Source organism: Ambystoma mexicanum, chromosome 4p, assembly GCF_040938575.1.
Source record: "Ambystoma mexicanum isolate Mex_15411 chromosome 4p, UKY_AmexF1_1, whole genome shotgun sequence".
Taxonomy (NCBI): domain Eukaryota; kingdom Metazoa; phylum Chordata; class Amphibia; order Caudata; family Ambystomatidae; genus Ambystoma; species Ambystoma mexicanum.
In genome coordinates, this window is record NC_090927.1 from 1116540328 (window position 1) to 1116596003 (window position 55676).

The 55676-nt window shown below is 43.6% G+C and overlaps 1 non-coding gene across 1 annotated transcript; it reads left to right on the top strand.

The window, feature by feature from the left end:
* The first annotated feature begins 20436 nt into the window (after positions 1 to 20436).
* Positions 20437 to 20541, top strand: LOC138460450 (U6 spliceosomal RNA). The gene has a single exon (XR_011263154.1). It is a non-coding gene; the product is annotated as a U6 spliceosomal RNA (small nuclear RNA).
* The last annotated feature ends 35135 nt before the right edge of the window (positions 20542 to 55676 follow it).

The following is a 55676-nucleotide window of genomic DNA, read 5'->3' on the forward strand; positions in this document are numbered from 1 at the left end:
GAAAATCCAACAACCCCTCCATGTCTGTGAACCTAATTAGGAACCTGCACAATGTTACCATGGGTAACTACATTTCCCAGAGTACCTATTTTGCGGTTACCTACCCGAGTACTCCCAGTCATTCTTCTCCCCGCTCCTCTGATTATCATTTTCCGAACTCCCAGTCGAATGTGACAAAAATACTTTAGTTCCCACAATCCCCCCTACTCATTACACAAACTCTACAAAACCGACTGTTCCGAGCTAACCATAAACCCTAGGATGAGAGATATATTTTCTTATGACACTTTTTCCCCATCCTACTCAATAGGATATTTAGAAGTTCTACCACCCCTTTTCCAACACAAACACTTTCCTACACCGTGACAGACAAAGGACTAACACCCGTGCTGTTTACCTGATGTGTCCCAGCACAAGGGTCAGGCATAGTCACGCAATTGACAATAACTACGCACACCTGACGGCCCTTTCCCTTCCCCACAGGGATAAAAGGCAAAGCACGAAAGCACACTTCGAGCAAGGCAAACCGCACGAGGACGAAGCTATTCCAAACTGGCAATTCAAACAGAGGAGAAAAGTGGAGAGACCCGGAGGGACGAGGAGGAGGGAGTTACCCTGGCCTTTTCACCTCAGACCCACAAAGCCTCCGAAAAGGGAAATCGTAAGACCGAGAAATCCAGCTGGCGTGTGGTGTGACAGGTGTCAACGGCACACAGGGCACTCCTGCGCTGATAGTCAAAGCGGGGGGCTGATAGTCAAAGCGGGGAGAAGTGCTTGCCACTATGGTGCTGACCTTGACTCCCGAGGCAAGAGACTCCAGCAGTTCAGCACAGCCGGTGAGTCGGAGAAGACAGCTAGTGAAACCAAACTGTGCTGGCCCAAGGTTGCAGGCGGCAACCTTGTTGGTTGAACAAAGAACTTGTGTAATTGAACTTTAAAGGAACCCTATCAAAAGGTTCAGAAGCAGAGAAGTCAGGCGTAGCGGGGGCGCTAATTCGAAGGACTCTGACTGTAGCCTGTTCAGGATTGCGTTGTTGGTTCAAACTACAGATACCAAGTGGTGTTACGGAAGGCTAGTGTAAAGTGTCAAAGTGGTCCTACGAGGGTTTAGAAAAATCCCTCGTATACTCGAAAGTCTTTGACACAGCAGAGGAAACTGATTGAACTATGAATACGTGAAGCCTGATTGAGGCTTAAAGGAAAGCCTGACTCAGGGCTTAGATCCGACCATAGGAAAAGGGAAGAACCTAAGGGGTCTAAAGAAATGGTCTTATAAACTGTGGCAAGTATGAACCCGACAGAGGGATACCAAGAGAAAGCTAGGGGAAGGGAACTCCACTTTATAATGAGATGAGTAAATCATGAACAGCATTTGAAAATCGTGAACTGAGATAGTAAGGCTCTGTGAACCTGACGGAGGGATGCCATGGGGAAAGCTAACGAGAATAAATCCTGCAGTGTGAGAAAATAAAGTGAACTATATATGTGGCAAGAGTGAACCCCGCTGAGGGATGCCTGCAAAGTGGGGTGAAGAGTAACACCTGTGAAAATTGTGTCGACAAAGAGTGAACCCGGCTGAGGGTTGTCCACAGTGAATGGTAGTCTACGGATCTGATAATTGTGAAAAGAAGGCAGTAGTAAACCCGACAGAGGGAGGACCACATTGCATGAAGGATCAGAGCCCGACTGAGGGGGATCCAAGGGGCGAGGAGCAATCGCCCAATGTGAAAGATTAAGAAAGGAACTTTTGTTTGTTTATTATTTTGGTACAGCCAGCCTTTTCAGGCAAGAGAGTTTTGTAGGAAATGAGACTTGGCCCTGGAATGTCCCGGCATCATTGAAAGGAATTGTAACCTCGTGCTGGCAAGGCCCGGGAGTTTGCTGTACTCAAAGGTCCTGCCTTGTCCCATGCTAAAAACATGGGGAAGGGAGAACCCAGCCATACCATCCTGACTTATCATTTGGTGAACACTTCTTTCTCTTCTTGAGAACATTGTCCCACACTATTTTGTAACTTACCTGTAAGCATTGGCAATAGTATTTTTTTTTGTATAGGCTCTTTTTCTTTGACAAGACACCTCAGGGACTGCTTTATTATTATTTGATGGTCGTAGCTTGTGACCATCTTAGATTTAGTTTTAGATTAGGCATTTTTCTCACCCGTTATACAGTTTAATAAACACCCTGAACTGTGATCACTTGTGTCTGTCTTTACTGTTGCCACCATGAGTTCCTTACAGCAGAGACACATGTAAGGTCCCATTCCATGGAATCATTGGTGCCAGTGATTCCAGGATTTATTTGCCGGTATGGGCCTGAACTACTGACAGGTCAGGCCTGCCGGTAGATCACCGCTCCCACAGGCAAACTTGTCTGGAAAAATTTCTGGTGCTGGAATTACCACCATTTTCTTTGGCATTTTTCAGGATCGGGGTACTCATAATGACCCCCAAAGTCTCTGATCCACCCATTAAAATCAGGGGTGAAGACCCTCATCTAGCATAATAATATGTATCTATTGGCTAATAGCATGGCCTGTGCTGCAAATCTCGACTGGTCAAGTGGGAAGCCACAGTTAAGAGTTGGTAGTATAGTCAGTGGATCTGTAATGTTGTGCTGACCCAGAGCCGCAAAATAATTTTGGGCTGAAAGGATCTGGTCTTGGTACAACAATTTATCCTCATTTTCAGTGGCTATGTAATGGTATACTGGAGGACGGGGTAGGTTCGTATTGCCAATACCACAGGTCAGCAGAGTATCTGGGACCCATCCAAACCCTTCCCCCTGGTAATAACGGAGTATTCAGTCATGGGGCACATAAACCATCTTTATTCTCCAAAAGAAAGGGATCATACAGGAAACAACAAAATCTCTGGAAATCACAGCACCTGAACCCGCGTCGCCTGGTTTTATCCCTTAGTGATGTCACAACCACCAACCCATCCCCAAAAAAACTAAGGGCCATCCCTATTGGATAGCTTGGGTGATATTACCTATAGAGATCCCCTATGTGAGTTATTCTATTGATCTTCCCATGTCAGGTGGGTTCGTCTAAGACTTCCCCAAAAACTATTTATTACTTTGTTGCAGGGTTGCACAATGACCATTGGCCCCTGCAACATTATACAGCACCCCTAGGCTTGAGCGAATGGATTGGATGGAGCGGGTCTACCCAGGCTTAGGAACCTGCTCTGTTCACAGCACTCGGTATACCTTTTCAAGGTAATTAGAAAGATTGTGTGTCCCCATTGTTGCCACTGATATAGCCACCTAGCGTGGAAGAGTGCCTGCAGGTTGCAATGTGCGATGGACAAGACATGTATCAATCTTGTCTGCTTCATTTGGAACAGCTCCTCTTCCCACCATGAGTAGATAGCCATTGTTCGGTTCGGCTGGGTCACGTGGGCGAGGATCACAACATGGAGTCTTTCCGTCTGCAATTATTGAGGATTTTATTCTGTATTTCGCAGGTGCTTCACTACCTCAGAAGTCAGGCATTTTCCACCCTTCCTTGTCCTTGGCTGCGAACACTGTCTCCGTGCTTCGCACTGCACAGTCTGAATCTCTTCTTCCTTATTTTGAGGCCTGTGGCTTCATGCAAATTCCCTACATTCATTCTATGGTTTCCCTATAAGTTCTAATATTTTATTTAGAGATTAGTAGTGATCAAGCCCTTATAGGTTCCTTATACGTCTCCATAGCTCCTTTGGTTAGTTGCAATGAAGGAAGCGATTGCAAGCTCGGTCCATGTATGCTTTAGCTTTCTTGAGTTTCTGCATTTGGCTAGTGAAAAAGAAAGGCTTTTGACACTATAGGCCTCATTTCGCGTTTGGAGGTAGCCATGCCGTTTTTAGCGGCATGGCTACCCCCAAACCGGGTACCGGGTCCGGGTCCCGCAAAAAAGGGGATTTACCGGGCCATTCCGACCTTGGAGGGCCCGGTAATTCCCTTTCGCGGGACCCGGACCCGGTACATCCCCATTCCCATTGAGCCCCCATAGGGCTCAATGGGAATGGGGAGGATGCTAACAACGGGCCGGTTAATGACGGGCCTGTTGTTAGCATCCTGGTCTGCTAGCGGGTCCCGCTCTGCACGTCTGGTCTGGCCAGGCGTCCAGAGTGGGACCCGCTGCAGACCTCGTAATGTGGCAGCCCGGAATGAACGGTGCCGGTCTCTTACCGGCACCGTTCATTCCGCTGCCGCCTACGTTGTAATGAGGCCCTATCTGTATGTATCTGTCTCCATCTACAGAACGATCTAAGCATTTTCTTCATGTGTGCATGTGTGACTGCGCAACTTCATGCAGGAGTGCAAATTTACTTTGTGACTAGTGCTGCTATGTTGTGCTGTCACAAGTGATGTCAGCACGGCAGCACCTTATTATCAGTCAACTTGATCCAGTGATGAGACACCTGTCTTTTCGAAGCCGTCAATTGGATAGGGTTTGAACGGTCGTCTGAGAGAATATCTCTCTCCATACATAGGATACACTGGTGTGCCTGGTGGTTGGCCGAACAGCGAATTGCATCTCTCGTTTCTCATTCTTCAGGTTGACATGCACATAGGGGACATGAGGGCCATGCCTGGGACACTCTCTTCAGCTACATTCATAATGAAGAGGTCTGAAAGAATTGTCTACTTTTTTTGGGCATTTTATTTTTTGTTCTGAAAGTGAGGTTTGCGTTATCTCTAACTTAATTCTTTGGAGTCTGCCCATTTATCCATTAGATACTGATACTCTGTCTAATGCATGTAGGTGTCTTGAAGGGAGGCAGAATGAAAGTCTGAATGATGTCCAAGTCATGGCCCTCACAATGGCTAGGATTGGATGCAATCCTGGTCCTGGGCAACGTACGGAATCTCCAGGCCAACCGTCACTGGATCTTCAAAATTAGACTTTCCACTGTTTAGTATCCTGCAGTTAATCTTAATAGAGTGTTTTAATTTGTAGGCCAAAATGGTGTATGTGCTAACACAGACTATTTTGTTTTTATACTCTTTGGATACTTTGTTTTCTAATGATGCTTGCCCATAGTTCCATAATCTCTCAGCTGATATTGTGAGCAACTTTATGGGGGATCCCTATATTTTAACGTAGCTATTATTTTTTGTGTGCCTTTCTTCATATATCTTTACTACTACTATTTTGTTTCTGTCTCAAGAACTGACCAAACCATGAGTTGTCTTTTATATTTAAGATGATGACTTTATAGCGACCAAAATGCATTTCTATGAATTGGGTTATGAAATGGCTTAATTAACATTTAAGACTCCTTTGTAAGGAAATATAGTCAAATCTAAAAGGATCCATATATTCCTTACTAACAGTAGATGTACATTGTATGAGGCTTACTTGTCTGTTTAGCCATTGTACAAACAATTCTGCCTGCATTACTGATGGGTGGTCTATGATTCATGCACAATACAAAATGAACAAGAGAGGAGAGTTGGAGCAGAAGTGTGCAACGCAAGCCTGTTCTCTCAAAGAGATTAAGAGTATAAGTAAAGTGATAAATCCTCTGATGAATGTCTAGGAAATAATAGCAGTGTGCAGACAGAAACGTGTGGGATGGGTGTGAGCCAGAATCTTTACTGTTTAGAAGTGTTTATCAGTGGAACTATTTGGGAGCTGTTGAAGGATATAAGGACTGTCTTGTTTAACTCCTAGAGAGCTAACATCGGATTCCTTTGAGAGAAATAAAAGAGTGTTGAAAATTGTTATTTCACTGAGAAAACCGACTTATCCAGAAGTCCTTTACATGTCATTTACAAGTTTAGATTGAATTGTATAATGGTAGGTGCAGATGTTTTAATGTTAGGAGCAGTTGTGTCTTTGGAGCATTTTAAATTGTAGTTTGTGTGTAATTATGCATTATGTGTGTATGAATACATATTTCTAAAATTGCAAAAACATTAGTTTAAATGATAGTGAAACAAGTTAACAATGTAAGTACATTTTATCTGAGAAGCAGTTAGAGAGAGATCGCATATAGTTCGCTGCAGGTATTACAGTGCATTTGGAGTAGATAGCTTGGTGTGAGATAATGGTATCTAGTTAAGCAGGCAAACGATGTGGATAGAAGGCTGGTAACCCTCCTAGAGGTTAAGGTTATAACAGATTTGCCATAGCTTTTACTGCATTTCCAAATGTCAACTTTGTAAGTAAAGTCGGTGAAAGACCTCCTGCAATTAAAGGGAGGGATTTCCTCCACTTTACCTCAGAAAAAAGGAGGAATTGCCAACAGCAGAATTACCACTCATGGTAATTTCGCCAAGCCATGTTTGAGTGCTATGGTACTTCAAAATGGGGAATAGGACCACCTCAGAATCTGGAGGATTTACCTCAATTTCGAAAGTGGTATTATGGTGGTAACCATGAATGCGGTTGTATGATTTTCCATAGGTAAATCCACCAAACTCATAATTGTGCCCACTGGACTTTAACAGGAGTACACATGAATTAAGAAAATGTTGCTCAGAAGGCTATTGTCAAAGGATGATATGAATTCAAGTAGATAACCTGCAAGTAACATTGGGCTTCATTATAAGTTTGCCGCTACCGTAACAACGGTACCGGTAAGCTACCGGTACTGTTGTTACCGGACCAGCAAATTACGAGTTCGGCTCGCGGATGCCTTCCCACCCACCGGGACTGGCCTGGCGGGTGTACCGGCACACGCGAGCAGAGCATGTCGGATGCACCAGCACCATTCTGAATGTTGACGGTGCATCCGACCTCACCATTCCCATTGAGCACTATAGGGCTCAATGGGAATGGGGAGCATTTTTTCCGGCGCCCGCGTATGGGAAATTACCGGGTCCGGCGGGGCCGAAATGACCTGGTAATTGCCCATTCGCGGGTGCTGGTAAAAATCGCATGTTTGGCGGTAGCCTGCCGGTTTTACCGGCAAGGCTACCCCCCAAACTTGTAATGAGGCCCATTGTCTCTACTGTGTGAAGCAAGACAGATTGAACAATCAGGCACGAGTATCAAATACACACCGCGATGTAAGAGATCGCAAAGGCACAAACAAACTGTTTGGTTTTCCGCACCAATGACAACTGCTTAACAACCATAGTGAGCTGGGGCCTCACAAAGATTCATCATCATGGCATGAGTACAGATCATAGATGCATGTGTGCTGTTCCTGAAGGACGAAGAGGAACAGGGGTTGCAGTGGAAGGTGTGGGACAAAATGTTCAGCAATTACTCAATACCCATCAAAGAAAGAAGATTTGATCTGGAATGGGCAAAATAAATATTGTACCATACATTGGGAATGGCTTGCCAGGGAAGGTTCCACTATTTTCTATATGTTTAAGTAGAAGGCAAGGATCCATAAAAATGTATTTACAGAAATGGTTTTTCACCGTACGTGCATCTTTGGTGTAACTGAGATCATAATCATCTAGAGAAACCATTTCTATAAATTAAAACAAATGGTCAGTGAGCCATCTGAAAGTGAGGAGTGTAATGAGGTCACTTGCAAGAGGCAAGAGGCTGGCAATGGTGTGACCCTGTCGACCAGGGACCTCCAGCTGCACTGTGATCCTGGCCCTGGATGTGACATGAGGTATTTGCGAGGTCACCCATCCTATCACTAGCCTCATTTGCAGATGGTTATACACTATTTTAGTTCGATGCAGTAGGCCAATGGGGACAGAACAGAATCTGAAAAGGGAAGGAGCCACAAACCTTCTATCAATAATACATTCTGCATGTTAGAGAAAGATAAGCTTCAAGCCTTGCTTGTGGGTGCAGCCAAGAACCTTGCTTTTGCCACTATGGTTATGCAGGAACTATACTCAAAGCGTTAAAGGGAATGCCACCACAAAAGTGGTGAACCATATGACCAGAAGAGTCATACTGAATAATTTCAAAATTACAGACTGCCTCTTTCAAATCTTGGTGTGTGGAGTAGTGCGGTGTGCTGTCACTGAATTCAAAGCAGCTGGGGATATGGTTGTTGCCACATGCATCACCCAATGTTCAAGTCTCCTACCATGCACACACAGCTGTTCAGAGAGTTGCAGAAAGTTGAGGAGGTGGATATTGGAAGAGAGAGCAAGAAAAGAGAAGGTAGGTTTCGAGAGAAGAAGGCGATAGAGAGGGGAAGATAAGGTAGAGAGAAGTAGGAGAACAAATGGGCCAAAGGAAATGATGAAGATGGAAAATGGAAAGGAAGAGAAGAAGAAGAGGAGGATAGAAAAGAGAGAAAAAGGAGGAAAGGACAAGGTGAAGGGGAAGAGAGAAAGATGTGGGGCAGAACATTGTAAGATCGAGGTGGGGAAGGAAGAGGTGAAGACACCTGAACCATAGAGCAAGAAGGAGCAGAGGGAGGAACACCCAAGGAGAGATGAAGGGAAGTAGGAGAAGAATGGTCAAGAGATAGAAAAGAGAGAAACGGGCAAGGCTTAAAGGAGGCAGGGAGAGACAGAGAACAGACGGAGAGGGGCCAGGACCAGAATGAGCAAGGTGAAAGCATTCCTTGGAGAGAGAGGAGGGGAAAACCTGACGTGGAGGACAAAGACTCAAAGTCCTTCACAGCCTGGGCTAATATTGTGATCTGGAAGTGGCTGAGGGAGAGCAAGCTATGAGCCTGACAAACAGCCAAAGGACCTACCAAAGACTAGCCTCAGAAGCAGATTTCTGCAACCCTGCAAACCTCCCATAGTTGTTGAGGACCTGCATCAGCATAGGGAGCAACCCACTTCTCATCCCGGAGATAACACAAAACATCATCGGCGAACAGGGCCGGACTGACACAAGAAATAGGCCTGGTCACCAAAAAAAAAGTGGCCCACCTCTCGCCTCAAAAAAGTGTCCCACCCCTCGCCTCATGACCCTTGACCTCTGATGACATCACCAGAAGTGATGTCATTTGACCCCACCCCAAAGTGACATCCTGGGAAGCGATGAAACACGACTTTTCACCCCTTTACAAAACAGAAAGTGGCATCAAATAGCATTGTTCCTAAGTACACTAAATTACTGTGAATTCAAGCAGACGTCCAAGGCCAAATGATAATATGTTATTGTATAGCACTTATGCTTAAGCTATTTTTTATAGAACAAATATGCATACAAATATGCATACAATATCGACCTAAGAAGGATGAAAGGCTTTTTGAAAAAGAAATAAAAATTAGAAAATAAAATATTTTTTTCCCATTTTTACCAGCCCAGGCATGGCAGAAACCGGACCTACTCCCTAGGGACCTCCAATATCAAGCTGTTCACTGATACACTAATTGCAGGGTTTGTGTAAAAGCCCCCACCCAGTTAAGAAAATTAATCCCTAAACCCATTTTAACCAAGACTTCCCTGAGAAAACTACACTCGACCATTTCAAAGGCTTTCTCAGAGTAAAGAGAAACGAGACAAGTCTGGTATGTCCCCTTCCGAGCCCAAAAGACAAGGGTTACAGTCTCCCACACATTGTCCGCACTCTGTCTACCCTTAACAAATCCCACTTGATCCCCATGAATCAGCGTAGTGAGGAGCTTATCAAGTCCATTATCCAAAAGGTCGCTAAGACCTTAACATCTGTAAGAAATAGGCCTGAACAATGCACAGCTACTATGATCGTTACCCTCTTTCAGGATAACTGATATAAGGCCTTTAAGCATAGTCTTCAGGTGTGTTTTCCCACACAATACCTAATTAAACACCCTGGGAAGTATGGAAGCCAACGTTGACCTAAACATCTTGTAGAACCATACCCTGAGGCCATCCTACCCTGGGAGTTCCCACTCTTCATCCCATTTATGGTATCAATGATTTCTTCCATTTCAATACAGTCCACTAGGGTCCAATGGGTCCAACACTGAGAGCCTTGCTAAATCCACCCCCCACAGTTAGGTCAGAATCCCCTCGGGATCCCCCTGACTATCCGAGGTATAAAGGGTTGCATAAAACACTGTGGATCTCCCTGCAACATCCTTATTACCCCCAGTCACTGTCCCATCCACACCATGTATTAGGTTGACCGTGCTAGCTTTGGTTTGTGCCCACAATCTTCATGCCAGGAGTTTATCAGCCCTTTCCCCCTTTCCATAATATTTCTGCTTGAGGTGCTTGAGTGCCCCATCAGTTTTGTAAATGGGGCTGAGCAGTATACTGTGGGATTGGCTGCTTTCAGGGCAGTGATTTTGATATTGATTTCTATAACTTTAAAACAGTCTCATTTTCAAATACTATAGTATTGCAGGAAAACCTAAAATTATCAGAAGGCAGAGAGAAAGAGAGAGGGAGAGAGAGCAAAAGAGGAGCAGAGAAACAGACAGAAACAGATTTAAACAGAGAGAGAGAGAGAGAGGGAGCGAGACGGGGTCCTCGGAAGAAAGTATGGTATTTGGGAACTATGTGTTTACATGAAACAGCTTTTAGGCCTTTTCTCAAGTGCAAAGGGGATCTGTGCCTGGTGTCTCAGCCTGCACTGATGCTTTTGTTGAGGTGCTTGAAGCATGTGAGGCAGCAAAGCACTCTCGACCAGGCTGCATGTCCTCAGGTTACTGAAGATGATTTGGAGAACAGCCAGATCCAGCAAGGCCACACAGCAGAGGCTGAGCTATTGCCCGGTTATCATTCTTGCCATGCCTCCCTAAGCTACAGTGGTCCATAAACATTCTAACCTCAGCGCTCTTAGAGAGGTCCTTGACTGATTGTGGCTGATCAGGGTATTGAGGGGTGGGATGTGCACATGTGCCTTACATATCTCTGCTGGCTACAGAGTGGCATATGTGGCTGTGTGTTTAAAAAATGTTAGCCCCCCCTCCTTGACATCTTTGCTTTGCTGTTCTAAATCTGTAGAAAAGGTATCATTTTCTTTGCAGAAACAGCCTGCACCAATGATTTTTCTCTGCTGTGTAAAAATGACATTTAAACTCTGAGCATAAATGAAACTACTTTCACTGTTAAAGCGCATACATGCAGGCAAAATTATGTCTGCTTTTGTCTGGACATCAGTGAGGGTCCTGCTGATAATGTGTTAGTTTGTCAGCCAGTCTTGCTTTGACATAGAACATCCCTTGCGCATGAATGATTAGGGCATACTGTATGTCCCACCCTTATAATGAAACCTCTATTGAAAGACATAGAAATGATCTTTTAAGAAGTGCAACAAAAGTCCTATATAAATGCTGAAACAGATAAGTGTTGGACTAACAATAAACTGACTTGCAGACAGAGGTGCTATCTCTTGATTCAATGACCCCCTTAACATTTGTGCAATCCTTTTCCTATCAGTAGGGTTGTCCAAAGTTCTTTTCTTAAAGATGTGTTCTTATAAAAGATGCTAGCCCTGCCTTTAAGTAGCACACATGCATCACATCCGATCGTTGTTACGCTTACTTCATCTCCGACCAATACCTGCTATAAGGGATTTCTTAAGGGCCTATCCAATGAAACTAGACCCTGGTCGACGGTTGAGCAATAATAGTGTTAACAAAATGAAAATTGAAATCAGCCTCAAAATCACTTAAAGGATAGTTCAACATCTGTTGCTTGCAGGAGACAATCGGGCAGCCTCTGGTGGTGTCCGATTTGTGATAGGATTTGGGGCGTCCTTTCTCTAAAAAGTGTGTGCCAACTACAACAAGCCAATAGTTAGGCTATTCTGTAATGGACAGTTATCCAAGACCATCCCGCTGGAAGGGGGACCAAGCAAAGCTATCCGCTGTCTCAGCTTCTATACGCCATTCACTTAGAACCATCCCTGTGTAAAATTAGGTCCATGGGAGATATGCAACGGATCGCGTTTGGGGTTTAGGAGCACAAGGTTATGGCTTTTGCAGATGATATGCTCCTCGCCCTCCCTTCCAGCCGTAGTGCGGGAACTAGAGGCGTTTGGGAGGATAGTGAAACTAAAAGATAACATCACAAAATCAGAAATCCTAAACCTGGCACTCGCAGTGGACGCAATACAATGGGTGGTGGAAAGCACCTCTTTTTGCTGGGCGCTGCAGGGCATTAAGGTCCTGGGGGTGACAATTACCAGGTCCCCAGCTGGGTTTTATGATGCAAACTGTAGAAACATTGCTGAAGACAACCAAACCCCAGTTAAGTCGTTGGGCCGCCCTGTCAGTATCCTGGCTTGGGAGAATTAGCACCATCAAAATGGTGATTCAGCCCAGACTGCTATAGTATTTCCAGGCATCACTGACTCCTGCCCCCAGACACTGTTTCCGAACACTATATAGGATGGTGGCAGCCTTTGTGTGCAACAACAAGACCCGGGGGTAGCCCTCCATGCAATGATGGCTCTGGTGCATTGTTGGGTGTGGTGTGAGGGGCTGGGCCTGGTGAATTTCTCCATCTACTACAAGGCGGCTCAATTGAGGTATATTAAGGACTAGTTCCTGGGGAACCCTGAAAAAATATGGGTGCGTATGCACAGGGTGGTGACGGGCACCCCCCCGGGAAAGTTCTGTGGCTGAACAGAGGAAATAGACCACCCAACGTACATAAGGGCGGGATCACGGGCCTTCTGGCAGACACCTGGGACCAGGCAAAACACCAATGCGGCATCACTACATTCCCATCTCCTTTTACCCCACTGTTTCAGAACCCCCAATTTACTCCAGAGATGGAACCGGGAGCATTTACCATGTGGAAGGTCATGGGGTGTACCAAGATGATGGATATGGCTCAGGGGCAGGAGATCAAGTTGTTTGAACAGTGCAAAAGGGAGCTGGATCTGAAGGAAACCTTAAGCTGCAATATCTACAGCTCAGATACTGGTTGACCTCCCCCTCCAACAAAGCAACTGTGATGCAGCCCCTCATGCCATTTGAAAAATATCTTACTACTAACCCAGGGGATAAGAAATTGGTCTCCAACATCTATACATTCCTAGCAGATAGCACCGCTAGAGCGCCCACTTCATATATGGCTAGGTGGGAGTGTACACTAGGTGATCCCATAGAGGTGAAGGAATGGGAACAGATGTTGAAGGATATCCCAAGACTCACATGGGCGAACCAAACCAGAGAGATATGGCATAAGGTTTTGACACAGTGGCACTAGACGTTAGAGCGGCTGCACTCCATTAGCAGGGGATCTTCCCAAGACTACTGGTGAAAATGTGGGGGACGAGGGGACTGGGCCCATATTTGGTGGGGCTGTCCACAACTAGCGCAATGTTGGGAGGCGATCAATGACAGTATGAAGAGAATGTTTGGCAGTCATATCAAGAGAGACATGAAAGAAAGCATAATGGGCATGGGAGGCTCTGCAACTCGAATTTGGCTGCAGCACCAGAGGATGGCCTGCGCAATATTAACTCTAGTTGCGCTACTGGTGATAGCAGAACGTTGGAAGACTAGAGAGCCTGAACCAGACCGGTACGCCAAAGTGTGGCATTTTGTGGACCTGGAGTGGCTGACTTACTCCCTCAAGGGAGACAGTGCCAAGGTCTCTGCCGAGTAGAGGCAAGTTCTCACTTTCTTGCACGATGAGTACCGTGAAGCTTACTGCCCGCAACAGCTGCGCATCTTGGGATTGTACTAATAATCTCTCCAGAGCTAATCATGTGGACACTCTTGCTACCCCATCTGACTCAGGGGGAGAGGGGTGGAGAGCGAGAGAGGTTTGGGGGGGCGGGATGGGGTTGAGGGGGGAAGCGGGGGTTGTTCAATGTTCTTGTTACATTAAAAAAATTCAAATAAATCTTTAAAAAAAATAACCAAGGCACAGAGGGATGCATGATTTGTCTGCGATCACACATTTGGGGAATGTCATTTCCCAGTTCAATGTGCAGTCTATATGTAAAACATGCATAATACAGTATTTGTAAAAGAGTAACCAAAATCTCTAACGCAGGCTAAAGCTAGTGTATGAAACATCTATAGATCAATGGACACTGAAGTACGCGTTATCTGTGGTGTTGGTGTGTTAAACAAGTCGAAAAAGAACTGACCTGAGGAGGTGTGCTGCTGTTTACCCAAGAGAAACATGCTGCACGAGCAAGGCCGGAAAATCAAATAATTGACCAGGATTTAGTATCATCATAATGTCATGGTTATAAATGCATCTATGAGTCAGCTACCACTCCGATTGAAGAACCCTATTAAACTGGTCTGCGTACACACGGGGGAGTGCATCTGATAATGTTATCTTCACTGGAGTATAATACGTTAGAATGGTTCTTTCATTATACCCAATACAACCCTCATTTTTTATTATCTAAGCATAATACTGGGTGCCAGAGGACTTAACAGAAAACACCATTTAATGTGATATCATTGCTGCACACATAAATCCATGGCACCACACAGTTCTTTTAAATTGAGAACACCCATGAGTTGCTTCTCGACTAGGGACTCACTGGCTGACTTTTAAGGCCCATACTGCACACTACCCCTTTGTCAGACCCAGTGGTGCCCAATGGCTTAGCACAAAATATGGCGACTCACCTGTGAGAAACATTGCGAGGGCCCCCCTGCCAAGCTCCTTAACAAAGCACAGGGCACACTACATCCCGGGCCGGTCCAGACCACCATGTGTGCGCAATGTCCTTGATGATTATGCCGCTGCAGGGGCATGCACTACTGCAGGTGAAAGAAGTATATATGTGTTTTAATCAAAGCTTAAATGTTTAACGTAACATATAAAGACGGGGGCGGTGCTGGGTCCACAAATATACCAGCTGCCTTTGGTGGCTGGTGAGTTGTTTTTTTGGAGGGTGTAAATATTTGCCCCAAGTATGTGACTGTGACTGAGCGTAGCGAGGCAGCCCGTACTACTGAAAATAAGTTGGGGGTCAGGGGAATTGTTCTGCCTCCCCTGAGAAAATGTTTTGAATAATGGGTTAAAATGGTGCATTACAAAGCACACTTTCTGTCAAATAGTGGGTAAAAGGCCAACAATTTGGGTAAAAGGCCAACAATCAGTTTTGTAGGGTGTAGGGTAAATCATGAAAAAAGCACAATAGGTGCAAGTGTCCAAACGTGCCCAGGGCATTGACCAATGCATTATCATGCTGGTACCTGCAACATATGCCAGTATAAAAAACATGCTGGCTGTGCCCATACATTTCCATGCTGGCTCCACCAACATATGCTAGTATTCCCATATAAGACCCTACTCATGTTCCCTTTAAGATGTTTGTTTGTAGTATCAGTACTGGCACTGCGCACAAAACTGGCTCTGCAAATATGTGCCAGTACTCCTATCTAAGAACATACTCCCGTTGGTTTGGCCATTAAAAGTGACATATCACAATATGAATACCTGTCCAAACTGGTTCCAATGTAAGCCAGTTTAGACCCATAAGAAAACATATGCTTGATTCATCATAGATGCTCAGTTAAAAAAATGTCATGCTACAGTATAAAATATACAGGCCGCTACACGAAAACATCAGTCTAGCGAGGTTATAATACTTATCATGCTTGCTTTTTTAAAGATCCTGAGTAATAAATGTCATGCCACCGTAAGCAATGGCTAGACTGACTACACCAAAATGCCACTCTAGCCAGGTAATGACACACATGAACTTGGCTCTGCCCGTAATACCAGTAAAACATGCAAAGTCAATAAAGGATGAGCCAGAAATGCTCCCGTGATCCCCAGTCTCCCAGGGCCTTGGACACACATGCATCCCCTTTCACCCACCAGTCAGTCACCCATACATCCCCTCTCACATTCACTCACACTGGATTCACCACACAGGCACACACCAAACCCTGCGAAGAACATTCACACACACACTACCACATTCATACTCATTCACCCACCAGTCACTCACACACACCTTCTCTTACATTCACTCACTGTATTCTCTACACAGGCACACACCCACCCACCAGAACATTCAAAAACACACATCACATCACTTTTCATTTACCCACCAGTCACTCACACCTTCTCTTACATCCACTCATTGCATTCTCTAAACGGGCACCCACCCAGAACATCCAAAATCACGCATCAAATCACTTCTCATTCACCCACCAGTCACTCACAGCTTCTCTTACATCCACTCATTGCATTCTCTAAACGGGCACCCACCCAGAACATCCAAAAACACGCATCACATCACTTCTCATTCACCCACCAGTCACTCACAGCTTCTCTTACATCCACTCATTGCATTCTGTACACAGGCACACATCCAGCCACCCAGAACATTCAAAAACACAGATCACATGACTTCTCATTCACCCACCAGTCTCTCACACCTTCTCTTACATCCACTCATTGCATTCTCAGGCACCCATCCACCCACTCAGAACACTCGAAAACACACATTACATCACTTCACATTCACCCACCAGTCACTCACACCTTCTATTACATCCACTCATTGCATTCTCTACACCGGCACACACCCACCCGCCCAGAACATTCAAAAAGACACATCACATCACTTCGCATTCAGCACAATGTCACACACACCTTCTCTTGCATCCTCTCAGGTAAGTGGGGAGTAACAGTTGTGCACTCTTGCCTTAATTATCTATGATGACTACAGGGTGATAGATGTGGCTGACTGTTGGAAATTGTTATCACCCCCCTCTTTGACAGATTCTTTTTGCTGTCCTACATTTGTAGAGAAAGGTATACTTTTCTATGCAGAAAAAGACTGTACAAAAGATTTTTTGTGCTGTGTAAAAATGACATTTACACACTGAGCATAAACAAACTGCTTGCTATGTTAAAGCGCATACATGCAGGAATTAAAGATTCTGGTTTTGTCTTGAAATCAGTGAGGGTCCTGCTGATAATGTATCAGGCTGTCAGCTAGTCTTGCTTTGATGTAGACCGTCTCCTGCCCATGAATGTTTAAAGCATAGTGTGTCCCACCGTTATAATGAAACCTCTATCGAAAGTGCAGAAGGACATAAGAATGGATCTTTTAAGTAGTGCAACAAAAGTCCTGGATAAATGCTGAAACAGATAAGAGTTGGACCTACAATAAACTGACTTGCAGTCAGAGGTGCTATCCCTTGACCCAATGCACCCCTTACCTTTTGTGTAATCTTTTCCTCTCAGTAGGGTTGTCCAAAGAGCCTTTCTTAAAGAGCTGTTGTTATATATATATATATATATTATATATCATAAATATATTATAAATGCTTGCCCTGCTTTTAATTAGCACACATGCCTCACATCCCATTGCTGTTAAAGTCACATGATCCCCGACCAATCCGTGCTGTAAGGGATTTCAAAGTCCTATTCCAAGGAAACTAGACCTGAGCCGAAGGTTGAGCATTCCTAAAATCAGCAGAAAAATTAACATTGAAATCAGCATCAGAATAACTTTAAGGGTGGTTCACCCTCTGTTGTTGCAGGGGACAATCGGGCAGCCTCTGTTGGTGACACCTTAAGCAACCTCCTGTCCTTGCCTTGTCCTTGATCCAGCCATGAGCCCACATAGACTCCCAGTAACAAAGTCTTTCTCAGGTCTTTGGGGCTATTGTGATGCTCTCAGGCATGCATCACGCAGCCATTGTGATGGGGTCCATTAACTTGCATCCAGCCTGGAGCATGAATCGCTGTACCTTTAAATATCATTAGGATTAAATCAAACCCTTTTGGTCCAGAGCAATACATCAGCAAATTTGGCTGGATCATTGTTATTTTCCTCTTAATTTCATGCCACCCCAATACATAAATGTATTTTGGTTAAACGTTTACCATACTAAAAAGACCTTAATTCGAAGGGCAGACAGTCCAGAGGTCCAAAGTGAGGGGTTAGTTGACTCTAGTTTTGCACTTGCTTTGGTAACAAATGTACAACTTGGGAAATTAAAATGTCCCCTGTACAAAAGGATGACAGGCACTTTCGTGAAGTGAAGCATTCACTATTTTTGACACATGACAGAAACATTCTTAATTTGTAAGTCCTTATTTTTTAATACATCTTTTGTTTTAAAGAAGATTCAAATTATATGTACATATATTACATAACAAAACAATACAATTCACACCAAATTCAACAGTAATGCATCAGGTGCCTTTTTGTGTGAGTCCTATTGACTGAATTAACAGCCCCCATCCACCTCAATTTCATTACTTGTACTTTATAAATGGCACACTTCTATTCTTTTTTCCCCATCGTACCAAACTTAGCATTATCCCTTTCCCCCCTCAAGCACTTGGCACTGCAGTGTAAACTGCTTTTTGCAAACATCACTATGCACTACAACTTTACTTGCTTCTAGGTCTTAATCTTTAAATGGCTGCTTTCAGGTGGGTGATTTCTTTATTGATTTCAATAGCTTTTGAACAGTCTCATTGTCAAATACCTTTGTCACAATGAGTTGTATTGCAGAAACACCTAAAATATACGGAAAGCAGAGAGAAAGTGCGAGGGAGCAAAAAGGGGGCAGACAAACAGACAGAGACAGATTTAAAGAGAAAGAGACAGAGGGGGAGAAGGGCCCCTGAGAAGAAAGTCTGGTATTTGGGGGCTGTGTGTTTACATGAAAAAGCTTTTAGGCCTTTTCTCAAGTGCAAAAGCGGCTCTGTGCCTGGTGTCTCAACCTGCACTGATGCTTTTGTTGAGGTGCTTGGAGCATTTGAAGCAGCATCCCTGAAGCAATCTTGACCAGGCTGCATGTCCCCAAGTTACTGCAATCCCACAGACCTCCTCCCTGTGTCACAACATTCTAGGGAACGGAGTTCTTCAGTTTTTCCCAAAAAGCTGAATATATTCCCAAGTTTACTGTCTCAGAGTTGCTAGTTACTGGTTCTCACATCGACCACTATGTTTTTCCCAGACACTTACTACTGTGGACAAAGAGGTGCTAAGAGAGAAAGAGAGGGGAGGGTGTGGTGCCTATGCAAATAATCTGCCGGGACCATACCTGGGAGTTCATTTCTGCACACCAGCTGACCCCGGGCCAACTGCAGGTGATTTGGAGAACAGCCAGATCTGCCAAGGCCACACAGCAGAGGCTGAGCTATTGCCTGGTTACCATTCTAGCCATGTCTCCCTAAGTTAGAGAGGTCCATAGAAATTCCACCCTCAGCGCTCATAAAGCGGTCCTTGGCTGATCGTGGCTGTTGAGGGGTAAGGGGCATTCAGATCAGATATGCACTCTTGCATTTCATTATCTATGAACGTTACAGGGTGGCAGATGTGGCTGTTTGTTTCAAAATGGTAGCACACCACTCCTTGACAGATCTTATTTGCTGTCCTAAATCTGTAAGGAAAGGTATACTTTTATATACAGAAACAGCCTGTACTTATGATTTTTCTGTGCCGTGTAGAAAAGACCTTTACACACTGAAGCCCCGATTCATGGTATTTTTTGGTGTAAAACAGGGATTTGGGTCCCAGTCTGCCCGCAAATCCCCATTCGTCAAACAGAGATTCGCGCGCAGAATGGCACGCAAATCCCTGTTTTACATGCAAATAATTCCATGAATCAGGGCTTGAGCATAAACAAACTGCTTCCTCTGTTAAAGCGCATACATGCAGGAATTAAAGATTCTGCTTTTGTCTGGAAATCAGTGAGGGTCCTGGTGATAATGTGTTAGGCTGTCAGCTAGTCTTGCTTTGACATAGAACGTCTTCTGCCGTTAAATGTTTAAAGCATACTGTGTGTCCCACCGTTATGATGAAACCTCTATCGAAAGTGCAGAGGTACATAGGAATGGATCTTTTAAGAAGTGCAACGAAGTTCCTGGATAAATCCTGAAACAGATAAGAGTTGGACCTACAATAAACTGACTTGCAGTCAGAGGTGCTATGCCTTGACCCAATGACCCCCTTACCTTTTGTCTAATCATTTTCCTCTCAGTAGGGTTTTCCAAAGAGCCTTTCATAAAGAGGGGTTCTCATAAGAAATGCTTGCCCTCCTTTTAAGTAGCACACATTCCTCACATCCCATTGCTGTCAAACTCACATGATCCCCAACCAATCTGTGCTGTAAGGGATTTCAAAGTCCTATTCCAAGGAAACTAGACCTGAGCCGAAGGTTGAGCAATCCTAAAATCAGCAGCAATCGTAACATTGAAATCAACCTCAGAATCACTTCAAGGATGGTTCAACATCTGTTGTTGCAGGGGACAATCAGGCAGCCTCTGGGGTGACGCCAGAAGCAACCACCTGTCCTCACCTTGTCCTTGATCCAGCCATGATCCCACATAGACTCACAGGTACAAAGTCTTTCTCAGGTCTATGGGGCTATTGTGATGCTCCCAGGCATGCATCACCCAGCCATTGTGATGGGGTCCATCAACTTGCATCCAACCCGGAGCATAAATCGCTGTACCTGTAAATATTATTGGCATTAAATGAAACCCTTTAGATCCAGAGCAATACATCAGCAAATTTGGCTGGATCATTGTTATTTTCCTCTTAATTTCATGCAAAGTCGATACATACATGTTATTTGGTTAAACGTTTATCATACCAAAAGACCTTAGTTCAAAGGGCAGAAAGTCCAGAGGTCCAAAGTGATGGGTTAGTTGATTCTAGCTTTGCACTTATTTAACACATGTACTAATATTGAAATGATACTGGGGAAGTTAAAATGGCCCCTGTACAAAAGGATGACAGTCACTTTCATGAGGAATTCACTATTTTTGACACATGACAGAAACATTCTTAATTTGTAAGTCCAAATTCAACAATAACAGCTCAGGACCCTTTTACTTGTGAGTCCTATTGACTGAATGAACATCCCCCATTCCCCTCAATTTCATGACTTGCACTTTATAAGTGGCACGCTTGTATTCTTTTTAATCCCATTGTGCCAAACCTAGCATTATCCCTTCCCCCCTCTAGCACTTGGCACTGCTTTTTGTAAACATCGCTCTGCACGACAGCTTTACTTGCTTCTAGGTCTTAATCTTTAAATGGGGCTGAGCAGTTTACTGTGGGCGTGGCTGCTTTCATATGGATGATTTCTTTATTGATTTCAATATCTTCAGAACAGTCACATTGTCAAATACCATTGTCACAATGTGTTGTAGTGCAGTGTGGGATATTTTGACCCACTCAGCTTTGCTATGTTACATCATGTTGTTGCATTGGTGCAAGAAACAGCACAAAATGGTCGCGCTGACGCCAGTGTGTGCCAAGATCTCGAAACTGCATTTTTGTAACAAACTGAAAATGGCTGCACTACCCTGCCACCCACATTTCAGGTGGGATGGACCAGAGTACTCACTGCAGGAAGGTGCCAGTGTGCTCTGCAGCATTTAACATGGAGTAAAGTGAAAGAGGCAGCATCATTGAGCTGAAAACCCCAAATGCCTCTTTAAAATGACACTTTCTCAACCTTAAAAGTGCTGTTTGAGGCTAAATTCATCAGATTTCTCATGAACCACTGTGATTAGAAAGGCACTGCAATGCCCAGGATCATCCTTGAGTCTCAGAGGAACCGGGCCTCATTTGAGACAGCTCCTGTCAAAAGTATCTTTGAAAAAGCAACCAGGGGCTTTGTTTTCATTTTACACGGGGAAACGCGGCTAAAACTTTGCAAGTGTATCTAAAGAATCAGCTGTAAGAGAAAGACTCTAAACAGATGCCTGATACATGTATCCATGCTGCAAACAACTCCAACGCTCAAAGAAAGCACTAGAGCTGTACAAAGTGTATATTTGCTGCAGATGAAAACCAAATTTAAAGAAATAAGTTAAATGTGCTTTTTCCTGACTGAAGAGCAAAATCGCCTATTTAAAAGTACATTGTTGTGTAAAGGCATGCGCATTTACAAATGTAAAAATATTTCTTGCTGGTAAAAGTGCTCCTATAAACTGTTTTGATTCCATAGGTTTCAGTCAAGATTTAAAAGGAGGAAATCAAAGCTAAAACCCAGACTGAGTTGGTAAACTATATTAAAAAAAAAGAACTTGCTCTGCCAGTGCTAGCCCTGAGAATAGGTGACACCTCGTAAATGCTGGCACAGCAAAGGCTAATTGCTAGCTTGGAGGCTTTGAATACCCAGGATTTGTACCCACATCCCAGGGGTAAATGCACACCTATGTACAAAATTGGGACACTTTAGGCCAAATCTTTCTTGGTTAAAATTGCCAAAATGTAGCAGAAAGGCAAAACCAGGTCCCACAGACTTGGGGTTTGGATTGAAATGTGATCTACAAAATATGTAACCTGTCTATCTGATTTTCTCAGAGGTTATCACTGTATAAATATGTATTTGTGGTAAAATTAGATTCGGGTTCTAGGAGCTAGGGGAGGTTTCTAGACATTGTAAAAGTAACACCATAAACATGACATCCTTTTCTGTCATTCAATCAGCGAAGAGCAAGGCGGAAACTCTGCTCTTGCCCAATCCTAGTATTATGGGTGTGGACAATAAGCCTGCCCCAGCCATATACTTTAGTCATGTCATTTGGCATGATAAATAAGGGAACCTGACAACACACGGGACACTGATTCCTGACTTTCTTCCTGATTTCCTGCGTGGCGTCCTGTTCCTGAATTCTTCATCCTACTTGATCCTGATTCCAGATTTTATTGCAAAGCCAAGGCCTATGCATTGCTGAACCCTTTTCAGCTAGCCCTCAAATACTAAAAATCCCAACAACCCAAGGGACGCATCCTGATCCAACCTGGCTTGCTACTATTACTAGATGCATGCCTGCAAACTCGCCATCCCACTGATCTCCAGTCTCCAGTAACCAGAAGGGCCAGTCCAGTGCAGTCCAGTGCAGTCCAGTGCAGTCCGTTAACAATAACTGCCCATCTGATCCTGTTCAGCCCGATTTGCCCATCTGTCCTTGGTTAGACCCAATCCATGTGATGACCAGGACTCTTGATGGTCCAAAATCCTAAATTAAAGTGAACTGTAAGTATTAATAGGAATCATAGTAAACCATAGCATACCTTGCCTTGTCTCATCCCAATCACTAAACCATCCTATCCTTACCTTAATAACTTGTAACACTGTCAGAATCCTTATTGCAATTCTGTCTTTGATTTATCTCGCTCAGCGCCATTTCTTTAGTCATTTTTATCTTGTGTAAATCTTAAATTATCCATCCTGCGTCAAGTAATCCAACTGGTTCTGCCGGGGCGAGCACTGCGGATTTGGTGTTGAAGTCATGAATGAACCCCAGAGCTTACTTTGTCCCTCTTTGGTATTCTAGCTGGAATGCTCTAGTCATAGAGTGAAACTATAGTAAATATGTTCTTGTCCAAACTGAGTTTCTTTTCTGTTTTCAATGTCCGACTTTTCTAAAAACGCCTCTCCTTCAACATTGCTTATCTTCCTCAGTTTAATAGCTAGAGCCCTCATTCCAATTGCAGAGTATACCAAAGACCTATAGCTACATCCCAACCCAAAAACCAAATCAGTGTAGTTCACCTGTTTTCCTTAAAAACCATTTGGTTAATTTTAGGCGGGAATCTGCGGTTTTTGCAAAGTTTTACATGTGTTATTTTTGTTCTAAATTATTTTCAACCTTCCATTCAGATTCAAAGTGTTTTGCTCATACTATAGCTCATGATTGTTAGTATCTTCCCCATGTTGCTCCCATAGAGATGTGTACTGATTTAAGGCTTTTTGCACACATTCATCGTTTTACCCAGCCATTCCAGAAATGTTATTTTAAAAGTGTAAGATTTCAAACCCGTTTTTCTCTCTTGTTTTGGGAGGGAAGGTTAGATTTGAATTCTGTTTTCCATTCCTTATTCCTGATTACCTGCTGCTTCTTTATATCTATCTCGAATTGCTTATTTGTGGGTTGAGGAATATTGCAGGGGGAAATCCTAACTTAAGTGCTATCTTTCCAAAACAAGCCAAACATGTTCTGTTTCTCTGGTGGTTTCCTTCTGTGTTGCTAAAGAGTGAATTTAAGTGCATTACATACATTTTTATCTGCTATTGTCACCACATTGGATTGTTGCTCCCTATTCAAAAGTATATGTTTGATTTGAATTTTAAATAAATAAATAAGTATTACCTTTACCAACCAGCCTGATTCCTGGTCCATTGTGACCTGGGGTATTTGAGAAGGGGTGTGATATGAGTGGTATATCACTAAAAATATTGAACCTATAGACATAATAAAATAAGCATTTCAGCTGTGCGCTGCATACTAGTATGAGACCACGGTGTATCGCCTGATTGAAATACTTAACAGATTTGGGGGCTCGTGCCGTGATTTTGAGTATGAGTTACCACCCGTGATAGTCTAGCACAGCGGACTAACCTACAGGGTAGATACACTTTGCTTGGTTGGTGTACTGTGCTACACTGTACAAGAGCCTCCCAAAACAAATACTCCAAGACCAGGCCGGTCTGTAAAAGTAAAAGTAAATCAACCCTGAAATAATTAATAAAGAAATTGATATTTCCAAAATGGCGATCCCAGTGGAAATCAAAATGGGGTGAGTAGCCAGAACAAAATGAACATGTCTGGCTGCAGGAAATCACAGAACAGGTCACTGCCATGAACCTGGATAAATGGCAGGACAAGGGCCCATTACACCAAGCTCTTAGTGAATTGTAGATGGCCCCAAAAGTTAAAGCGGAGCAAAGCACAATTGCCAGAATTGCGGCCTACCTATACCTCCACATAGGAGTGATGCGGGAAAAGCATGCTGAAAACATAGTTATGGCACAGAATCAAATTGAAGCACTAGAGAGAATCCAGAATGATCTAGACTGTGCAGAACAAAGGCTACTGAAGAGCCAAGAATTTAGAAGCAGACTCTAGAGATTTTGTCACAAAATTAAAAGAAGATCTGGCTCTCCTACAGAAAGAGAATGCAGAGCAAGACACCCAATTACAGGCACTGAAAGAGAAGTGCCAGGCAAGGGTTGACTCTCTGCAACACAAGCTGGCACAACAATTATAGTTTAATAGAGCCTGCGTAGAGCAGGTGGTTATCCTACAAGACCAGAAAGACAGATTGAAAGATGAAAATAATAAATTAATTGTGAAAGACCTCCACTCTCAAGAGGAATTTGATCAGGAGAGCAGAAATCCCATACTATAAAAAAACACAGGGATGACCTGGCTGAACAGAGGGGCACCCTAAGTCAGGAGAGAGAAGCTTTAGGTCAGGAAGTAAGTCAATTAAAAACCGAGCTAGAGGGAAGAAAGCTGGCCCTCCAGGAGCTCAATGAATTAAAGACAGAGTATGGGAAGCTACTAGAGCACACCAGATGGGTGGAGGATGCTCTGCAAGGGAACACCCAGTCCAAAGATTCTAGAACTCAGGGGGTGAGTCTCCTGCAACAGAAATTGGCCCAGTATTCCCAGACCATGCAGGAAGCGCAGAGAGACAATGAGGCTCTCTGTGAAAAGAATGATGGGTTCCACCAACAAGTAGCAATGCAAGAGCGAATCACTGAGACCAGTAAGGCCTTGATAGAGGAACAAAAGGCTCAGATGTTTGCTTATCACCAGGAAATAGGGGCGGAAAAAGAAAAGGCAGAGAGGGACAGAGCAACCCCTGATCATCACATCAAGACCCGTGTACTCAGGGATTCAAACCCTTTCAATACCATGAACTCTGCCAGCTTCATGTCCACTGGCTCATATGAACGAGGGGCCATGGGGATGGTAGAATTCAATAGAGTTGGGAAGATGGGACTGACAGATAAGTGCCCCCCAGAAATAAATGGATGGGTGTCCCTATACAGATCCCCAAATGTTAGGACTAATATCTCTGATCAGGGAGACTCCTATGAGGGGAGAGTCAGCGAATTGGATCCACAAAAATACCACCTCCCAAACGATCAGTTTGTGACATTTGGTGGGGAACTCCAGGAAATAAAGCTCAAAAAGAGTATCTTGAAGACCTCTACCCAGTTAGGGCAGTGGGGGGTGGGGTACCAATCCTGGGAGCAGGGGAGAGTCAGAAGACTCTTCTGAGTACCAGAGGAATAGGGAAACTAGGCCCCAACATTCTGCAAGCCCTTCTCAAGCTTGCAGAATCAGGGAGTGCCTAGAGGACAAAGAAGCCACCTCCAGTAGTAGTGCCCCTGAGTCTGAGGACGAGTGTACTTGGGTGACTAAAACCAAAAAGGCAAACAAAATTAAGAGAGCTATGCAAAAAGATCCCCTTAAGCAGATCAAGGCCATTAGGAGTGTAATAACTCCATATCATAAAAATGCAAAGTATTCTGTCTTGGAATACCTATAATTATATAAACAGATGATGGACACTTTTCACCTGAAGGACAGTTAAAATTGCATACAGTATGTGAAGTAGACATTCTCTCCTGAATACTCCAGTTTCTTTGCGGGACTGGAGGATCAGAATCACTCAAGATGGTCCACCTATATGGCAGCCATCTTAAAACATTTCTCTGCACATAGAAACCCCCAAGAGGCCAGCAAGGCGGCCTACAATCTGCAGTGCGGGGAAGATCAGGCCCCACAAGAATTTGTGCAGGAGCTCAAAAGTGCCTTTGCGCAGACCACCAGGAGGGTGCGCACAGATAGTCGGGAGTTCATCACCACCTTCTTCCATGCACTCCCCAAATATATAATGACCCAGCTGGTGAGGGACTTTCATGAGAAAAGATCACTGGAATGGGTCATAGAACAGGCAACCCGTATTTATGAGGTACACAAACCTGTAGATAGCAAAAACGCAAACAAAAACCCCAAACCAGCCAACAACCCTGCTGCTGCTAAGGTGGCGGAGGTGAAGGTTGCCTCCATTTTAGATCTGGAGATGGGGGGGGCCTAAAAGTATACCTGTACAAGATTCATCCAGCCAAAGAACCCAAAGGCCTTCGGGCCAATCCCAGACAGGTAGTCAGGGAGGTAATCCCACAAATGGGACCCCTAACTCCCTGATTACATCAGCCCCCGATGGGGGGATCCAACCAGGTAGGTACCACCCCAGGAAACTTCCCTCCTAACTTTCTCCAGGAGGGCAGTAATCCCCCAAATGCCGGGTTCTGTTTTTTCCCCAGTACTCTCAAAACCTCAACCTACAGAACCACCCTCCTTTATTTCCCCACTTTCCAGAGCCCAGACAGCCCAATCCAGGAGAGGGGAGGTCAAGGGTGCAGGGTTATCCCAATTTTCTAAACCCTGGGTACTATGGGAGAAGGGATATTTACCCTTCCTGTGATTCACCTAGGATGGACCAGAGAACCCCGTACCAGCCGGAACGGGTGTCTCAACTGGAGTGCCAGGTCCAGACCTGTCCCAGGATCTGGGTCGCATGTTGAGGGCTCAGCAGAACCCTCAGATGAATATGGTGGCTCAGATCCCAACAAACCAAGGGTCTGGTACTCCAGAACAATGACGGGGAGAGAACCCTGACAACTCACTGGTTCCAGCGGAGGAGGCACAGGGGAAGGCAGGTGTAAGTGCGTAGAGGAAGCTTCCTTCCCCACTTGTGAAAAGCCCCTGGAAATCCAGGAACCGTAACCAAAACCTCCTGCCCCCGAAAGTCTGCAACCCAAGGAACAGAGGGCGGGTAGGAGAAATAAAGAACCCAAAAAGGCCAATTTTGTGGAGGAGGTTAGTGTCCTCCAATTTGAAGGAGAGGGATCCTCAGAGGACTCTGGGGAAAAGATCTTCTCCTTCAGGGACGGGGGAACTCCTCCCAAAGAAAAATGGGTCCCAAGAGATCTTAATGAAGACTGGGTGAATGTGGGGACTGAGTTAGAATCGCCCATCATTGAACCCCAGAATGATAATCAAGAAAACCACACTGCCCAAACCTATTCTGGTGGCCGCCTCCAAAAAAGGGGGGGGGGGCAGAATCAGAACTAGGGGAGCACAAAACTCCCCAAATATCCAACTGCAACATTTTTCTTGCAGATCCCCAAGCTCCCACACAGAATAATACCCTAACTACCCCTGTGTCGGAGTCAAGAATCAGGAAATTGACCAACCAACTGGCCCAAAATGCACATTATCTCTGACCCCTTGAGAAGAAGGAGGGAAGATTGTATGCCCTGGTCCAAATACAAGGGCAGTGTACAGTGTCGGCACTGGGGGACTCTGGATCCCAAGCAACTCTTGTGTCAAAGAGGGTCTTTGATCAGCTGAATTCAGGAAGGGGGAGAGATACCGGATCCCTCTCACCCCTCAGAACTTCGATGGGAGTGAAATTCTTGTCGAGGGGACTGCGGATCTGGAAATTAAAATTCGGCGACACAAGGTGAAACACCTGGTTATAGTCGTGACGCCAGAGGGCACGCCCTGTCTACTGGGGAATGACATCCTGCGAAGGTTTTCCCCCCTAATAGACTGCGTGAACAAGGTCCTCTGGACCCAGACTAACAGGCAATGTTAAAATTCAAACATAGTGTCAACCATGTTAGTTTAAATGGCACATGCCACATGGTTGAACAAAAACAGGATCATATTGAGTTCCATTTCAAAACCACCAAATCAATGACGTGACAGTAATTGCTGTAGGACAACAAACTGGTGATGTGAATTCCTCTCCATTTCTGAAAATCAACCTTCCTTCCAGTTTCAAGTGTCATTCCACACTGGAAGGAAATACTCTGAAGTTCTATACTAATTCACCATCGGAAAATCCCATTTCCATAGTCCAAAATAATGAGAAACCAGCTCAAAGCTTAGCTGACATTTAGAAGATTAGAGAACAGTTATTCATCCCTATTCAGTTAAATGAGGGGACGGAATCTGTTCTCGCCCGAGTGTGCGTGAACAAAGGTAAGAGCTTCATCAGCAAAGCCATGTTCCGAAAACTCCCAAAAGATCCAGTCATTCCCACATTTAAATTGATTTACAAATGGGAAATGGACCTGGAAACTTCCAATTCCAAACATCTCCTGCTCCAAATGTCTATAGGCAACAAAAGCATAGTACATAACTGTTGGGTTGTGCGAGATGTCCCTGCTGCATTCTATTTAGGCAGTGACATTCTCAATCGCTTTGCCTTTAAATTGGACCTGATAAACTACAAAGCCTGGTCCCGATTAGCGGGTAATCCCATGGACTTTGATGATTCAGAAAAAGCATTTTGGTCAGCCCAATTGCTGCCGTATGCAGTTGAAGTTCAAATTGGAGAGGAAATCACCATCCCAAAATGGACACGACTATTCCCACTTGGATTGAAAATTAAAAGAGGACAGAAACTGCAAATTCCTGATGCATATGTTCACCTCAACGCCCATCTGCAACAGCAAGGGATGGGGTTAAACCCAACACCATTAGTCAAAGTAGAACACAACACCATTCCAATATTAATGGATAACAGCGACCTTAGGAGGCACCATTATTGGAATGGCGGTTGCTGACCAACATTTTTCCATAGATTTGGGTAATAACTGCTAGGACGTATCCCCAATGACTGTTTTGACAGTGATAGCGACAATGACATAACACCGGACAGGATCTTCATGCAGCAAGGGGGGAATTTCACGGTGTACTCTTCCTGCCCTTATGGTAAGGAAGAGGTGACCTGTGACTTCAGGAGGGATGAGGTGATCTTCCAGGTCCACAAGGACTGCCTCCCCTGCCTGGAACCCTCTGTCCAGGTCAATAATTTAACCAGGGACCTCTCCACCCAGCTGGAGGAGGCCGTTGAAATAGCCAAACCAGAGGTCTTTCCGGGCTTCAGGCAAATGGTTGAAGAGAGAGTCAACCTAGCTGAGACACTGGAGCAAAAGCAAAAGTTGAAACAAGTTTTCATTGATTTTCAGGATCTCTTTGCGGTGGACTCATATGACTGTGGTTGCACCGAAATCCATACAACAACAATTCCCACGGACCCTGGTATGACTCCAGTGTTTGTGAAGCAATACCGCTTGCCTCTCGCATCCATGGAATCCCTCACAGAAATCATCAAAAACCTTGAGTCCCGTGGGATAATTTGCCCAGTCCAGAGTGCCTTTAATAATCCGGTGCTGGGGATTTTAAAACCCAGCGGCCAGTGGAGACTCTGTCCTGACCTAAGGGAGCTAATCAAATGGAGCAATATGTCCCGATGACCTCTCTCCTACATTGACCAGGGGCTGGCCCAGATCCAGGGTCAAAGGTATACACTGTCATTGACCTGACCAATGGGTACTGGACCATACCTGTCAGTAGGGAGGACCAATACAAGCTGGCCTTTACCTTCGGGGGGCAGCAGTACACATGGACCCGGACTTCCTTCGGATACCTCAACTCCAGCAGCAAATTCAACATATTCTTACACAAGGCCATGCCCAACTTGGGTGAAATGGGTAACCTGGCCTATTGTCAATGGTGGAGCTCACTTGTATCTCGGTGTCTGATTCACTGGAGGATAATTCCGATCCGGGTAGTTCTGTTGTCTCTTCGGAATACCCTTTTTTAAAGAAGAGATAGGGTCTGTTTCGGGAATGCGCCACAATGGTTGCTGTTAGGAAACAGACTGCAAGAATTTATGGCACCTTTCCTCTACAGCCCGATATGGGGGAAAAAAGCCAGCGGCATAAAAAAACCCCAGTAGTATTCAACTCTGATAACAGAAAGAGGAGGCGTGTCCGAAGTCTTGGTCTTGAGATTCCGCAAACAGTAATTAAACTTAGGCTGAGCCGGAGAATTCCTAGAATGTTCAGTAGTAGAGGCTGGGCAGGAGTTTCCCAAGTATGTAGACTGTATAACCAGGAGCTGAAGGATTCACAAAGCACCTGACATCCAGATGGAAGGTAAGTGTGTGACCCAGGAGGTTAAGGAGGAGGGGCTTCAAGTAGCCGAACAGACGGAGCGAGTATAATTGAAGAAAACACGAAAGCAAAAGAAGGAATAAAGAAAAGAAGGAAGAAAATGGACCAGGAGAAAGGATACCCCCAATCTCCACGGAAAAAACTCACCGAGCCGTTATGAAACCGGAAACTTAGAGACAGGTATGAACACTGGATATCGTGAAAAAAGTAAGCACAGGAGAAAGAGCAGGGGGAAAGAATCGGAGTCGGTAAGACGGTAAAGACGGCAGAAAAACGCCAGTAGCAAGAAAAGTTATAGAGATAGACCAAGCAGAAGACAGGAATAAAACGGAAGGTAACCCAGAGGATTACTAATGAACGAAAGGAGCTGAAAGTCAGGAGGACAAAGAGGATGGGAATCAGATGGGAAGGCAATGCAGGAGGGGAGAGAAATCCGAGGCTGGAAAACGCTGGGAGCACTGAAGTACAAGGCTACAGTGGAGCGAGGAAACAAAGATAGTTGCAACGCACTGAGGGGGCGTGGCTAACCTCGTTATGAATGTTCCGAAACGTAACTACTAGAACGGCGCTGGAGGTGCCGTAATGTGTAGTTTAATGGTGCTTCCATCGGGACCAAAACTTCCAGCCTCCAGCCCTCATGACAGTATGCCTCCCTCTTGGGGTACCGACCCCAGGCTTACCTGGATAAAGGGTGTGAAACTGTCGTACACATCTGGGAGCTGAGAGATTAGACACAGGTTCCCAAGAGTCCTCGGCATGAGAATAAGCTTTCCATCTCACTAGGTACTGGAGTCGACCTTTGTAGTATCTTGAATCCATTATCCTCTCCACTTCATATTCGTCTGCCTGGGGATTAGTGTCTTTTAAATGAAAAGTTCTTCTTTTCCTGCGGTGGGGGTCTGGGATGAACCTTTTCAACAGAGAAGAGTGGAAGACCGGATGAATTCTGCTGAGCTGAGAAGGGAGTTTCAATCGGAAAGCCACAGGATTAATGCGAGCAGTGATGGTATAAGGGCCCAGATATTTGGGAGAGAATTTAGAAGGATGTGTCCAACGAGGTAAGTATCTGGTTGAGAGCCAGACTCTATCACCTATTTGCCAGTCAGGATTCTGGATCCGATGTGTGTCAGCTTGATGTTTAGATCGAGCTCTACTTTCCTGTAGGTTGATAAGAGAGTTCTTCTGTGTTTTGGCAATGTTTTCCAAGAGAGAGTCTATCGTGGGTAGACATGAAGCCTGAATATTACTCAGGGGAAAAGAACGAGGATGATGACCAAACACACAAAAAAAAGGCGTCATTTTAATAGCCGAGTGGAGGGTATTGTTGTAAGAAAATTCGGCCATTGGAAGAAGAGAGACCCAGTTATCTTGTTGTTCGTTAACAAAACAGCGAAGATACTGCTCCATAGTGGCGTTGAGACGTTCCGTCTGTCCATTAGACTGTGGATGGTAACCTGAAGTAAGGGCCCGTTCTATTCCCAGTAGATCACATAAGGTCTTCCAAAAAGTTGAAGTGAACTGGGAACCTCTGTCCGAAAGAATAGTTTCTGGGATGCCATGGAGTCGGACAATGTCCCTTAGAAATACCTGCGCCATCTCTGGTGCAGAAGGCACTCCTTTCAGCGGTGAGAAATGGCCCATCTTACTGAAGCTGTCTATGGTTACCATGATTGCTGAGTATCCTTGGGACTTAGGGAGGTCTACCACAAAGTCGGTAGAAACATGTGCCCACGGAGCTGTGGGGAGTTTAGGTTGGTGCAATAAACCAGCAGGTTTTGATGTCAGAACCTTGCTCCTGGCGCAGATAGGACAAGAACCTACATATAAATTAATGTCAGACAGCATGTTCGGCCACCAGAACATTCGTCTGACCAGGTCGGAAGTAGCCGTTAGGCCCTTGTGACCAGCGATCCGTGATTCATGACCCCAAAGAAGGACTCGTGAATGTAGCTTGGTGTTGGGAATGAAAAGCTTTCCTTTGTAGAACCACAGTCCTTCCTTCTTGCTTAATTGCTCCTGAACCGGCTTGGAAAGAGGTAGTATAGCAACCGGAGTTGCTTCCTTAACGTCCTGTAGAAACCCTGAGATTGTATGAACAATTCGGACCTCAGGTAACAAAAGTTCCCCCTTAAAGGGTGGATTCCCCCAACTGGAAGGGCTACGAGATAGACTATCCGCTAGGACATTCTTACTGCCCGGGAGGTAGGTAATAAATAAATCATATTGGGCAAAGAAGTAAGCCCATCGGGCTTGTCGAGTATTCTTACACTCCATTTGTTGTAGCACTTTGAGGTTGCTATGATCCGTGCGAATCTCAAATGGATGTCTTGACCCTTGGAGAAGATGTCTCCAGTCCGAACATGCTTGCTTAATGGCCAGAAGCTCTTTCTCTATAACAGAGTAGTTGTTTTCGCTAGGCGTAAGCGTGTGAGAAAGATAGGCTATTGGGTGTTCCTTACCATCGTGTTCTTGTTTGAGAACAGCCCTTATTGCCCCTGACGATGCATCAGTTTCAACCACGAAGGGCCTTCGTTGGTCTGGCTGTTTGAGAATAGGAGCCGAACAAAACGCCTTCTTTAATCCTAGGAACGCTTGTTCTGCGTTGTGATTCCAAATAAAGGGAACATCCTTCTTGAGTAGAGCTGTTATCGGAAGAACTTGCTCAGAAAAGTTGACGATAAATCGTCTGTAGAAATTTGAAAGACCCAAAAAGGCCTGTACCTCCCTTACCGAAGAGGGGGCTGGCCAGGAGAGAATAGCTGAGACCTTTTTGGGATCCATCTTGATACCATGTTCCGATAGGATAAAACCTAGATAGGGAACCGAAGGTGCTGCTATCACACATTTTTCCGGTTTAGCCAAGAGTTGATGGTGTCTCAAGCGTTCCATAACTTCAGCGAGATGACCCTGATGTTGAATAGGGCTACCAGAAAAGACCAGGATATCATCTAAGTATACTATAACAGAGACAAATAAGAGATCAGCAAAAAGATGATCCATAAACCTCTGAAAGGCTGCTGGGGCATTGACTAAGCCAAATGGCATTACTCGATATTCATATAACCCAAAGGGTGTACGAAATGCCGTCTTCCATTCGTCCCCCGTCTTGACCCTTAAGAGATGATAAGCTCCCCTAAGGTCTAGCTTGCTGAATATACATGATCCTTCAACTGCCTCCAAGATATCTTTTATCAAAGGCATTGGGTAGCGATCTCTGACTGTGATCTTGTTTAAGCCCCTATAGTCTATACATGGGCGTAGTTCACTTGTGTCCTTCTTGGCTATGAAAAATAAGGAAGCCCCTGCTGGAGACTTGGAAGGACGAATCAATCCGTTTTGGAGGTTTTGATCTAGATATGTCCTCAATGCTTGTTTTTCTGGGAAGGTTAAAGAGAACATACGTCCAAAGGGAACCGTAGTACCCGGAACGAGATCGATAGCACAATCTTCGGATCGATGAGGAGGCAAATCTTTGGGTATTCTATCTTCAAACACATCAGCAAACTCATGAAAAATGGGGTGAATGTTAAGAACTCGAAGGGAACTAGAAGTTCCTGATGGGCTAGAGATAACAATTGCTTCCGTCTGATTAGAAGAGCAGCAGTGTTGGAAGCAGAACTCAGATTCGAATTTTAAGGTGTTGAGGGACCAGTTAATATCAGGATTGTGTTTACGGAGCCAAGGGATTCCCAATATTATGGGAAAATGTGCTGCTCTTATCACATCAAAGGTAAGGGTTTCCTGATGGAGAGAGATGTTTACCTTGATGTCGACTGCAGCTTGAACAATAGGTCCTGAACATAAGGGACGGCCATCCACCCCTTCCACCTTTTGTTCCTCTGTCTTATCTACCAGGTGAATACCTTCTTGTTTAGCCCAATTGATGTCTAAGAAATTATCAGCCGCCCCGCTGTCGATGAGGGCTAAGGCATTTTTTCTTTTTGGGCAATTCTTCCACTGGAGTGACACTTGAAGGACCATAAGTCGGGTGTCTTCTCCTGATGTCTGAGCACAATGTGAGCCTTCCACTGAACCCCGGTAAGTGGCTCCTTCTAAGACCGGGGTCCGTCGTTTCCCCGACGTCTCGGGGGAACCTCCGGGCAATCCCTGAGGAGGTGTGTTTCTGACGCAAAGTACATACACAAGCCCTTTTCCTTCCGTCGGTTTCTTTCTGTAGTTGAAAGAGGACCCCTGGTCGTACCAATCTGCATGGGTTCTTCGCTAGAGCGATGTGACCCCTGGGTGGAAATAGGTGACGGTCCAGGGATAGAAAGAGTTCGGTTTTTTCTTTTCTCAAATCGTCTTTCCATAAGTCGGTAATCTATCTGCAGGACTAAAGTGTACAAGTCGGTTAATGTAGCCGGTCTAGGAACTCGTGCCAATTCGTCTTTCAGGTCGTCGTGCAGACCTCTTCTGAATGCCGTGTATTGTACTGTGTCTGGCCAGCCCACTTCCGCCGCCAGCTTCTTAAAGTGAGAAATATAAGACATTAAGTCCATCGAACCTTGTTTAATATCAAACAAGGCTTCTCCGGCAGAAATTCCAATCTCTTGTCTTTCAAAGGTTTGGCGTAGCAGGGTTGTGAAGGCATTATAGTCTTGTAAGACAGGATTGTTGGACATGACCAACGGAGTTGCCCATGCAAGGGCATTTCCGATCATGTTGGATATGAGAAATCCCACACGAGTGCGATCAAGAGCATAGGTAGTAGGTCTGAAGGTAAAGTATATCATGCAAGCATCCAGAAACTCCTTAACCTTTTTGGGTGAGCCATCAAACTTTCCTGCTGCCAAGGACAATGGTGGTAAATCCGTCTGGTGGGCTTCTCTGGTGACTGCCATTTGACGGAGAACAGCGTTCTCTGCTTTAACTCCCTGCAGTTCGATGGAAAAGTTCTGTACAGCGTTTATTAGCTCCTGGACTTGTTCTGCCGTGGCCATCTTTAGGCGTTGCAATCTGTCAATGGTGGAGCTCACCTGTATCTCGGTGTCTGATTCACTGGAGGATAATTCCGATCCGGGTAGTTCTGTTGTCTCTTCGGAATACCCTTTTTTAAAGAAGAGATAGGGTCTGTTTCGGGAATGCGCCACAATGGTTGCTGTTAGGAAACAGACTGCAAGAATTTATGGCACCTTTCCTCTACAGCCCGATATGGGGGAAAAAAGCCAGCGGCATAAAAAAAACCCAGTAGTATTCAACTCTGATAACAGAAAGAGGAGGCGTGTCCGAAGTCTTGGTCTTGAGATTCCGCAAACAGTAATTAAACTTAGGCTGAGCCGGAGAATTCCTAGAATGTTCAGTAGTAGAGGCTGGGCAGGAGTTTCCCAAGTATGTAGACTGTATAACCAGGAGCTGAAGGATTCACAAAGCACCTGACATCCAGATGGAAGGTAAGTCTGTGACCCAGGAGGTTAAGGAGGAGGGGCTTCAAGTAGCCGAACAGACGGAGCGAGTATAATTGAAGAAAACACGAAAGCAAAAGAAGGAATAAAGAAAAGAAGGAAGAAAATGGACCAAGAGAAAGGATACCCCCAATCTCCACGGAAAAAACTCACCGAGCCGTTATGAAACCGGAAACTTAGAGACAGGTATGAACACCGGATATCGTGAAAAAAGTAAGCACAGGAGAAAGAGCAGGGGGAAAGAATCGGAGTCGGTAAGACGGTAAAGACGGCAGAAAAACGCCGGTAGCAAGAAAAGTTATAGAGATAGACCAAGCGGAAGACAGGAATAAAACGGAAGGTAACCCAGAGGATTACTAATGAACGAAAGGAGCTGAAAGTCAGGAGGACAAAGAGGATGGGAATCAGATGGGAAGGCAATGCAGGAGGGGAGAGAAATCCGAGGCTGGAAAACGCTGGGAGCACTGAAATACAAGGCTACAGTGGAGCGAGGAAACAAAGATAGTTGCAACGCACTGAGGGGGCGTGGCTAACCTCGTTATGAATGTTCCGAAACGTAACTACTAGAACGGCGCTGGAGGTGCCGTAATGTGTAGTTTAATGGTGCTTCCATCGGGACCAAAACTTCCAGCCTCCAGCCCTCATGACACCTATGTAGATGATGTTCTGATCAAAAGCTTAACTGTGGAGGAACATATAGCAGAAATCCTTTATGTTCTGGCACAGTTGAGGGTTAACGGAGCAAAACTATCCTTCCAAAAGGCACAGTGGGGCAGGACCTGTGTCAATTTCTTGGGGCATGAGATAACTCCTGAGGGTCTCTGTCCCCAGGAAAAGAAAGTGGAAGCACTCCTGAAACTAAAAGACCCCACCATTCTGCGTGAGCTAAGGAGCCTCCTTGGACTGACTAATTACAGTAGGAAGTTCATTGAGGGTTAGACAGAAATCACAAGACCCCTGATCCATCTGTTGAAGGGGGGGTCAAGTGGGAGTGGGGTCCAGAACAAGCCGAGACAGTAAAGCAACTCAAAAGAAGCCTCTCACAAGTGCCTTGTCTAGCCTACACTGTCAAAAACAAGGAGTTCTTCTTGGAGACAGGGTTCTCAAATACATGCTTAACCGCAGTATTATACCAAACGCATGACAAGGTCAATAAAGTCATCTCCTATGCAAGTAAGACTTTATCCTCTGTGGAGTAAAAATTCAACGATTGTGAGAAGGCACTCCTGGCAACGGTGTGGGCATTGAAAAATTACCCCCCATTCATCCATGGAGAACACATCATAGTGGATACTCCACACCAGCCTCTGCAATATCTACAAAGTGACCGAATCCGGCCCAGAAATGTGAGTAATTCCAGAATTACTTCCTGGATTCTGTCAATGCAAGGCTTTCCTGTGGAGGTCAGATATGACCAAAACAAGAAGAGTCCCCTCGCGGAAGGTCTGGCTTACTTGCATGATTGTGCCAGAGAAAACTGTCTCGAGGACGAAAGTCTTAAAATCCAGGACAACATGGAGGAGTACCTGAATTCCCCGCACAAAGTCTATGAAGAAGACAAGTGTGAGGGAATGCCCACTGTTTATGTGGATGGGTGCTCCTACCATGTTGACAACAACAGGGAAAAGGAAATGGTGGCCGGCCTGGGTGGATAATGCCCTGGAACCCTCCGCTGGGTACAAAATCGGTCCCTGTAGTAGTCAGGTGGCAGAGCTGATGGCAGTTCATCAAACCATCCTCACTGCTGTCCAACACCGACTCCACGAACTGGTCATAATCACTGACTCAGATTATGTCTGTAACGGGTTTGTGCAGCACCTGGTTAATTGGAAAACCAGAGACATGCTATGTGCTAACAACAAACCACTCAAGCAAGGCAAGCTTATACAAAATATTGATGATCTGGTCACCTCTAGTGGGATGACCATCTACTGGAAAAAGATCAAGGGTCATTCCAGAATAGAGGGAGCAGACAAAACTAGAAATTACTTAGCTGATCAGCTGGCCAAAACCGGAGCCATCCAAGGGGATCTCCTTGAGATCGAGTCCCTGTTGGGGGAAATACAGGTCACTGCTATCACTAGGTCCCAGACAAATTCTCACAATGAACTCTCAACTGCCCAGTGGAGTAAGGAGACCCCAGATGCTGATTTAATCACGGCTCAAAAAGGGATCCAATCCTTATTAAGTTTTATCAACACATTGAGGATCCTGAGAACTTTCCCCTGACGGATACCGATTGCATTGGGAAAGAGGACCTCAGAGTGTTGATGAAATGTCCAAAAATGTTCCGAATCCAAGCCGGTTTGTTGGTGAGGAGATCCATATCTGGCTGTGACCAGTGGGTGGTCCCTACCTCATTCCGAAGCCTGATGCTAAGTCACACCCATGATGCGGCCACAGCCAGTCATCAGGGGTTTCACACTACACTATAAATCTTGCGAGAGGTTGCATACTGGCCACACATGGGGCAGGACCTCCACCAATACTTGAAGGGGTGTCTTGTGTGTGTACAATTTCAGCCAACATCACTCACACACCGAGCTCCCCTCTAAAAGAGGGGGATGACACTGCATTGGTCAGATTTACAAGTAGATTTCATTGGGCCTGTGATACGCTCCTCTAGGGGGAACAAGTACATGTTAACCGTAACATGCTTGTTTACTAAATGGGTGGAATGTCTCATGGCCCCAAATTGCAAGGCAGAAACAGCAGCTGCCCTGATGATCAATCACTTCTTCTCGCGTTTTGGACTACCCCAAAGGATTGAGTCAGACCGAGGCAGTCACTTCACTAGCAAAGTGATGACAAAGATGTGGGAGATACTTGGGGTAAAAAGGAAACTACACAACGCATACCGCAAGTCCTCTAGTGGTGGAGTAGAGAGGTACAATAAAACTATCGTGAGCATACAAAAAATGTTTGTGGCAGACTCTGGCCCAAGTTGGCTCAATTACCACTTGTCCTGATGGCCATCAGATCTACCCCTTCTTCTTCAACTAAGATGTCTCCATTTGAGCTGGTGACTGGATGCAGGATGGTGCTACCCCAGCATATGCTCTACAGAACACAAGAGCAGACACTAATAAATGCCTCCACAACTCATGAGTATGTTGAGAATCTGAGAAAACACCTTCAACATGCTTTTGCGTATGCTCAGTGGAATCTAGAAAGATCTGCAGACAGCATGAAGACCCACTATGATCTAAAGACAACCAAAAAGGAATGTCAAGTAGGAGACAGGGTCTACTTGTACGATTTCCAAAGGGACCAAATCAAAGAGAGAAAATGTTTGCCTAGCTGACGGGGACCTTTTGAAATTGTGGACAAAATCTCACCAGTCGCCTACAGAATCTGCATCCCCAAGGGTGATTTGACAGAAGAAAGGTGGGTCCACATCAATCAGCTAAAGAGTTGCCACCCCAGGCACACTTTGCAGCAAATAGAGGAGTCCATAGAGAACCCAGTGGTGGATACTTCTGAAGCATAGAAATATTTCAATGTTCACTGAATGCATGTATATCCCACTGCTGAAATCCCGAATGGAGGACAGTTAGTGGAAAAATTGTCATAAGTGGTTTGTTTTCTCTTTTATAGATTTGCACTAATTGAACCGTCATTGCCAAGGAGGACCTCCTCGGGGACCCGGAAGGAGAATTCCAAGGAAATCCAGAGTGTCGCTCCACACCAGAAAAGAAAACCTAAGAGAAGGCAGGGGTATTGTTCCACATTTCAAACAGAGGCAGCAAGGAGAGTGTGTCGCATCATTCGCTGATGGAAGAAGGACTCATACCCGATTGAACCTGCTTTTCAAGAAAAAAAAAATCCCACTTGCCCGACTCCCATATGACTGGAAGTCCAGACAAAGTCGGGGGTGGGGAGGAATCTGTGAGATATTTTGACCCACTCAGCTGTGTTATGTTACATCATGTTGTTGCATTGGTGCAAGAAACAGAGCAAAATGGCTGCGCTGACACCTGTGCGTGCCAAGATCTCGAAACTGCGTTTTTGTAACAACCCGAAAATGGCTGCACTACCCTGCCACCCACATTTCAAGTGGGGTGGAACAGAGTACTCACTGCAGGAAGGTGCTAGTGTGCTCTGCAACATTTAACATGGAGTGAAGTGAGAGGCAGCATCATTGTGCTGAAAACCCAAAAGGCCTCTTTAAAATGACACTTTCTCAACCTTAAAAGTGCTGTTTCGTGCTAAATTCATAAACTTTCTCATTAACCACTGTGATTAAAAAGGCCCTGCAAACCCCAGGATCATCCTAGAGTCTCAGAGGAACCAGGCCTCATTTGAATGGCAGCTCCTGTCAAAAGTATCTTTGGAAAAGCAACCAGAAGCTTTGTTTTCATTTTACATGAGAAACGCAGCTAAAACTTGCAAGTGTATCTAAAGAATCAGCTGTAAGAGAAAGACTCTAAACAGATACCTGATACATGTATCCATGCTGCAAACAACTCCAGCACTCAAGGAAAGAACTAGAGGTGTACAAAGTGTATATTTGCTGCAGATGAAAACCCAATTTAATGAAATAATTTAAATGTGCTTTTTCCTGACTGAAGATCAAAATCACCTATTTAAATGTACATTATTGTGTAAAGGCATGCTCATTTAGAAATGTAAAAATATTTATTGCTGGTAAAAGTGCTCCTGTAAACTGTTTTTATTCCATAGGTTTCAGTCTGACTGAGACAATAGCAGGCTAAGACTCTCAAATTTCAAGTGGGAGGGGCAGTAAACTTCAGTCAAGAGAGGGGCCCCTCATCCTGCTTCAAAGGTATTGACATTTGCTTGCTGTTGGGAAAAATAAATAAAAACTGTTAAGTGACAATAGACTTCCTTTTGGTTTTAAAAAGCCTATTTTGTAACTGAACTTTCAAGACATTTAACTTGGCAGCAAGAATGAGGAAAAATATGAAAAGTGTGTTGTTTAAAATCTAATATTATGCTTTTTATGTGAAGACTTGGTAGAACTCACTACTGCATAAGGAACATAATTTGTAAAGAATGACAGATTGTGGGGAAAGTATTGATATTGCGAACATAGCATTTTGTACACACATCCCAGGGGTAAATGCACATCTATGTACAAATTGGGAAATGTAAAAATATTTATTGCTGGTAAAAGTGCTCCTGTAAACTGTTTTTATTCCATAGGTTTCAGTCTGACTGAGACAATAGCAGGCTAAGACTCTCACCTTTCAAGTGGGAGGGGCAGTAAACTTCAGTCAAGACAGGGGCCCCTCATCCTGCTTCAAAGGTATTGACATTTGCTTGCAGTTGGGAAAAAGAAATAAAAACTGTTAAGTGACAATAGACTTCCTTTTGGTTTTAAAAAGCCTATTTTGTAACTGAACTTTCAAGACATTTAACTTGGCAGCAAGAATGAGGAAAAATATGAAAAGTGTGTTGTTTAAAATCTAATATTATGCTTTTTATGTGAAGACTTGGTAGAACTCACTACTGCATAAGGAACAGAATTTGTAAAGAATGACAGATTGTGGGGAAAGTATTGATATTGCGAACATAGCATTTTGTACACACATCCCAGGGGTAAATGCACATCTATGTACAAAATTGGGAAATTTTAGGCCAAATCTTTCATGGTTAAAATTGCCAAAATGTAGCAGAAAGGCAAAACCAGGTCCCACAGACTTGGGGTTTGGATTGAAATGTGACCCACAAAATATGTAACCTGTGCATCTGATTTTCTCAGAGGTTATCACCGTATAAATATGGATTTGTGGTAGAATTAGATTTGGGTTCTAGGAGCTAGGGGAGGTTTCTAGACATTGTAAAAGTAACACCATAAACATGACATCCTTTTCTGTGATCCAATCAGCAAAGAGCAAGGCGGAAACTATGCTCTTGCCCAATCCTAGCCTTATGGGTGTGGACAATAAGCCTGCCCATGCCATATACTTTAGTGATGTCATTTAGCATGATAAATAAGGGAACCTGCCAACACACAGGACACTGATTCCTGACTTTCTCCTGATTTCCTGCATGGCGTCCTGTTCCTGAATTCTTCATCCTACTTGATCCTAATTTCAGATTTCATTGCAAAGTGGAGGCCTATGCATTGCTGAACCCTTTTCAGCTAGGCCTCAAATGCTAAAAATCCCAAAATCCCAAGGGAAGCATCCTGATCCTGATCCAACCTGGCTCGCTACCACTACCAGATGCATGCTGCAAACTCGCCATCCCACTGATCTCCAGTCTCCAGTAACCAGAAGGGCCAGTCCAGTGCAGTCCAGTGCAGTCCATTGACCAGAACCCCCCACCTGATCCTGTTCCTTCCAATTTGCCCAGCTGTCCTTGGTTATACCCAATCCGTGTGATGACCAGAACCCTTGATGGTCCAAAATCCTAAATTAAAGTGGACTGTAAGTATTAATAGGAATCATAGTAAACTATAGCATACCTTGCCGTGCCTTGTCTCATCCCAATCTCTAAACCATCCTATCCTTACCTTAATAACTTGTAAAACTGTCAGAATCCTTATTGCAATCCTATCTTTGATTTATCTTGCTCAGCCCCATTTCTTTAGTCATTTTATCTTGTGTAAATCTTAAATCATCCATCCTGCTTCGAGTGATCCGACAGGTTCTGCCGGGCGAGCACTGGGGATTTGGTGTTGAAGTCATGAATCAACCCCAGAGCTTACTTTGTCCCTCCTTGATATTCTAGCCAGAATGCTCTAGTCATAGAGTAAAACTATAGTAAATATTTTCTTGTCCAAACTGAGTTTCTTTTCTGTTTTTACTACCCGATTTTTCTAAAAACACCTCTCCTTCAACATTGCATATATTCATCCATTTAATAGCTAGAGACCTTATTTGAATTCCAGAGTGTACCTAAGACCTATAGCTACATCCCAACCCAAAAACTCCAAATCAGTGTTTTTCATCTGTTTTTCTTAAAAACCAGTTGGTTAATTTTAGGCGTAAGATTTCAAATCCGTTTTTCTCTCTTGTTTGGGGAGGGAAGGTTAGATTTGAATTCTGTTTTCCATTCCTTATTCCCGATTACCTGCTGCTTGCTTATATCTATCTAGAATGGCTTATTTGTGGTTTGAGGAATATTGCAGGGGGAAATCCTAACTTAAGTGCTATATTTCCAAAACAAGCCAACCGTGTTCTGTTTTTCTGGTGGTTTCCTTCTGTGTTGCTAAAGAGTGAATTTAAGTCCATTACATACCTTTTTATCTGTTCTTGTCACCATTGGTGATTGCTGCTCCCTATTCAAAAGTATATGTTTGATTTGAATTTTAAATAAATAAATAAATAAATATTACCTTTACCAACCAGCCTGATTCCTGGTCCATTGTGACCAGGGGTATTTGAGAAGGGCTGTCATATGAGTGGTATATCACTCAAAATATTGAACCTATCGACATAATAAAATAAGCATTTCAGCTGTGCGCTGCATATTAGGCTGAGACCATGGTGTTTTACCTGATTGAAATACTTAACAGCAGGAACACCTAAAATGTACAGAAGGCAGTGAGAAAGTGTGAGCGACCAAAAAGGTGCAGACAAACAGAAAGTGGCAGTTTTAAAGAGAGAGAGTGACAAAGAGGGCCCCTCAGAAAAAAGTATGGTATTTGGGGGCTATGTGTTTACATGAAACAACTTTTAGGCCTTTTCGCAAGTGAATAGGGGCTTTGTGCCCAGTGTCTCAGCCTGCACTGATGCTTTCGTTGAGGTGCTTGGAGCATGTGAGCCAGCATCCCTGAAGCACTCTCAACCAGGCTGCATGTCCCCAAGTTACTGCAATCCCACAGACCTCCTCCCTGTGTCACAAAATTCTAGGGAACTGAGCTCTGCAGTTGTTCCCCACAAGCAGAAAATATTCCCAGATTTACTTTCTCAGAGTTGCTAGTTACTGCTACTCACATCAACCACTATGGTTTCCGAAACACTTACTTCTGTGGAAAAAGAGAGGATAAGAAAGAAAGAAAGAGAGAGGAGGGGTGTGCCTATGCAAATCATCTGCCAGAACACTACCTCGGAGTTCATTTCTGTACACCAGCTGACCCCTGGTCAACTGCAGGTGATTTGGAGAACAACCAGATCCGCCAAGGCCACACAGCAGAGGCTGAGCTATTGCCTGGTTATCATTCTAGCCATGTCTGCCTAAGTTACCGAGGTCCATATAAATTCCACCTTCAGTGCACATGGAGAGGTCCTTGGCTGGCTTTGGCTGATCGGGGATGTGAGGGGATAGGTGTATTGGGTCAGATATGCAATTTTGCACTTCATTATCTTCGAAGGTTACAGGGTGGCAGATGTGGCTGTGTGTTTCAAAATGGTAGCACCCCACTCCTTAACAGATTTTTTTCCTGTCCTACATCTGTAGAGAAAGGTGTACTTTTCTATGCAGAGACTGCCTGTGCTAATGATTTTTCTGTGCCGTGTAGAAATGACATTTACACACAGAGTCCCTGATTCATGGTATTTTGTTAGTAAGTACACTGAGTATGTAATGCACACTGGTAGAATCCATATGTGACATGGATCTGGAATGTAGCGATTCCAGAACCATCCTGATGTGTGTGAGTTGCCGGAGGAGTCAGACTCTGGCGGCTTATGAAATAAAGCTATATTTCATACTAAAATATAGCTCCATGGTCATTTTATAACATTTGGCGATGAGGACCATTTACATGCGGTGCCCCATGAGTTGTATGCCTCAAATGAACGAGGGAACCTGTGCAGCCTGATGAAACTGGCGGACATCCGACGACGGCTACAAGAGGAAAGGGAAAGCTGTCAGAACGGAAAAAAGGCACTGGAACATTAACAGATCATTGGGGCAGAGACACAAAGTAAGTCACTCACGTTTAATTAAAAAGAAAGGTTGAGATTAGGCGACTTGAAGGGGTGCGAGCACTCTGCATCTTATGAATAGTATGAAACTCCTGCAAAGGCAACCGCCTTTAGAGGAAAGGACCTAGAAGTGTGCCATACCGTGGCGGCCATCTTAGAGAAAGTGTTATTTATGAATATGTAACTGTGGCAACCATATCACGGAGCAGGAAAAGACTAATGTAAAAGCAAGAAACGGTTTACGATACACAAAATAGTCCTTTGGAAGTGAGAAGATGAACTATATTTGAATGGATGATCTGGAACCATATATAAAATGAGTAGAAATGGAAATGGATGGCAAATGGTAAAAGAAGATAAATAAAATAAAAAAAAGATATACAAGAGAGCAGTGACCAATCTGAAGTACTATTAAGATAACTAAGAACATTTAATGGCACATTACAAACTAGTGTAAACAGAAGATTGTAGTTCCTTCAACAGTAAAGCTGTGACATAAAAAAAGAGGGAAGCGAACAATAAATAAATAAATAAATAAGATTGCATCTGCACCAGATATCAGATACTAATAAAGACAATTTAACTGGTCCGCACAATAAATAAATAAATAAGATTGCATCTTCACCAGATATCAGATACTGATAAAGACAATTCAATAATTGAATTTGTCCGCCCTCACAATGCAACACATTACAGCGCCAGTGCAATTTCTCCCACTCCCTGGAAATCCTACATGTCCCTCGGAACAATGGATCAATAGCTTCCAAGTATACCTGAGGGGTGTGGGAGGCAGCAAGTATAACGACGATCTCAGAGAGGCCACATTGATAAACTGCATTGGGGCGAAGGCGTTAAGGATTTTCAGGACACTCCCTGATTTGGATGGTGCAGAGGGTGGTTCTGGAGACAACAATCGCAAGTTTGGTATGCGCACTGGGGAAGTTAGCAAAACATTTCGGCAATAAAACCAATGTGGTACTGGAAAGATACAAATTCTTTTCAAGGCGACAATTGAAAGGTGAATCAATAGATGCTTATATGGCATCTCTGAGGGGACTTCACTGGTATTGGCAAAGAATATAGAAGGGATCAAGTTGTGCTGAATGTGGCCGAACTCACGGATACAACAAAAATTGTGGCAGACAAAAAATCCATCACTAGATCAGAAAATGGAGATAGCCAGGAGCATGGAACTTGGTGATCGATGTATGAGAGAAAGGTTTGACAAGAGTGAGGATAGAGAAATCAAAATGGTCCAAGAGGAGGTTAAAGAGGACACTGAAGATACTCTAGTGGCAATGGTAAGGAAGATGACTACTAATAATTCAAGAGCCAACACCAAGAGAGATAGAGACGCTGGATATAGGAACCAGACCCAGAGCCGTTGTCATAAATATGGCTGGTACAAACACAATGATTCTGAGAAAGAATGCCCTGCTACAACTGTAGAATGCTATAAATGTGGTCATATAGGGCATTTTGCCAAGGTATGCAGAAACATTTGTGGTAGAGTGAGTAGATTCAACATATACTCTTTTAGCAGGACACAGAGAAACATGATAAAGGTGGTTGAGGAGAACCCTGGACCAGATAACATACTAACCATTAGCAATGAGAACATGCGGCATGTGCAGATACTTACAGTCACTTCCATAGGACAGAGTAAATGACCATTGGTAAACATGCAAATAAATGGTATATCCTTATCCATTATGGTGGACACAGGGTCTCCGTATACTATGATCGATGTCAAGACATTTGTTGAAACATTATCTGGCAATATGCAGGATATACAAAGCACTGGAGTGAGAGCAACGGATATGGTAAGACTCCCATTGATATCATCGGATGTACCTGGGTGAAGTTGCGGTTCCGTGAGAGAGAAACATACTGTAGACTGTATATAGCAAAAAATGGTTCGTCCGTAGAAGGCTGGGAAGAACAAGCTGCTCTACGTGTCAGAATTCATCCAGGGGAAGAAATTCCTATACTGAGTACCTTAAAAGACAATAATGACATTAAAGCTACACTTTCAAAGCAGTTTCCTAAGGTGTTCAGTGATAAAATTGGACTTTTGGAGGGTTTTCAACACAGGATAATCCTTAAGAATAGATCTGTACCAATAGCGCATAGGGTAAGAGGTGTTCCAATCGGCATGAAAGAAGCGCTAAGGAAAGAACTTTCACGATTATGCGAACACAACATAATCAAACCCATGTAAAGCTCGGAATGAATTGCCCCATTGTACTAGTGAAAAAACCAGATGGAACCATAAGAATGTGCGTAGATTTGAGAGACCTGAACATAAATATCTGGATAGACAGACATCCTCTTCTGAATATAGGAGAACTATTGACGACCATGAAACCAGCAACATTTTTCTGCACATTAGACTTATCTTCAGCTTACCACTAGATAGCTTTGGAAGAAGGATAAAAAAAACCTTACATCGTTTGTCACTCCTCTAGGCACATTCATGTTTAAGAGGATGCCTTTTGGCCTTGCATCGGCTGCCCCAGTGTTTCAAAGACTGATGTTGTTTTTATTTGGAGGCCTTGAGGGCGTACACTGCTTCCAAGACAACATTTTGATATCTGCTGTTACGGAAGAATAACATGATGTAAAACTGATGGGGATTTTGCAAGTAATCCAAAAGAGTGGGCTGACTTTGAAACTTGAAAAGTGTAAGATTAAATGTGATAAGGTGTCATACCTAGGTCATTCCATCGATGCCAAAGGTATCAGTCCCAAAGCGGAGTTGATGAACACCATATTGAGCATTTCGGAACCAGAGAATAAGGACCAACTAAGAAGTTTCTTAGGCATGACAGAGTATTACTCTAAATTCGTGAATGATTATACCAGTAGAACCAGGAACATGAAGAACTTATGAAAAAGTCTTCAAGGTATATATGGTCAGATGTTTCCAAAAGTGAGTTTGAGCAGATAAAAGCCACCATCAACAAAGCACCAACACTGGGAATGTTTGACTGCAAGGCGAAAACCATAATTTCAGTGGATGCCAGTACGATTGGCTTAGGGGGTGTGTTAGAACAGCTTCAAGACAAAGGTTTGGTAACTATTGCATTCGTAGCAAGAGTCTTAAGAGGAGCAGAATTAAACTATTCCACGATAGAGAGAGAAACTTTGGGGGTAAAATGGATCCTAGAACATTTTAGGAATCTACTGTGGGGATTACCCATTCTCCTTAAGACTGACCATAAGCCACTACTTCATGTTTTACAATCTAAGACACCACATTTGATATCGCCAAGGATAAGGCATTGAATCTTAGACATAATAATAATAATAATAATAATAATAATAATAATAATAATAATAATAATAATAATAATAATAATAATAATTTGCCATTTATATAGCTCTACGAACCCTCTGGTATCTGACCGCTGCTTATTATTACCCACGGTGTGTGGTGCTCATTTATCGACCTCGGAAGGATGAAAGGCTGAGTTTTGGCCCCACTGGGATTCGAACCTGCGTTAGCAGGCTATGCAGGATGTCAAACCGAGCGCTCTACTCGCTGTGCCACTTGACCGGCATAATGCAGTATAATATCAAAGTATGCTATACTCCAGGTAAACTAAATCAAGTGGCTGATTGCTTCTCCAGGTTGCCATTGGACTACAGAGAGGCGAACTGTGAGACAGAAAAAGAGCCCAAATGCGATGACATTATTGCTACTATAAACCCAGGCATAACGAAAGAAGAATGGAAGGATACGGCTAGCCTGGACATGGAACAAATGAAGCTCAGAGAAGCTATTGCCAGTGACTGGAATAACTTTGACCAAAGTGTAGGGGATTTTGCTCAGGTCAAAGAGGAATTATCGATGGATTCATAACACATTTATAGAGGTGACCGAATCATACCCCCGATAGAATTAAGAAACAAGATATTTACTGTGGCCCATGAAGGACATTTAGGAAGAAGCCTGACTAAGAGGAGAGTGAGTAGTAATTATTGGTGGTCGGGTATGTGTGGTGAAGTAGAAGAGAGTGTTAGAAATTGTACTGCATGTGCTACAAGTGACAAAGTAAAGAACTTGCGGAAAACCCCTCTACAACCAGTGGAGATTCCCAGTAATGTATGGTCCAAGTTGGCAATCGATGTCATGGGACCATATGAAAATCTTGATGCTGTCAGAATATACATTATAGTCTTGATAGACTATACCTCAAAATGGGTCGAGTGGGGAGTGGTGGAAGGGAGTGTGACCACAGAAAGAAAATTGACTTTTTGAATGAAATTTTCAACAGAGAAGGCGACCCCAAGGAATTAGTCTCTGATAATAGCGGAGTTTCAAGGATTTCTGAAAAATAGAGCGATTGAACACATAACAACATCACTTTACCACCCAATTGCAAATGGACTTGTTGAGAGAATGAACAAATTTATAAAGAGTGTGATTCAAATGGCAGTAGCCAATTCATCATACAACTACTTACAATAGTCCTGAATAACAATTACTTCATGTTTGAAGATAAATATTATATCCAGATGTCAGGAACTTCCATGGGGGTAGCTATGGCCCCCAGCTATGCGAATATCTTTATAAGATACTTGGAGGAGACGAAGGTACTCAACAATCCTGTGTGGAATGATAAACTGAAGTTCTTCGCCAGATATATAGATGACCTGTTTGGTATTTGGTGCGGTACAGAAAAAGAACTCGAAAACTTCTTTACTTTCATGAACACGTTGGCACAAAGGATTAAATTCACTTACAGAACCAGCAGAACCTTGCTTGAATTTCTAGATGTTATGATATATGTACACCAAGACAAATTATCTGCTACTGTATTCACGAAACAAACAGACAGGAATAGTCTTCTTTTGGCCTCTAGCTTTCATCCACAAACTACGATTGAAAGTATTCCTTGAGTCAACTATTAAGATATAGAAGGATTGTATCTGAAGAGGATGAATTTGACAGAAAAGCAAACAAACTTACCAAAAAACTGCTCTCAAGAGGCTATGAACCAACCAAATTACAACAAGACACAGAGAAAGTGAAGACCGTTACTAGACAACAAGCCCTATGTCCTAGCGTCAAGAAGGATGCTACTGACATAGTGTATGTTACCACTTACTCACAACAAAGCAGACAGATCAAAAAAATAGTCAAAAGAAATTGGGAGAAGCTATCTTTATATCAAAAATTGGAAAACCTCATTCCAACTCCGCCACTCTTTGTCTACAATAAAAGTAAGTCAATTTGAGAGAGACTGTCTGATTAAATCAGATTTTAACACCAAGAAGATACAGAGCAATACATTGAAGGGGACTTTTCCATGTAACAATTGTAACTGTTGTCACAATGCGATGCAAGGCAACTATATACATAATCCATACAAAGGTAATAAGATCCTGTTGAATCATACCTCTACATGTGATACAAAAAGTGTCATCTATGGTATCAAATGTCCCTGTGGACTCTATTATGTTGGCCTCACAGGTAGGAAAGTGAAACAACAATGGTGTGAACATAAATCCAGTGTTAGGCTGAAATTGACCGAATCTCCTGTGGCACAACACTTCACTGAACAGAAGCACACAATCGCCCAAATGCAGTTTGTGATTTTGGAACATGTACAATTACCAAGACGTGGAGGTAATCTACAAAAATTGCTTCAACAAAGGGAAATCTTTTGGATTGATAAATTGGACTCAATGACCCCATGAGGAATGAACTTGGAATGGGATTTATATTGTTTTTTGTGACAAGTAACTGTTTGTGTAAAATTTACCATCTTTTATAAATCTAAACTTGGACAAACCTATACCTGCTTTATATTGTTAGACTTAACATGTTTATTTGACACACCTATTATAGTTTGCCCACTATAAGAATTCTCTATGGGCCAGAACTACACTCCAATTCACATAATAGACAGATAAACGGCTCATCTTAGAACAACATGTCAGCATTGCAATATAAGAATACAATACGTGAATAACTATTAACCGCCAAGGTTTTCTTAATATAAACATTTGTCATCACCCGTATTTTTGACGGGATATATTACATTGATCACATTTTAGGACCACAGGTTTCACGTAAGATTCATTGTAAAGAATCCTTTCGGCCATTTTCCTATCCAAGATGGCGACCTTTAAGTTCTCTCTAGTACTGAGAAACCCTCTAGTTGATATGACCAACACACAGTGCCGAACGTTGTGCAGCAACTGCAGGAGAAACAGGAACAATCCTGTTCCCTTTGAGATAGACGCAGAGACACACCAGCGCACTTACATACAGGTAACATTTTCCCTTTTAATGCATATGATCTAGCGGTCATTGTACTGCCGGATATACTCAGTAATTATCTGAGCATTAATATGACTTATACAGAGATTTTCTCTGCTTGTGTTCAAAACAGCGAATGACCACTAGACGAGGCTAGGCGCCCATTTACCGTATTATGCACGGTTCCAAGCGATTGCGCGCGTGAATCAACAATCACTGTTTGAGGCCGGATTCTATTCCTTCATCTCTGAGCCTGATAAGAACACATTGAAGGCACAGATTTCTAATTAGAACATGAAGAAACCTCACGGAATTAATCTTAAGGTACTGTCCTCTTTTAAAAAACGTACTCACATGTTTTCTTCTGCAACGACGTACAGTAATCCCGTGTTACAACTCACACTTTATTATCTTTATTGTAGCCGCCATTGTATTCCTCAAGATGATGCCGAGGCACCGTGGAGACACGTTACGTGTCTGCGGATTATAGGTTTCTCAACCAGATAACATAATAGGTGAGTCATAAGTCATTTTACCATAAAAGTATTGAATAACTATAAAGCCTGTGATCTCTGAGCGGGACCCAGCGCTTTTTTTAAGCTACTGGTCCTGTGATAGATCGCCTTTAATCTAGATAGGTAATATGTAAGTCATAGATTGATTTTATAATATACACATTACTTTTTTGTTGTCTATAGGATTGGGATATCCTACTCAGAATCTTTTACGATTATAGACCACAATCACTGTCACAGTAACAGGTTAGTGAAGTGACTAACTAACTCAGCCCTTAGTTACTATTTCAGTTAATTAATTTTAGAACTTGATGAATAATTTAATAATACTATTTTATATCAATCTTTTCAGAAAGAATCAACTGATATCTATACCTAAGAAGGGTTTAATAATCCGAATCGCGTAGTATGAGACAGAAGGGACAACAACATCAATTTCCTGTCTAGATATCAGAATATCTGATTATATTTTGTGTCTAACAGATCTAAATTGAATGAAATATTTATGTTGTTATCCAATGTTAATAGAATGAGATATATGACTTTGGAATCTGAATACAAATACTTATGGGTTCAGTTTTTTTGATTTAATTGTATGAAAAACTTGCCCTTATGAGAATCACGCCATTTTGAATGCTATGTACAGAGTACAAACCAACAAGACTTTTGATTGGTCACTGTTATCAATAATATTACCTTTTACTTAAAGAATATTGTGTTGAATCACTTTATTTAAAGAATTACATTGTTTAAAGAATAATTTGTAGTAGCTATTGGGCTGCTGACGTTTGTGCACCTGTTTGTACCTCAAGTTGTCTCGAGGTACCATCCCTTTCTCTTCAGTAGCTAATTCCCTCCCATGGAGGGAAGCTCTCGAAGAGGCTCCTTGTGCCTATAGAGCAACTCCACATTCCACCACAGGTATAGAACCAGTTACCTTACTGCGTGGCAGATTGGCATCCAATCGAATGAGACCTGCGTGGAAGTTCATGGATGCAAGTAAAGCACAGTTAGACATTGAACAAGTTATGAGAAGAGTAAGAGACAAACAGAGAAAATACAAGGAATACTATGATCGCAGGAACGGGCTAAAGGAGAAGATCATTAAGGAAGGAGATTTGTTTTGTATCAAGGAAGCAAAAAAAACATTGAAAGGCGAATCCAGATTTAGATCACCACATAGAGTAAGAAGCTGTTTCGGCAAATCGGTTGTGCTGGAAGATGGGAAAATGTGGTCTTGTGATGATATTGTGAGAGTGGAAAATGACTTCAACAGACCAAACACCAGTAGGAGTAACGACCAGAGGCCAACTAGCCACATGACCAATGAGACACAGGACAGGAGCAATGACAAAGGAGACGAAATTTCAAGTGGCAGGTTATCCAAGAGAAACCCCAAAATGATTCAAAATGTTTACAATGACTACATCTACTACTAGTGGTGGTTACCCACCTGTCTATTCACATGTATCTTTTCATGCATCCCAGTTATATGTTATCTGTGATTCTTGAACTTTCATTCGGTTTTGGTCCCTCGTTTTCAACCCTGTTATGTTTTCATATTGTCTCAGCTGATTCTATGTTTTCAATATAAGGAAGGGAAATGTTATAGTAAGTACACTGAGTATGTAATGCACGCTGGTAGAATCCATATGTGACATGGTTTCGGAATGTAGCGATTCCAGAACCATCCTGATGTGTGTGAGTTGCGCGGAGGAGTCAGACTCTGGGGGATTATGAAATAAACCTACATTTCATACTAAAATATAGCTCCATAGTCATTTTATAACACCCGTGCTAATGGTTTTTCTGTGCAGTGTAGAAATGACATTTACACACTGAGTCCCTGATTCATGGTATTTTTTGCCTGTAAAACAGGGATTTGGGTCCCATTCTGCCCGTAAATCCCCATTCATCGACAGGGATTTGCGGGCAGAATGGCACACAAATCCCCGTTTTACACGCAAACAATTCCATGAATCAGGGTCTGAGCTTAAACAAACTGCTGGCTCTGTTAAAGTGCATACATGCAGCAATTAAAGATTCTGCTTTTGTATGAAATTCAGTGAGGGTCCTACTGATAATGTATTAGGCTGTCAGCTAGACTTGCTTTGACATAGAATGCCTCCTGCCCATGAATGTATAAAGCATACTGTGTGTCCCACCGTTATAATGAAACCTCTATCGAAAGTGAAGAGGGACATATAAATGGATCTTTTAAGAAGTGCAACAGCAGTCCTGGATAAATGCTGAAACAGATAAGAGTTAGACCTACAATAAACTGACTTGCAGTCAGAGGTGCTATCCCTTGACCCAATGACCCCCTTACCTTTTGTATAATCCTTTTCCTCTCTGTAGGGTTGTCCAAAGAGCCTTTCTTAAAGAGGTGTTCTTATTAAAAAAAATGCTTGACCTGCTTTTAAGTAGCACACATGACTCACATCCCATTGATGTTAAAGTCACATGATCTCCGACCAATCCGTGCTGTAAGGGATTTCAAAGTACTATTCCAAGGAAATTAGACCTGAGCCTAAGGTTGAGCAATCCAAAAATCAGCAGCAGGATTAACATTGAAATCAGCCTCAGAATCACTTAAAGGATGGTTCAACATCTGTTGCCTGCATGGGAAAATCGGGCAGCCTCTGGTGATGACGCCTTAAGCAACCGCCTATCCTTGCCTTGTCCTTGATCCAGCCATGAGCCCACATAGACCCACTGGTACAAAGTTGTTCTCAGGTCTATGGGGCTATTGTGATGCTCTCAGGCATGCATCTCCCAGCCATTGTGATGGGGTCCATCAACTTGCATCCAACCTGGAGCATAAATCGCTGTACCTTTAAAAATTATTGGCATTAAATCAAACCCCTTATTTCCAGAGCAATGCATCAGCAAAGTTGGCTGTATCATTCTTATTTTCCTCTTAATTTCATGCCACTCGGATACATAAATGTTGTTTGGTTAAGTGTTTACCATACCAAAAGACATTATTTCAAAGGGCAGAAAGGCCTGAGGTAAAAAGTGATGGGTTAGTTAATTTTAGCTTTGCACTTGCTTTGGTAACACATGTACTAATATTGAAATGATACTGGGGAAAATAAAATGGGCCATTTACAACAGGATGAGAGGCGCTTTCGTGAAGCATTCACTATTTTTGACACATGACAGAAACATTCTTAATTTGCAAGTCTTTATTTTTTAATCCATCTTTTTTTATGAGGATTCAAATGATATATTCATACATATTACATAACAAAACAATACAGTTCATGCCAAATTCAACTATAACATCTCAGGAGCCTTTTACTTGTAAGTCCTATTGACTGAATGAACAGTCCCCATCCCCCTCAATTTCATGACTTGTACTTTATAAGAGGCACGCTTCTATTCTTTTTTATCCCATTGTACCAAACTTAGCATTATCCCTTTCCCCCCTCTAGGACTTGGCACTGCAGCGTAAACTGCTTTTTGCAAACACTGCTCTGCACTACAGTTTTACTTGCTTCTAGGTCTTAATCTTTAAATGGGGCTGCACAGTGTACTGTGGGCTTTGCTGCTTTCAGGAGGGTGATTTCTTTATTGATTTCAATAACGTTTGAACAGTCTCATTGTCAAATACCATTGTCACAATGGGCCTCATCACGACTTTGGCGGTAACCCTTAAAATCGGCGGTAACGGTCTTAGCGCCGATTTTAAGGGTCCGTCGGATCACGACTCCAAACACCGCCGGCGCAAGGACAGCTGGCGCAAGGACAGCCGGCTGTACAAGCGCCGGCCATAACAGCGCCAGAAACCCTTAGCGCTAAAACATCATCAATCACGAGTCCAGCGTAAGTGCTATTAGCGCCAGAAAAGCGGCGGATAATCCGCCGAAAATACCTCCAGCAAAAAGCTGGAGGTAACAGAACACAGGCCACAGCAATAAGGGCCCAGGTGGAAGCAATGCAAATCTGAGGCCTACAAAGGACCCACCCATGCACAACACACCCTCCCCAACCCTATTACAACAGCAGGAGCAGGGAGGAGACAGCCATGAGGGCCCAGGTGGAGGCAATGCAAATCTGAGGCCTACAAAGGACTCACCCA